The 69,085-nt window shown below is 38.9% G+C and overlaps 2 long non-coding RNA genes across 4 annotated transcripts; one reads left to right on the top strand and one right to left on the bottom strand.

Annotated features, from left to right (window-relative positions):
- Positions 1–29,972: 29,972 nt before the first annotated feature.
- LOC136791360 (uncharacterized) lies at positions 29,973–40,993 on the bottom strand. Its single transcript, XR_010833180.1, has 4 exons — positions 40,383–40,993; positions 35,279–35,466; positions 32,502–32,578; positions 29,973–30,511 (listed from the first exon to the last, which is right to left on the bottom strand). It is a non-coding gene; the product is annotated as an uncharacterized lncRNA (long non-coding RNA).
- On the top strand, positions 35,485–56,337 carry LOC106040175 (uncharacterized). Of its 3 annotated transcripts, XR_010833171.1 has the most exons (6): positions 35,485–36,931; positions 38,243–38,454; positions 38,998–39,133; positions 39,715–39,797; positions 54,499–54,657; positions 56,237–56,337. It is a non-coding gene; the product is annotated as an uncharacterized lncRNA (long non-coding RNA). The 3 variants fall into 3 exon arrangements; XR_010833170.1 differs by having other exon boundaries at positions 38,998–39,797; XR_010833172.1 differs by lacking the exons at positions 35,485–36,931; positions 38,243–38,454; positions 38,998–39,133; positions 39,715–39,797 and adding an exon at positions 51,040–51,394.
- Positions 56,338–69,085: the final 12,748 nt, after the last annotated feature.

The following is a 69,085-nucleotide window of genomic DNA, read 5'->3' as shown; positions in this document are numbered from 1 at the left end:
GATCGACTAGATGGGTGATCTTATCATAAAAGGAAATCAAATTTGTTAGGCAGGATCTATCCCTCATGAACCCATGTTGGCTGGGACCAGTGACTGCATTGTCCCCCAGGTGCGCTTCAATAACTTCAAGGATCATCCTCTCCATAATTTTACCAGGCACTGACATGAGACTGACAGGCCTGTAATTGCTAGGGTCTTGTTTCTTACCCTTCTTGAAAATTGGCACAACATTTGCCAGCTTCCGGTCTACTGGGACCTCTCCAGATTCCCAAGATCATTGAAAAATAATTGAGAGAGGTCCTGCGATGACGTCAGCCAGCTCTTTGAGCACCCTGGGATGAATTCCGTCCAGACCCATGGAATTGTATGGATCCAGGTGGAGCAGCAAATCCCGCACACGTTCAGGGTTGGTTGGGAGTTTGTCCTTCCCACCGTCATGGTCCTCCAGCTCAGGGTACCCTCGGTCCCGAAGCCCATCATCAGTGTTGAAGACAGAGGCGAAGAAGGTGTTAAACATCTCTGCTTTGCCTATGTCATTGTCTGTGAGGAGACCCTCCCCATCTAGTAGCGGACCTATGTTTTCTTTGGTTCTCCTTTTCCTGTTCACATATCTAAAAAAACCTTTTTTATTGTCTCCCACAGACATGGCCAGCTTCAACTCTAGTTGGGCTTTGGCCACATGAATTTTCTCCTTACAAACACAAACAGCATCCCTGTATTCCTTCCTCATTGCCTGACCCTCCTTCCAGCAGCCATACATTTTTTTTCGCCTAAGCTCCAGTAGAAGATCCCTGGTCAGCCAGGCCGGCCTTCTGTCCCGCTTGCCTGACTTCCAATATTTTGGAATCGCCTGATTTGTGCTTTTAGGAGGCAGTGCTTAAAGATTGACCAGCACTGGTGGACGCCAATGCCTTCAAAAGCAGTTTCGCAGGGGACCTTGCTGATTAGTTCCCTGAGCCGCCTGAAGTCTGCTTTCCCCATATCCAGGGCTGAAGTTTTGGTGACAGTTTTCCTTCTGTCACCATAAATTCTAAACTCAACCACTTCATGGTCACTATGACCAAGACGGCTGCCAATTGCCACGTCTCCCACAAGACCCTCTCTGTTCTCCAGCAACAGATCTAGGAGGGCACCTTTCCTAGTTGGCTTTCTTAGCACCTGCACCAAGAAGTTATCATCTAGGTGCTTTATGAACCTCCTGGACTTGCTCGTGTCAGCCGTGTGGTGATCCCAGTTGGTGTCTGGCAAGTTGAAATCCCCCATTAGGACAAGGGGAGTTGATCTTGAGGCATCTCTTAATTCTGCAAAGAATAATTCATCAGCGTTGTTGTCCTGGCCAGGTGGTCTGTAATAGACTCCCACAACGACATCCCCTTTATTTGTTCGTCCCTTAATCCTTACCCAGAGGCTCTCAACTTTGCCATCACCAACTTGAAGTTCCACACAGTCCAGCCCATGCTTCACATACATTGCTACCCCGCCACCTCGCCTACCCTGCCTGTCCCTCCTGAAGAGCCTGTAACCATCTATTGCAATACACCAGCCACAGGACTCATCCCACCAGGTTTTGCTTATGCCGATGATGTCGTAGCTGTGGGACTGGGCCAAGACTTGTAGCTCATCCATTTTATTCCTCATACTGTGTGCGTTTGTGTAGAAGCACACATAATTTGGTGCATTATAATCCACATACCTAACAGTCAGGTAAATTTACTGGGTTTTTATCTGTTCGTTTGTTTCAAGAAAACTTCTTTAACACAAGAAATATTGCAAAGTATACTGGTACAGAAAGAAATATGGCTCAGTATATGTAAAGCAAAATTCTGACCCTTTTTAACCTGATATTAAAACTCCAGCTGATTGAATGGGGACAGTACTTCAACCCCAACAGTGCTGTTTTTGTGGTATATTGCCGTTTAGCAGAACTAACAGGGTAGGTATTTTTCTGATTAGTAGACTGTTGTTTACCCTGAGTGGTGCAGTTAGATGATAAAGAATCAAATTTAGATATGGCTACATACTTCAGTTTGCTAATTTGTGAGAGAAATAATGCTAGGGGATGTGTCTCTTGCACAAAGTATGAGTGAAAGCCATTCTCTATAGCAAAGCTGCCTGAAGTGGAACTCGAAATTTCAGAAATTGTTTTGCTCATAGTTAGAATGAAATTATTGGGATACTCAAGCACTGCTGTCTCAGGCAAAAAGCAGTTTAAGTTTCCCACATGTTCATTTCCATTCTCAGCATGTCCCTCTAAGGCTAGGTCTCTCTGAATGTATCATGAGTGTGTGACTTCTGATGCACTGTGACTGTTCAAGCAGGCTCCAGTGACTGCGAAGGATGCAGTATGAAACCTAGCCTCCGCAGACAGTAGGGTCAGAAAGCATTCCTGGAAGGAACTAATCCTCTACAAGCAGACACATTACAGGCCCTTTTTAATAAAGTGGCAATCAGCATCTCAGAAGCTATTAGAATTTCTCCTTCATTTGACAAGCAGTCCCCAAACCCCACTGCTCAAATAGTCAGGAACTGTCGGCCCCCAGATTCTACAGGAATGTGTTACTTTGGGTAAATTTCCACAAGGAAACTGGGTATCATGCAAAAGCATTCTGCCTTGCTGCCAGCTGGCATCCTGATGGGCTGACAGGAAGCAGAAGGCCTCAGGAGTCCCAGCTTTCAGACATGCTGTACTCAGTTGCCTGGGATCAAAGTGTCCATAGTTCTCAAGGAAATCATCGTACAGGCTGTCTTAGCACCAGCCGAATTCAGGAGACATATTTTTGAAAGGAATTAAAAAACTCATTATTTTTTCAAATGACATTAACCAGAATTTTGAAATATTTATCTGCTCTCTGAAATAGCTATCGTTCTTAGCCTGTTGGTATATTAAAATGAAAGCCTACACATTCCTCTTAAAGAGAAAATAAGCTTTTTTAAAAAAATCTAATGAGATCTAACTATTTCAAGTTTTGGTAAGAATGACCCCAGACATGACAGAATCATATTCACAAATTTTAGAAGCAGATCTCAAACTGGTGGAGTAACTACTGCAAGAGATAGGTAGCTGAAAGTCTGTTTAGTCTTGCTGTTTAAAAAATAATTTTAAAAAATATTTTTTTCTTTTTTGTAAGTGTATTAACTTAGCTTTTTAAGCTATGTGGGTGTCAGAGCTCTGCAAAAATAGAGACCTATTGACAATTTTTGCAGCTATGGGTGGATTTGCTCTGAGAAACTCCCCCACACTCAGGGCCTGGACAGTGGAAGCTTGTTTCTAAAAGTACTGATAGTTATTTCTCTTTGTTAGCTAATGCTGCTTAGTGCTTTTGATGCTTGCATAGAGTTAAAATTTGTCTACTCGGACTTAAGTGCAACTGTCTGATGAGATCTGATGTAGGACTTGATGTGTAGAGTCAGAGGATGGTGGTGCAGCTTTCTGTCAGCCATTTTGCTTTGGTGCTTGTTCTGGGTTTTCCAGGTGTTAGTGTCCAACTCTGCCTCTCTGCTACCTGTGTCCGAGCTAAGAGATCTGGGACGGTGTGGGGGGTCACCTGGAAAACCAAATCTGTTTTCTTTTTTTTTTTTCTTTTTTGTTGAATGCAAGACTACAGTGTCACTCAGTGCCCATGCCACACCACAAACCACTCAGTTGTTCAGCACTGTGAGTGTATTGCTGTTACCGTTCTTCTTATCTTGTGTATCACCTTGTATTTTTACTTCTAACTCACAGCAGCGTTGTTGTCAATATTTTGAATGCTGATAACTGGCAGTGGGGATGGCTAATATTTTCTCTGTTGAAAAGAAATATGGCATTTCATGGCAACTGGTTAAGATCATTGCCAACATGTGTTTTTTCAAAAGGATTTGAATAGTAAATTCCTGTCAGAATAGTAAGTATATTTGATATGAATGACTGTAAAAACAAATGTACCTATGCAGCCATTTTGTATACCAAACAGGAAGCTACCTCAAGGACTGGCTGGCTACTCCTCTTGTTATGTGTTTAAAGTCCAAATGTGTAATGGCACGAAGGACTAACCCATTTGATATATTATCCTGCTATTTGATTTATTACATTCTGCTAAAACTACCTAGTTCATTTTAGCATTTCAAGCGTTTGTTGTTGGTCTCCATATGCTAGGTGTGCTGGTGACATAGCAGGTTTTTAACTTTTTGAAATAGAAATAAAATAAAACAGCCTCCATGGTGAACTTTTTATATTGTACCTCCATGATATGTGTTTCCTGGATAATATGGAAAGTTCTGATACTTTATTGTATTCTAGGAAGATTTTACCATTTCAGAGTAATTACACAAAACAATTACAAATTTCTAGCATTTCTGCAAGGAACTTGAAAAACAAATCCCTGGTATTTAATTCTGGTTTAGGTTTTCATTCTAAAAAGGTAGAGCCATTGTGTTTTAATATATACAGTAAATTTTTAGTGATTGTTTTTGAGAAAGTATTTGATTTGTGATGAAGCAATACAGGATAATCCTAGAATATGTTTTTCTGTAGTAGTAATTCAATTTTTCACATAAACTGCATGGTTTGATTTTTCAGTGTTTTCTTTTTCATAAGTAATCATCAAGAGAATAATTACTGGAAAAGTCTGTTATTCTCACACTATATTGTATGCCCATCATCTTAAAGACAAGTTCTTCTTTGTTGCTCTCTGTTAATTTTGCTTTTCTTCAGACCTCTTTGTAGGCTATGTATGGGTAACCACACATTCATGAGGAGAAAATCAAATCTCTACAGTTAATTTCTATAACAAACTTTACTTTGGATGCATCTAAAGGTAATTTCATTGATATTTAGACCACTTGAAGTAATATAAACTTGATTTCCATTATGTCTGTGACATAACCAGTTAACACTGAGCCAGTACACACTTTCTGTCTGCTTCTATACCATTACTTTTAATTAGCTTAACAATTGACTTGTATCTTTCAGTGCATGCCTGCTATTAGTGCCATTCTGTTTATAACTTCTTGGCTACCCTTGTGTTTTCTATGCCAATTATTCTTTCCTCTGAGTGATCAGCAACGGAAACGATCAGGCATTTAGAAAACATGACCTATTAGCAAAGAGTGGAAGAACTGGGGTTATTTTAAGAAGCTGGAGGGTTTACTGCAGTCTCTAGTCTCAGCTTGCAATTTCTGCAAAAGATTACAAAAATGAAAGAATAAACTCTTCTTATTGTTGCTAGTGAATATGGGGAAGTAACAGGCAACAATGGAAATTTAGATTAAACATAAGAAAGCTGGAAGTATTGCATTATGTTACCTCAGGAGGTAATTGAATCTACTTTATTAGAAGATTTTAAGATTGGACAAATATTGGTCAGAGATCATTTAAACAAAGTTGATCTTGACATAGCAAACATTCAAAAGTGTGTAAGGAAACATAAAAGTGTAGTTCATTAATTGTAGACAAATCTATAAGATGAGACAGAGTAGGGGCTATTTAACTAAAATTGATAGTACTGATAGATATTATGTACCTTAACACCACTGTTAATTTCAGCTTACTTACATGTTTTGTTTCAACAAGTGAGACTCAGTCATTCCAAAGCAAGCTAATCATCAGGGCTTTTTTATGGGAAGATTCAAGTCCTTGTTACAAATCAGGTGTAGCAGGAGTTTGAACACAGAATATCATGTACGCCACTGAGTAGTAGGACCTCATGTACTGAGCACTTTGATCTACCTACCTACCCAGTAGTTCCAGCACCTGCAAGACTTGTTCTGGGGATAGCTGCCAGGTACCTCCTAAAAGTAGGGGAGCTGTGGAGCTTTGAGGGCTTTAGCACTGCCTGAGTTGCTCCTGCAGCTTTGCAGCACACTTTACCAGAATTAAACTTGCATTCAGTTGCATTCAAAACACCGTTTTTTTTGATCTGAAACAAATGTGGATGAAGACCTGCTAAGGCCGCTCTCTTTTGTGGTTGGGTTGTGCTGGTGGTACACACAAAATCAGTAACTGTGTGTCTGCCTGTTAAGATGCCAGGACCAAGGTCACTAGGATGCATATCTTTGGATGAAGAAGCAGTCCCAGGCTTCACGTAGAGAGAGATGAAATAGTTGTAAGAAACCATATGAATTTGAGAACTGAGATCCAAATCGTTCCACTAAGAAAGTTATTAAAAAGTTATGTTATAATCGCGTTTCTTTTATAAAAAGTGTTTTATTCCACACTCATTTAGATGTTATGCTCAAAGAAGGAACAGATGAGACTAGTTACTCTGAACCCAGGAGAATCACAAGATCCAGCCCTCTTAATAGATCTTTCCAGTTGGCTTTTTCTTTTCAGTGATTTTCATTCTTGTTTCCCTGATCATTATTGTTGCATTTTGCATCACTGTCTCATGCCTGCCACTCTCCTAGGTATACGCAAGGAATCTTTCTATTAGAGTTGCTCAAAACAATGTTGAGGGTTGCCATGCTACTGGAGTTTCAGAAAGAAGCTTAGCATTTTCTCAGCAGTTACAGCTACTTTATTACAGGGAGCAGCAGCTATGACAACCAACCTGAAGTTCCTATTGCTCTGTTCAGGGTGAAATAAGCACTGCATTGAAAGATGTTGCTATTTGTGACTGATACATTGTTCAAAAACATTTTGGGTGTATTGGACCAAAATAGGTGTTTCTGGCATACAAACAGGTTAAGGCATAAAAAAAATAAAATTTGGTGTTTATATATATTTTCACAGTCTTCATCATGTGCTCATTTAAATAATTTCACAACTAAAAATAGTAGCTTAAAAAAAAAAAAAAGACTGGCTCATGATCTGTAGGTCAGAAGCAGATTTTTTGTGTGGAGTTGATACCAAACCAAGTTCTAATCCACTTTGAATTCATGTATAATTCTTATGGGGATGAACTATTGAATTACAAGTACATTTGGGCTTGCAAAACCAATTTTTCTGTAAAGTATTTATGATTATCTTCTGTACAAGGCTGGTAGTAATGCATGTAGTTAAAGGAAATGAGTTGCTTAGGAAAGAAATATCCCTCATTGATGGATAGCTTTAGCTATTAGCATAGTGTAGCCTTAGCTGACTTCACATACAAATCTTGTGATGTGAAATGCCCTGACCCCTGTAGAATTGCACCTTATTAGAAATAACATTTTTATATCTTCTATTTGCAAAAGAGAAAGGGGAGAGAGAGGGAATTGAATAATACCCTGCTAGCAGAGTAACTTAAATACTTTCCTAGACAGATGTGAAGCAATAATGGGACAATATAGCCTTACTACCTTAAAGTGTCTATCTGCAAAGTACAACATACAAAATTCAAATTTTTCCACTTTTACAAGCAAAATGGCTTAAACAAAAAAAAAAAAAAAAGGAAAAAAGAAAAAAGTGAGCATTGGAACATTGTAATTATAAAGATTTCCCTCAGCTGACAATTGCCTGCAAAATATTGACAGGAGCTCTTCTCAGCTGTCTACTGTACAACTTAATAGACACCACATTCCTGGAAACACAGTGGAATTTTGATTGCGGCATAGAGCTATTGACATGATCTTTACTGTTTGAGAATGGCAGGAAATATCTAGGAAGCAAAATAGAGATACTTATATAATTTTTATCATTCTGACAAAATCCTTTGTTATAGTCAGCCTGCGTGGTCCTTGGAAGTTCCTGAGGAAATGTGAATGTTCAGATAAGAAGGCCAACGTCATCCATCAACTCTGCAATGGAAGGATAGAATACTGTGTCTTCCTTTTCCTTCTAGTGCCATAAGTGCTGTAAAGTAAGCTTAAGCCAAATTTGTTGTTCACACCTTCTAATAAGGTTACATGAGACAACTCACAGTCAGAGCAAAAGATGGATTCCACCAAAGCAGAGAATCTAACCTAATTCATTTACATGCATCAAGAATAGTGTCAGGAACCCTATTACAAAATTATGTTTGTAAATGACTGTGCAGTTGTGGCTCATTCAAAGAAAGACCTGAAGATCTCATTATTCAGCAGCCTCAGTAAACTTTGTCTTAACAATTAGCATTTCAAATAATAAGGTTATGTGCTAACCAGCACTAAATAAACAGTGAAATTTTTTTGAGGGGGAAAAAAAAAAAAGATCAGTAATAAACACAGTGACAAAATTCTCCTTTCTTAGAGTTCTCACAAAAAAAAAAAAAAAAAAAAAAAACATGCAGGAGTTGAAAATATTAAGCTGCATGTACAAAAGGTTAGCACTTCACACTGCACACTGATCTACAGAACTGTGTTGAAATAACATTGTTTTGGCCCTTGTATGGTGATGATACTGAATAGCGTTGCTTAATGTTTCATTGCACTGCTTCCTATACTCTGCTAAGATGATGAGGCACAGAACTGTTAGTCATAATATGGTACTCAGAGATGAAGTAGGAGCTTTGTAAGTGTATCATCTCATTCAAGTTGTTCTATTTAATGTCCACCTTCTGAATCAGGGTCACAACTGCAGAGACCTGGCAACTGATCTGTTTGGTCTGTTACAGTAACTACCAGGGACTGATGACATGGTGGACAAGTGTGGCTGAGGGATACAGCCCAAAGTGTTTCATAGGATCATACTTCAACAATGTGTGCGTAAATTGGAATTCATTTGATTAAGAGTTGCATCTGAGTGAGTGTAGAAGAGAGGGAGTGATTTCCTTTTTTTTTTCTTTTTCTTTTTTTCTGCTTTTGAGTAAGCAAACCCAGAAAACCAAGCAAACAGCTAAAGCAAAGTACTGTCAGATTGCAGACCTGGGGGGAAAAATAGTAATAATAAAAAAAATAAAATAAAGAAAAATAAAAAGAAAGTTAGTGAAAAGATATTCAGAACTGTGAGCAGATAAAACACTTCTTGCAGTTTGAAACATATTCATTAATGGAATCAGGCCCTTAAATGCATTTTTGTTCTTCAATGACACTGAATTAAAGAAATTCTGAATTCTATCAGTTCTCCTCCTCCAGAGAAGACAAGTTTTATTATTTGACTGTTCAAATCAAGAAGGGTAATGGTGACTGATGTATATTATGTAATGATGTATGTTATCCAGTAGCAAAATACAAAATCTGTGCTTGTTCTAACATGTGATAGTCCAGCAAGTTTACAGGAAACACTACTAAGGAAGGAGTGATCATTCTTCTGAGTGGATGAAAAGTATATGTGAAAGTAATGTCAGTATAGGAACACTGCTTATAGGATATAATGGATATAAAGTGAGAAAATGAATTATTTTTAAGGCACAACCAAAAAGACCTTGTAGGCTTATACTACAGATATGGAGCATACTTGTAGCTGCTAATCTTGGCAGGTATTGAGTCATACCTGAACTGTAGCTGTCAAAGCCAGTTGTCTTTGTGATGTTCTGCAGAAGAAAATGCTAACTATATTTTCTGCACTATTAAGTGATCTAAGGATTATCCTTCTTGTAGACAGGTCTATCTATCAGCTATCTAGCTGATGTCACCTTGTCTCCTTAAACAAAAGGAGACCCCTTATTCAGTCATTGTCTTTTTAGTGGCTTCCTTCTCCACAGTACCCCCCATTTTCTCTATTGCTATTTGATGCGTATGGACACATCACTTCTTGCAACATGTACAAATATATTATTCAAAATCCACAGATGGGCAAAAAGCATTTAAATCCTACCTCACTGAAGGGAAACAAGGACTAGAAAGAATAAAATTTTGCCCAGTAAGAAAAGCAAAGCTATGAAAATAAAGCATAGATATATGATGAGTAATTTAACATAGAATGAATTAAAGAAGTGTTGGAAGAAATGTACAGCCAGAAGCAGGACTGTATATAAGTGTGTAATCTTAAAGAATATAATCAAATCTCATTGAATTCATGTGTTGGTGTTCCCCCCCAAAAAGTTGAAAGAATATATGTGCGGCTGATTATATTTGCATTTTTCTTTAAGAAAATATAAGCTTGATTTGTAAGGTAAATAGGAGACAGACATGATCAAGGAAGTCTGGACGGACTTCTAGTAACAGGAAATCAGCTACATCAGAAGAAATTGATTTAAAAAAAAAAAAAAGAAAGTTCTCTGAAGCTAAATGGAAATTAAATCCATTTTATCTGCAAAACGGTACAATTAAAGAAAAATTAGTCAAAAATTTACAGGAGTCCCACAAACAAGGATATTTAAGTGTCACCAGACAGCAGCCTATTGTTTGTTCTTATTTGAAAGGAAGGTGTATCATTAAGCAACAAAAACAGTAGTTAGATATATGGGCAAGGATGAGACTGGGTATGAAGAAATGAGCAGAAAAAATAACTAGAAGATATCCTGTAATGTGTTAAAAAGATAGACTTGCTATTATGTACAGGTGAAATATATATGCTTGCTAGTTGACTTACAAATTATGGTTAATGGACTGCATTGATCAGATGAAGTTTGAATAGCAAGCTTACAGTGAGGATTCAGTATACTGTATCTGTTTAATGGGACTGAAAAAACTTCCAAAATATGAAGTTCCCATGTAGTGAAGGCCCCATATAGCAAATAACTGTTGAGGGCATATTAACATGGTGCTAACCCTACCCTACTGAGCATTAGCAACAAGAGGACATCAAAGGCCTATGGATGCCAATAAGGATTATATGCCCATCTTGAATCTTAGTGTATTTGTTAGTGTTGTTTTCCTAGGTTGGGGATGCCTACATATCTGTAGAATTGTTGGGAAAAATAACATTGGACCTAAAAATAAAAATAAAATTGAGTACAACTGCTTGACCACTTCAGGATTAAGCAAAAGTTAAAGCATATAGTTGAGGGCATTATCCAAATGCCTCTTGAACACTGACAGGCATGGCACATGAACCACCTCTCTAGAAAGCCTGTTTGAGTGTTTGACCACCCTCGTGGTAAATAAATTTACTCTTGTTGAACTTCATGCCATTGGTGATTGTCCACATGTAGTGGGTTTACGTGGCAAGGTTTTCGTAGCAGGGGGCCATAGGGGTGGCTTCTGTGAGAAGAATCTAGAAGCTGCCCCATGTTAGGTAAGGGCCCCACTGCTGACCAGAGCTGAGCCAATAAGTGATGTTTGCGCCTCTGTGAGAGCATATTTAAGACAGGGAAAAAAAAACACTGTGCCACACAGCAGCTGGGAGAGTGAGAGGAGTAGGAACAGCCTTGCAGGTGCCAAGGTCAGTGAAGAAGGAGGGGGAGAGGTGCTCCAGGCGCCAGAGCAGAAGTCCCCTGCGGCCTGTGGTGAGGACCATGGTGAAACAGGCTGTCCCCCTGCAGCCCATGGGGTTCCATGCTGCAGCCCGTGGAGGAGACCACGGTGGAGCAGGTGGACCTGCATCGACAGAGACTGCGGCCTGTGGAAGACCCCCGCCGGAGCAGATTCCGGGCCGGACCTGTAGCCCGTGGAGAGGAGACCACACAGGAGCAGGTAACCTGGCAGGAGCTGCTGCCTGTGGGGAATCCAGGTTGGAGCAGTTTGCTCCTGAGGGATGGACCTGTGGTACGGACCCATATCTGGAGCAGTTCAAGCTGCTGCCTGTGGGCAGCCCACGCCAGATCAGTTCGGCAAGGACTGCATCCTGTGGGAGGGACCCCACAGCACAGGGGACGAGGGTGACCGAGAAGGAGCGGTGGCGAAGAAGCGCTATAGACTGAACTGACCATAACCTCCATTTCCTCGTTCCCCTGCGCTGCTCTGGGGGAGGAGGTGGAAGAAGGTGGATGGGGGGGGAAGGTGCTTTTGGTTTCTTTCTTTTCTTTCTCGCTTCTCTAGCTTGCTAGTAATAGGCAATAAATCTTACTGTCTCCCTATGCTGAGTCTGTTTTGCCCGTCACAATAATTACTGTGCGATCTCCTCGTCCTTATCTCAACCCTTGAGCCCTTTTCATCATATTTTCTCCCCGTTCCTCTTTCAGGAGGGGGAGTGAGAGAGCGGTTGTGGTGGAGCTTGGCCGCCCACCCGAGTAAAACCACCACACCACTGTATCTAGATTGCTCTGCAAGGCCTCTTGTCCCTCCAGGGAGTCAACAGCACCTCTCCCAGTGTAATATCATTAGCAAACTTCCCAAGGATGCATTCAACTCCTGCATCCAGATCGTTAATAAAAATGTTGAAGAAGACTGGCCATAGAATTGAGCCCTGGGGAGTGACAGGTTGCCAGCCAGATGTAGCTACATTAACCATGACTCTTTGAGCCCTACCATTCAGCCAGTTCATCAACTGGCATGGCATGAACTTCTTCAGCTCACAATTGGAGATGAATCTTCTTGAAACTGGTACGTGTTCCATTTAAGCCCAGGTAGTTAGTGTCTGTAGCAAGAAAGCTTTTGCAAACTAAGGCTTTCTCCAAAAATAAATTGATTGGAATAGATTTTGTATCAAATATAGATTTGTGCTCTATTTACATTTTAGTGGACCATTCCATCACTGACAGTATTAAATTGTTAAAATATTAATAGAGGACACCTACAAAATATGTTCTATTAGTCCATGTAGATTGACGAATAAACAGATGGACAAGATTTTTTATTTTTTGGTCTAATTGTAGGCACCAAAACAAATACAGAATTTGAAGGGAGAGAAAGATACAGTGTTAGGATTTTTTTGCAGTGTGGGGAACAGCTGTGAAAAAGAAGACAAGTGTATGAATATGAAGCTAAATATAGTCTAGAAGAAAATTCTAATTTCTGCATTAGAAATTATATTTGAGGAAGTTCTGTTCAAAGTAAATTTTCTTAATGAAGACAAGATCTATTTGATGTTATGAAAAAAATGAAAAAGGTGAGAGAAATGACATGGGTCAAAGGCTGGATTTTGTATTAGCCTGCAGATTACAGTGTTATCAGTGCAAAGTGACTGCAAACCTCTGCCGTGGATGTGGTATTTGCTAACAGTTTTGTTCTCTTTGCATCAATGCCCACAAAGCACCAAAGCATCTTTGGTAGCATGTTACACATCAAGCAGAACTAGGAAACATTTACCTTAGGATTCACAAAGAAAAAAATATCTTTGATCTACTCAATTTGGAACAATGCCAATTCTTAAAAATTGCCTTTTTTTTTTTTTTTTCCTAAAAGTTACCCTCTTTCACACAAACCTCATTTTTTCATCAATATTCTGGTGTGAAGTTCCCAGTCAGATTGGTTGGCCAGTATGTCTCATGTGATAGCATCTGTCTGACTAGAAGAGACGGTGATACATATGCTATAATGAGCATAATCTTGTTGTTTCAGGGAGCGAGCAAAGAAGCACATTAGAAAGTATTTTGTATTTATTGAATTTTCTCTTCCTTGTTCAATTCACATCTCAGCTTCCCTGCAATTTTTTTTTTTTTCTGAAGGGTAAACACAGGTTCTACTCTGATAATGAATGAAGTAAAATGTGGTTTGGGGGAATAATCTTCAAAGTGACAAGATTATTTTACCTACTGGCTTTCTGAGAAGTTTTTTGTGGGTCCCTTTTTGTAAACATGCTATTTACTCCCAGCTGGAAACATTGTCTACTTCATATCTCCTTAGGTCTTTAGAGTCCTGGGAAATGAAGCTGAAATCATGTGTTGTTAGTTACCATGCTATGATTTGGAAGGTTGGAGAATATGAGGCAAATTATATGATATTGGTACACAAGTCACTTTTCTCATATACAGTAAATTGCAGCACAAAGAGTGCATAAAAAGCAATTAAGTGATTTGTGAACCAGGCTCTTGACATATTCAAAAATTACTAAGGTGAATTACTCCTTGGATTGTGAGATAATTATAGCACCAGTCTTCTACTCATCAACAATGTAGTCCTCATAGAGGCACAATTGCAATGGAGTGCTGTATTTTTATATGTGGCCCACACTCTAATTAGCACATTCTAATTTCAAGCTTAAAAGAAAACCACATGAAACATATGGCTTATAGCATTGTATTGTTAACAACTTAGCTGTATGTCTCACTGTGAGACAAAAAGCCAATCTTTCTTTTCTTTGATTCAGCCTTGCTCCCTGCTTTTTTATTTCTATCAGATAATTAAATAACCCAAACAAGATGAAATGAGTTACTTAATTTCTTTAGGAATTAGAGGTAATTTAGGTTTGAGAAACTACTTTTTTTTTTCAGAGCATTTGAATGTTTTGTTTATAACAGCTTAGTTCAGCTTGTTTGTTCACTCATTTCTTTTCATCTGCAAGGTTTAAAATCAATCAATGATGTCCTGAATTCTGTCTATATTTAATGAGAGAAACTGCTTGTTTTATTTTTGCAGTTAAATGCTCTATACTTTCCATATTTTTTCCTTCCCCCCCCGCCCCTTTTTTTTTTCTCCTTTAAGCAGCATGCTAATAGCATTAGGCTCCCAAGCTGAGAATGTTGCTAATGGCAGAGTCACAGAGCATGCTAATTACTTGCACAGAGGTCATAAAGTCAGTGAGAGACAGGTTCTGATAAGACAGGGTAATTGCAATATTCATAACTTCCCTTTCTTACTCCTTTCTATTATTTTTTTCTGAAATGCTTGCAAGTCTGTGTCCATATCTCCCATGAAGGATAAGATGTCTTCATCATAACAAAGCTTTCTTGGTGGATTTTTGTGGTGCAAAGCAGATGGCGGTGCTCCTACCATCTCTTCAGAAGTGAATACATTAAGGGTAGTGCCCCACTGGCTCTTTGATGAAACAGGTCTGAAATCATCAAAGGCTGGCCCTCTTCTTTCCATCAAAAAGTACAAGGAAGGCCTATAGAGACCACTGTCTATGGAAGACGATAACAGTAATTAGCCTTTATGATAGATAAATCTTCATCCTCTGATGATCAAAGACAGCTAAAATTACCAAATTATATGTGGCAGTTTTTTAATATGAATAAAATGAAGCAGCTTTATAATCTCTATGATCTTGTTACATTGAGTGTTAACTCTATTTTAAGTGCATTTAGCATTAGTTTGTTTACTTGTTTCAAACACAGGAGTTATTTTTGTTAAAATATTTATTTAATCAATTATTAATTCTTCATACAATAAAATTATTTGATAAAACACATGAGAGAAAGGATGGGCATTAGGGGAATAGGAAGCTTTAACAGTCTTTCCCTTTTTCTCATTTTTTCCCTTTATTTTGATGTTCGTGTTTTTCTTTCTTTCTATCTTCTCTACCGTTGCATGCCTGTTACAGTCTTATTAGATGCAGCCCTCTCAGGATGTCAAGCAGGAGGTGGGACTCCCTGACCTCCTTCAAAATCAGTCTGAAGAACAGGAGCCGGTCACCGGTATAACTGGTAAAATAGCTGTAAATCTTGTCACAGAAGATAGGAGCCTAATTCTTTTGCTAATGGCAAAATCTCCTCTTCAATGAGGCAAAGAACTAAGGGCCTAGGTGTCTACAAGTCTCTTGCTTCTTTTCTTTTCCACTTAACAGCGAGAGTCCTTAGCTCTGTGGTCTGCCTAGATAATGTTTTAAACTTTTTTTTCCATATTAGATTCCCCATCTTTTAAGTAAATCTTAATCTTTACTTAAATTTTAGGTAAAATCTCTCTCTCTCTCTTTTTTTTTTTTCTTTTTTTTTTTTTTTTTTTGTCTCAGCAATGGTGACATGTTCCTGGGCACTCTTAAAATGTTATTTTTCCATCTCAAAGTTGGATAAATACTCAGTGATTTTAAACATGGTGATACTGGTGATACTGAGCACTGCGGTAGCTAACTTCAGGCAGTTCATTTCTGGAGTTCCCAAATCCTGCTGCATGCATACTGCATGCATCCTGGCAGGAATCTCAGAGTGGGATCCCGCATAGCCCTGGTGCTACACACGCAGCCAGAAGGCAACCTGCTCAGCAGGAAAGCCTTGGCAGACAGGGTTTTGGGAAACCATAACATCAGGAGTAATTTAAAATGACCTCTCTGACTGTGCAGTGAACTGTGAGTGCCCCCGCAGCCAGCTCACAGGTCTCCACTGCAGAGCAGTTACTAATAGCTGAAGGGTAAGGTGGCAACGAGCAGCTGGAAGACGGTCGCTCCAGAAGCTACCACAGCTACTGCACAGCCAGACGTTGGGCTGTATTCCAGCTTCGCTCCTGGTCCGCTGTCACTGCTCATCTGCCCTTTCGTGCACCCAGCAATTACAGAGAGCCGAGCTCTCTCCTCCGGAAAGTGTCAGGCAGGAGGGAAGGGTGCTCGGCAGGGGGTGAGCATGAAGGCAGCACACTGGCCTGAGCGAGGACTGGGAGGCCACGAGGGCAGCTGTGTTGGTGGCTGAACGGGAGCAGGCAGCCCGGCCAGCTGGTGAGAGCTGCACACACAAGCAGCTGGCTTCTGATCTGGCTCAGCATTAAAAAAAAATATTGCATACCGGGACCGACTTCAAACTTAAGAAATTAAGCACTTTGTAGCCTTTAATAACTTCTAGCTGAGGAGGAATGAGTGGGATGTGAGATTACAGTTTTGGATTTCAGCACCTAAATGCCATTTAAATCTGGTGCTAGGCATTTATTTCCTGTTTTGGATTTGATTCCACGTTTATATTTAAATAGTTTTAAGATCTTTCTAAAGAAAATAATAAATAAGAATAAACTTAAAAAAAAAAAAAAAAGAGGGGTACTAGTCTTTGAGAGTTATCATCCAGTTTTGATAATGACCTGAAACATTCTGGCACAAAAGCTCCACTTCTCTTGCTGCTTTCAGATAATAACAGCTAAGCATTGTTATTATACAAAATATGAAAATACAATATGTTCCATAAGGAAATAACTGTTGTTGCCAAGGTGACTGAGTAGAACACATCCCTGATATATAAGTAACTTTCAAAAAGAGTGATAAGACAGATGGAGAAAAGAGGTAAAAGACTGGAGTAGTGCTATGAGTTGTATAACAATATATTTCAACGTTAATATCCAACTAATAGAGTTCTTGTTTCAGGCAAATATGGACTAATTTGAAGTTCAAAACTACTATTATTGTTTTGGGATCATAGTCTAGTTTGTTTCAGAACATGTTTGACTGTATCTAACTAGTCATATTACAATCAAAGGTTTTGTTACCTGTTACATGTTTCTGCCTAAATGAGGTAAAGGGATATTTTTCTAGCATAATTTCATATTAAAAAAGGTGTGCAGTGTACAACAAACACTTTTGCAATGACATTTGAGTCCTGTCCTAATGTATACTATTTTTTTTTGAGTCATAGTCCAAAGCATATTTCTCTCTCTCGCGGCCTAGGCAGAGGCCACATCAAAGTCAGCTCAAGGGTATCGGCATCAGAGAGGTGAAGGACTGAATTAGCATGAGCTTGTGGTTTGGTAATGCTACCAGCTCACCTTACCTTTCTGACACAGAAGTCCTTTTTTATTATTATTTTTTTTTTCAGTGGAAGGCCTTCAGCTGTTGCTCATTAGCTGTAGCTTCCCTATGTGGATATACAGGGCTGCAATTTGCTGAACTATCTTACCTTCATGTTTTCCTCACCATTGGAATAATAATGAATAAGCAAATAGTGTGAATGGGCTGGAGTACGATGTGATAGAGCTACATTTGCCTCAATGAGCCTGAGGTCCTTACTTTAACACCTACTCCTTCTTTCCTGACCATTCTTAGTGGATTTTATATATATATAAAACTAAAAATTTGAAAGATACAGCTATGCTTGGATTCTGGGACGTGTTCTGCAATGGTGAATAACAGGTATGCACATTTTAATGTAACCAGGGTACATCTATTGTTGTCTGTCATGTCTAAAACGGGAAAAATGAGCATCCTGAGAAGTTTGTTTGAGGAAAATTTATGATATAGTTAACTGAATATGAACTATTAATGAGTTGAAACATTCAAAGCACACATGTTAAACATGACCTAAGAGTGAACTGGTCTGAATATTAGAGCTGTTTCTTTGTGGTTGTGATTGACAGGAAATCATATAAAAGGAGAGGAGTGGTCATATACAGTATGCTATACATTTTTAATCACTGATCCAGTGACACATCCAATATCTGCATAATAGTCCAGAAATAGTCTTCTCGTTCCATTGCTAGACTGTTTGTCTGGGCAAACGACCACATTTGTGGTGCTCTTTGTCAAAACCAGTTGTTTAATGTTGAGGTTTTATCCATTCTAAACCTAGACTTGATCTATGGTATTCAGCCAATGTGAAAGCACACAGGAGGTTCTTCTCTAGAAAGCAGATAATAAAATCGCTTCTTGTGGAAGCATGGTAGACATCTGAATAGGTAGCAAATGAGGAAAGCTATCTCACATCAAAAAGGTTCAAATAAACCAAGTTTTAGCTCCATTTACAGATATTCCAATCAATGTGTTAATTAATGAGTCAAGAACTACAAATACTTTAGATAAACAGAGAAAAGTGTTGCATCAGTTCTGCCTATAGAAACAAATTACATTTACAGCTGCAGCTATGTTTTGTAAGGAAGCACATGTAACAGGCAACACCAGGTGGCAGGCATATTTTTGGAATCCTGCTACTCTGCTGTGTTTTCTTGAGTATCAGATTGCTTGCTCTTTAATAAAGCTAATTAATTTTACTATCTGATACAAAAATAAACAGATAAAAATTGCCTTTAAGAAGCTTCTCCATAGCAGGAAAACCAGCACTGCAGCATTCTGATGCTGAATACAGCCCTCATTCACACAGAGCTGCTTAATCTGTAGCAATATGGTGTGGTAGTGTTCAAGGACACCCGTTTGCTCCTAATCTAGGTGTAAGATGTTCAGAGGTGGCACAAGCTGGGAAGCATTCCTCCCTCAAGGGCTAAAGGAAAATGGACTCTTATGCCTGTCAGTCCTGCTGCAGACCCCGTGCCATGCCTGCGCCTAAATTGCAGCCTTTTGGGAGCTTATCTGGGTGATGGCATTTGACACATCTTCCCTGGAGCACAGCAGCCTTTGTATTTCTCCCTGGCAGCGTGCTTCAGATGTTTCATATTCTAACATCCACAAACCAGACCACTGTGGAAGCTGCAGTGCTCAAGAAGGAGACAGATCCTTTGGTGTTCCTTACCTCCCCTCCATGAATGATCTGGGAAGAAGGTGACATTTAGGGTGGTTTATTCCTTCATGTTATGATCCAAGTGTGTCCAGGGAGAGAAGAAACTGTGGTCTTGTCTTCAATGGGCCTCTTGCATAATTCAAGTTGCAAACTAGCTTTTAGTAAATCTTAAAACAAACAAAGCAAATAGCCTCTTAAGGAGAGCTGCAGAAAGGAAGCTGAAATCATACAGGAAAAAAATCTAAAGAATGTTCTTGTCCTCCCAGATGTTAGCCTTAATTTTCCTTTATAAATGAGTTGTGAAAATCAAGTACGGTATATGAGCAAGAACAGGCCAGACATTTCAGTTTGTAACTTTTTTTTCCTGTTGAAAAAGAATTAGCTAACTTGAAGAGGAGGTGATGCTGAGACTGAATTATTTAAGCAGAATCTACATGTGTTCTTCTGAATTGCTAAACAGTTTGTAATGTTAACCCCATGATGTGCCCTTCCTCACTTTCTGTGACTTTAGCTGACTGAGTTTTCCTTTTTTTCTTCTTTTTTCTCTTCACCTGTTTATCTTGTTTTTAAAAATACTTTGCTTTATTTTACTTTTTTTTTAATTTTATTTTTCTTCCCCCTTACAATCCTTTTAATTACACAGGAGTAAAATCAGTGACAAAATTATACTTGACATCAGTGGGACCAAAATTTTACTCCAAGTATGCAGACCTATTGGGCACAACTTCAGAAAGCTATTCTTTGCAGTGCTGATTCGTTCTTTTCTTCCTGCTCCTCCATGATCAACTTTTCACACACACATGTCCTTTGAGGCCTTTAAAACCAGTTATTAACTTACATAGTTGACTTCTGTCTGGAGAGAGGAAAAAAAAAAAAAAAGAGAGAAGAAACCACCAGATTGTGCTTCTCAGTGGAACAAGGCAAGACACTACCGGTCAATGAAGTACAATCTCCAGGAGACCCAGGGATCAGCTAATGATAAAAGACTCTCTCCAGTGGAATTTGTCCTACACACATCTGCACTGAAGTGCTCAGCGTGCAACAAAGCCAGCACTGAGCTTCCCACGCTAGTTCTTATTTCATATTGTATGCAATGAAAATGCATGCTTTGTGCATATGTATGTGTGCATATCTGATAAATACACCCATGTAGGTAAACAGTGTTTTAAAAAATGTATTATCAATGAATTAAAATCATAATATTAAACCTAAACATTATTTATTTAGAGCAATTATACATTCAGCGGGTATACGGACAGATATATATCCTTTCCATACATTTATTATTCTTGATAGAAATTTTCCCAAGATGTTTCAGGCTATTAATTTTACCCTTAGATAGCAAATTGGGATTTCTAACTGCTAGGTAAAAAAATAAAAAAATCTTTTTGTCTCCTTATAAAAATTCGACCTTGTTGCTATCTTATAATGACTTAGACTCCATTTCACCAGTGTCTCCTGACAAATTTGAGCCCATCACTAGTTACTGGTACAGTCCTATCCAGGGGTGCCAAATGCAGAACCCCTTCATGTGGCCTGTTGAATTTTTTATTTCCAGCAGGTGAGTAGGAGCAAGAATATGAAGACCTATCTTCTAATGAAGCTCCTCTGTGACTTACGTTTACTTTCTGTCACTGATTGACATTATCATGCCATTAATACCTTATCTTTTTCATCCTGTAAAAGTTGCTATTGGATGATACTAATTTTAAGAGATGCAAGTGCTTATTTCTCTGTATTTTCTACTTTTTTTTTTCCTTTGGTAAGCTTAAATACTCATACTAATATTTTAGTTGTTTCTATGGCACATAATATCTATAAATTTTTATATCTTTAAATGATTTTGGCTTCCAAATAAGTTAAATGTTTGTATAACTGGCACACTTCCATCACTACGAAGCTGAAATTCAGTTATGATTTTCTCAGTTAGGGTTTGTTTTTTATTTCATTAGCAATTCAAGACTTCTTGATGTAAACATCATAATACCCATTTTCTTACCTGTGCTGATCTGCTCAAGTTAGTTGAGGAATTGAAGAGCTTATGATGTGCTGTTATAACTCAGAATTATGTCTGGTAATGAATCTCAGACTAATTAGCTTATGTAGCTAATGCAAGTGTCAGCATGGGCATACTTCTCTTGTTCCACATATAAAAAGTGGTCCTATAAGTTCTGGGTGAAACCTTCATTTTAGATACTTAACAAAAAGCGGAGACTATCTTCAGCATGAGGTTTGAATACTTTACATTTCAGGAAAACAAAATATTTCATTTTTGGTGTTATTTAATGTTTTTATCAAACAGAAAACTTATGCACATTCTTAAATTTCAACTGAAACAGGGCTGTAGTATTCTTTACGATTTCTTTCAGGTCCATTTTCTACTGTTATCTTCTGTTTGGTGGTGTAATCCTTCCTATCCACCCATTGAGTAGGAGGAAGCTGTGCTTGTTTTGTTATTACACAGTTTCCACTGAAGTCAACTTTGATTTTTTCATAAATAAAGAAAGTTTATCGTCTTCACATAACTCAACTGTGTGAAGATGCTTTATAGACATATAATTTTGTATGAATTCTGATGAAATAGCAGGGCGGCCTCAAACATAAAGGGAGAAGCAAGCACAGGCTTTTCTTGCCTGCTCTTTGTCAGTACAAGGAGGGTCCAGGCACAGGCAAAAAAAAGCTCTACCAGACCTGGAAAGACAGGACCAATGAACGGAAAAAAAACATTTGACAGAAGAAAATGCCATGTGGTCCAGGGCTTCTGTTCTGTGGCAGTGTTGGCAAAGCTGGAGGACAGTGACGTGTGCACTGCAAATCCTGACACTGTCCTGAGGAATGGGAGGACCCATCCTGGCTGCTCTGTCTTGCATGGTGGGATTCCCATGTGAATCTCCTGGCAGCCCTGTGACTGCGCTGCCTCACTCCTGTGAGGTTGCAGTGGCTTGCTCCTGCAGGGTCCTTGCAGCCTGCATTCAGTAAATGTACCATGCATGCATATTGTGCCTTCTTTTTCATGAGAGAAATGGACAAAGATTTCTATTCCTTTATGTAAGGTCAGTTACTTCAAATTTGTTCCTGTTCTGTTCTTTTATGTATCTGGCTGAAATAGGAAACTAGTTCTTTTGTTTGGTTGGTTGTTTGGTTGTTGTTTTTTTTTTTTTTTATGCATAAGGACCTAGTTAATACAAATAAATTTAGGTTAAGTTGGCAGTCTGAAGTGGAAACATTGCAACTGTGAATGGTTTATGCTTTTCTTAAAACGTTTTTTTGATTGTTTCATTTTTGTTTAGAGTTTACAGTAAATATTGTAGCGTGAAAGGTACTATCCAAAGAAAAAGACATATGTAGTTTTTTGTCATTCATTTACATAATATATAGTAGATCTTTACTTAAAGTTGTCAGGGGGGAAAAAAAAAGTGAACCTGAGTCCTTTGAAGGGAAAGAAATGGTGGTGGAAGGAGCACAAGTTGTTGCCAAAAATGACTACAATGAGCCACTAAACCAGATATGTTACTCCTAAATCCTCAGCATAAGGTAAGAGCATATACTTATCTTAGGGAAAGCAATGATGGCTCTAGTTCTGAGAGGAAACTTTTTGCCTTACTATGTCATCATTTTGATTGCTATTTTTCTTCTTTTTTTCCTTTTCCTTTTTTTCCCCAGTATCCTTTTTTTCCTCAGTATCCTTTCATTTTGGTGGTACATGAAATTAGTGCAGTCTAACTTATGTGAAATGTATATGTTGCGCACACAACAGGGCTGATGTCTACAGGTACAGCTACACTGCTAAATAAAAAGAAGGCTGTTGAGGAAGTTCACCTCTTTGATTGTCATCACCACTGATTTTCATTATCATGGTCAGCCAGCTCCCTGCCTCTTTTTTTGAGTGCCCCAATAAGCCACTGTAAAAGAAAGCCCAGGTGTACTTCTGGGAACTGTTCACAAGGATTGCTCCCCAAAACAGTACTAGTGAGACCACACCAGGTTTGTCTCCCTTCCTTCCACATAGTCCTCTAGGAGTACACATAGATCCTGGCCCTCAGGAACATCTCTGCGTACATCTTCATGTCATAAAAATACTATGCTGTTGAGTCCAGCATGCCTCATGTTATTTCAGACTTGAATGGAAACCAAACCAAAATAATTGTTGCATTATCGGCACATCACCAACTGTAGTTCCAAAGCCAAATTATATACAGTAGAGATATGGCCAATAGGTACCTAAAGATGCAGTCTCTGTTCTTTGTGAATATAAGGTATGGATTGCTACAGATTGCTTGTCCTTGGATTTCAGAACTGTCCCTGGAACCGTTTTATCTAGAAGTACAAAGAGAGTCACCTTTTCTAAAAGAATTAAAAAGATCTATTAAGATATGCTTTGTTTACTAAGATCCAGCTTCATATACTAGTAGCAAGAATAACTGTTTGAAAACTTTTATTTGAATGGAAAAAAAAATAACATTTTTAAAAAATTCTAATATATATACCATACATATATAAATTTTGAGAATACAAATTATCTCTTTATATATAAAATTGACTGAACTACCAAGTCTAAAGTGTTTTGGTTTTGCCAGGAGAATGTCTAAGGAGTATTTTGGTAGGTAAAGGTCTATTGCGATTTTGCAAATCACCAACTTTAGATGATTTTACAATACATTATGAATGTATTTGTATATATGAACATAATATGAAGCTGGGGAGGAGGACTTTGGACATCATCACAGTTTTCATGGCCCATCAACGTTAATGCTGGAGCTTGTTTATTCACATTTCCATTAAGAGTGATGTTCTCAAACAGAAAATGGAGAAATGGAAAAACTTGAAAGTGGCTGTATGAATAGCAAGAACAAGTGCAGTTATGGTTCAAAATCCAGCATTACAGTACCAAAACCAAACCAAACCAAAAATCTGAAAGAAAAATAAAATCCCTTCAGACAGCAGTCCTTTAGTAACCCCTGAAGCCTAGCTGTTGCACTAGAGCTAGGCGCTTTTTTCTACTTTGTACCAGCTCTGAGATAAATGCCATAATACAAGTCTAGGTATACAACGTCCAGTTTGATATCAGTTTGGCTATGGAGCACATGGGAGGCAGAAGTGAATTCAGTGCCTATTAAAATGCTTATGAAAAATAGATAAAGCCCTTCAAATTTTAATAACATGCTATTTGATTTTGCCAGCAGATAACATTATGCACAACAAATTGCATACCCCATCTTAAGAGCTTCAAAGTCATCAGTGGGTCCTGGAGAGAGTGTGCAGGAGAGCTAACTCCAGCACACACCGATAAGCAGCCAGTTTTGAGGGTACGAAGAGGACACAAACGCTGTGGGTTTTTCTGAGTATGTGGAGAGGAGCTGGATACTATTATCAGGAGTGGAAGGATAGGCCAGGCAGGGGTTGCACCAAAAGAGAAAATTTCTGTACAGATACATTCAAGAAGATCCAGTAAGAGTGGAATTATGAAATATATTTGGATTGGGCCTTTTGTTTGCAGCCTGTTTATTTGCTGAGGTATTCTGGATAAAGCTTTCTGCCAAAAGCTCTTAAATCTTCATTAAAAAATAAATAAAAAAAAAAGGTAAAAAAAAAAAAAAAACTCCTGGGGATGCCTAGAACTCTTATGTTGTTGATTTTCTACTCAGGCTGTTTGGGATGGTGAGCACCTACTTGTAAGAGAGGAATTTCAGGAAGTGCCTTGAGGAAAAATATTCATTCAGACAGAGCCCAGATAGAAAGATATAAATTGCACCATTCCTCAGGTGGTTTACACAGTCTGGTTGAAAAATAATAGTCACAGCTTCCCTTTACTTCTCTTCTTCCTGTTTTCCTTGGATTTGTCCTTAGCGCATGTGAAAGGAATAATTCCTTCTCATTCTTTCTGGGAACACTCATGGAAGAATCACTGATCACATGGACAGATCTTTCTGTAGGATGTGGTTGTAATTCCAGTGCCGTTCATTCACACTCAACACAAAAGCACTGCTCTTGTCCTCTGCCTGCCCCTTGCTGCTCTGGCAGAGTGGTGCTGAGGCGTTCTATAAATCTGTTACACATACCTTCTAGCAAGCCAGCAAGCAGACATTATAACTTCTCTTAGTTATTCTTATTCTCTGTTTTGACCTCAGTCCTGGTTGCAGCGGTTAATATGATTTATTTACTCATAAGATACTAAACTAACAATACCACGTTTAGCTTGGGCTGCCCATGAGACATAGAAGAGAAGTGCTGATATATTATTGCTAAGGGCAATGGGCAGATTACTCTGCATTAGATTCAGAGGGTGCATTTATTCATCTATAAGCATTTTTATAGTGACTGTAATTGTAACACCTGGGCAATGTACATGCACTATAAAAATGTTGAGAGCCGTCCATTAGGGCAGTTAATTCTCTGTCCAGCTTCTGATTTAATTGAGACATTCTGTCTTTGACTGTGTTACTGTTTCTAATTTAAGGCATGCAGTAGGGAAAAGCCAAGCCTCACAGCTGTGAAAGTGTGTGGGTAGATACTTGGATGCTGGAGGCCAAGTCTGAGCAGGAGGGAGAAGAGAGTATCATCGCAGAAGCAGTTACACATAGCTTTAGAGATCATATTGTTTTCTTTGTTGTAGAAGTGCTGGACGAAATTTATTTTATGCCTAACATTTCTGATAGAAATCTGAGCTTCGAGGAGCATGAAACTAATCAAGGTTGAATTTGGTTAATAGTTCTGGTAAGAACAAAGAGGGGAAGAATTTAAAAAATGTCAAAACATATCATTTTGACCTTTCAAAAATGAAATGTTCCATTTCAGAAATGCCAAACCATTTCATTTTGACATTTGTAAAATGAAACTTTGACTTTTTGATTCAAAATGGCATTTTTTTCCTTAAAAATTGACCTACATTGTTCAAATAGTATGAATCTGAGATAAAATAATTCCAGAATGCTATGAGTTGAATAAAAACTATAATTTTTCAGAAAAAATAAAACAAATCCCACTCTTCTTCCAATTACTTTCCTAATTTCTTTTCTTATGTCATTGCTATTGCTGTTATCATCATATACGTTTTGTTATGTGTTTTCTTAAGTTCTTCATCTTTCCTCTGTTTTGCACTGAAATGAAAAATCTGCACTTTGCTATATTCTAACTTGGTTTGAGATTTTTCCCAGGAAGTGTTTTAACATGCAGTTTCATTGATTTATTTTTATTATTTTAGCCTACTACAGATGGCTATTCAAATTCATCTTGTTCTTTATTTTCTCCTTTTTACTGCTTGCTTCTTGTTAACTGTATATGCAAAAAGCAGCAGAAGACCGAAACTCTAACCTTAGGACTGTGTCTGCTGCAGCAAAAAGTGGCATGGCCTAGGCAAGGAATGTACAAGTCCACCACTTGGAACCTGCATCAGAAGGAACCTTTGAAAAACATGCTTGAGCTGACTGATCTCTTACAAGGTGCATGTTAAATCTGAGATTGATTTCAGGGAATTTCCCATTCCCTTAAAAGACCAAAGGAAAGGAGAATGTTAAATACTTCTGTCACTAATGGGCCTTTGCCAACCATCTTCTTTACTACTGTCTTGGAAATAGCTCTTTTAAAGAATCAGATTTCCTATTATGCTTTTAAAGTGGACCCAAATATAGAAATTCTTGATGGAGTGCCAGGCAGTGAATGAAACTAGATCAAAATTGGTTCCTAAACCATAGCTGAAAATGCGCAGGCACATAGTTTAGCTCAGTAAATGCACTTGGAATGAAGAGCAATACTGCATTTCATATGCAGTCTTTTGCAGTTTCCAGCACTCATTTTTGTGAGAATAGTGCTCTGATCTCTACTTGGGTTTGATATTGTCTTGTGTACAATCTATGGTCCGTAACACACTGCCCTTTGACACAGAGAGTCTACTGCCTAAGCAGCAAGAATTGGCAGGAAAATGGGTGTAGAGGTATGAACAAATTTCTCCATGGTAACATAACAGGATAATGGTGTATTTGGAATTCAAACTGTAGTAAATTGTTGCACAAACAAATAAAAAGCAAGACTTTGAAAGGTTTGTAGAAAAGGGAAGAATGTGGATGACTTTTCAATTCATGTGTGGTTTGAGGACAAGCCCAATGTAAGTGTAGAAATAACACTGAAGACCAGTGATTAAAGTTGAAAGAGAAAAATGTATCTTATTAAAGAATTCAATTTTTGGTCAAGGGACTTACTAAGAGGAAGAAAAAAAAAAAAAGTTTATCCAGTTAGTTTCATTAATAAAAAATGAATTCCCTGTGGATTCATTTTCATGGCACAATATATTCTAGAGCAGACACATACCTAATTGGTACTCCAGAAGCCTAACTGTTTATAATAATAACAAGACAAAAATAAAATCTTTGAAGTTCAAGGAGAGTATAGACTGCATTCCACTTCTATTGTGCTACCTTATAAATATTTCAGTAGAAGCCAGAGCTATAGTCTTAGAGGGGAGCTAGCCAATTACATAGAGATTGTTGGAAACAGTGAGCATTTTGTTCCAGACCACACTCAAACCCCAGGTAACCCAGAGACAAGGTCTGTTGACAGACGCACAGTATGTAAGAGCTTCATTTTAGCAAAATAACAGGTAATGATATCTTCAGTCTTCAGATAGACTGTTCATGAACAGCATCTGGAAAGATGAGATCTAGATAAAATCGATATGGATGCTGAGAGATTCTTATAATTACTCATATAGCTGATGAGCTCATGGTATTTAATCACACTACAGATGTGATGTTTCTTGCAGTGGTTTACATGGGACCATTGCTATGGTACTATCAATCTTCTGATAGCTGGCACTTTAAATTGGCATTTTTCTTCAGCTTTTGGAGGAATATGGTTAGATTGGCTATCTTCTGTTAGAAGCTTTTTAGCTCCCCTGATTAAGAAAAGCTGAATTAAATAATTGAAGCTTAACCATTAGACTCATAATCCCAAAAGCAAATAAAACTAAGTCAGCATTTTAGATCTAACAAAATGTTTTATGGGATGACGTATGGAAGAACAATAGAAATTCTCAAAAGTCATGGTCTGCTTGATACTGTAAGTATGCAGAATTAGACATGAATCATTGTGCAAAGCACTTGTTTTGTAAAAACTTTTGCTGTTATGTGCCAGAGTTCTTCAATTCTGTACTGTATTCTGGAACCCTGGAATATGGTGCAAATTACAGGCATATTTACTTCCAACTCCACCTACACTGGAGAACACAGAGGGAGAAAATAAGTACAGATTTTCAAAGGAATGCAGAAACCTTTACAAAAAAAATCCCTATTTGTTCTGATCTATATTACATCATTCTTATAGTAAGCTACAAACATCTCAGGTGTTTGTGGTTTGATATATAGCAGTAATGTTGTGGAAGCTAAATTTGATCACAAGAGCTTCTGATGCATGGATGATCAAAAGTTGCTGCTCAGGGAGCTTTCAACCAAATGAATTTGTCTTGGATTTACCTAATTTTAAACCAGTAACCTGAATCCTAGTGCAACTGAGCAAGAAAAAGGTCTTGTCCTATGAAGAGTAAAATTAATAAAGTCTTATTTCTATCCATTCTGTCTCATAGATGGTGTCTTTAGGATCTAATCTTTTCACATACCTAAGGCTTTTAAAATGTTAGTATCCTATAGACACACTGAAGAATCTCATAATGGTTGAGCTGATATTGCAGTCTGTTTCAATGATGAAACTGATGCAGTGTTTACCCATTTTTAAGACTTTTTTTTGTACTCCTAATTTACTTTCAAATGTGCTTGTAATTTTCCAACAGTTATGCAAAATTTAATAAAGCAGAACAGACATAATCATAGGAAGCAGTGTAACAATATTGGATGCTACTAGAATAACTACAGAAAATGAACATATCCTGTCATCCAAAAGGGGCATATTGGAACTTATTTAATATAGAAAGAAATAGATGCAGGGTGATATTTCTAAGTAAGGTAAACATCCATGAAATCATTGCATTTGAGGACTCTTGAAAGAACTTTTACATATTTTCTGAAAACATTTCATGTCTGTGTTATTTAAGGATATAATACATGCAATGTAATGAAAATGGAAAAACCTTTCAGTACCTGTGGTAAGAAGATGACTAGATAAAATTGGATGGAACTTTTGTTTACATTATGGACAACAAACAAAAAAAGGAAGAAAGATAACAGTTAACTTTTCTCCACAAGATAACCTATGAAGTACATTCATAAAAAATAAGCCAAAAATATTATGACTAATCAGACCAGGGAGTTGTGTGACTTTTGGCTATGAAATTCTTTTACAAATGTGGTTATAAACATTTTCACATTCATAAGATCTGTAGTAAACTAAATGGTTAAAAACACGTTTTTATTGAATTGTCCTTTTCTTTTTTTTTTTTTTTAAATATTAGCCATGCCCAGCAATCAAGAGTTAAAAGTTAGAACAGCAAGACTTTGCCTAGAAATTACCACAGGGAAAAAATATATTTATTTTAGGCTCTCATTAGGGAATTTAATATAGAAAGTATGAAGGACAGAGAGTAGAGGAAAGAAGAGGATCAGCAGATAATTAACTCTTAAACTGACATGTAATTACAAGCAGTGGCTGATGAATTGTGAAATAATGATAGTTATCCAAACTACAGTTTCTGAGCTTTCTAAAATAAATTTTATATCAATGCTCAAAGGTATAGCCTATTTATATTTACAATAGTTATTATTATCGCAGTGCTAAGTTATTTGCATTTTATATTTTTAAAGTATTACTTTTGAAACAGTATTAAAAACAAAACAAACAAACAAAACCACCAACAACAACTACTGATATGTTTTGCAATTGAAAGTGAGCAGCAGTCCCTCTTTACAATTATTGGCATATGTTTCCTCTCAACATCCCCTGAGACTCCATCTAGGGAAGTAGTTAACACATTTATCTGTTTCATTTACTGGTTAGCCCAAAATAGTTTAGAAGCTTTCCCTCTTCTCTGAACTGTTGAAGCTCTTCCTTATGGCTGATTTTATTTATGTATGTATATATATAGAGAGAGGCGGTTTGTTTTTTACTTTATATATGTATATATATAAATATATAATTTTTATGTGCATATGTATATATAAACTTATATGTATTTATATACATATGTCTATTATATATTCATATATATGCATATATATGTGTGTGTGTTTGTGTGTTGTTGAATGTAGTCCAGATGTAGGTGACTGTACTAATTTCAGAACTGATCATATGAAGTACAATATTAGCTCCAAACAATACCTAAGGCTGTCTGAACATAGACAGATAAATAAATAATCAGTGTCTTTTACAGAATTTTAGCATCAGGTATTTATTTCTGACAAAAAAATTTCTTTATATTTATTTCTGGCAATTTGTCCTCTGATAGCCATCATCCAAGTGTGTCTCAAAATGGGAGATCCGAATATTGGTGAACAGAAGTCTCTAGTCAATGCTGGAAACTTGGTTAAGAGTACACCATTTAGTCAGCTACATGCAGGCTTCTGATACCAGTTTAGATGCCCTGGGATGCCTCCTGCCTTCCTCTTTAGTCTACTGTATGCCAGTCCCATGGACACCTGTTAGGGGCAAAACGTGTTATCTTAAATAGTTTCAGACGTCTACACCCAGGCAAGAGACCTGTATTTGCCTCGGAGCTAAGAATTGCCAGTCATCACTGCTGATACCCTGCTGGTAAGCTTCCAGTTGCTCTAAGACCCAGCTCTCAGGCAGATTTGGGGAGCTGCCCCTTCCCAGCAGAGGGGAACTGCTCTGAGCACAGCAGGAACCCGGCCAGTTTGAAACCTGCACCTAGAATGGGATGAAGCAAGCAAAAATCTCCTTGTCCAGGGGCATTGGGCTGTGTCTGGGCTAAGTGAGGGGAAAGGATCTTGGTTTGAGAAGCTGAGCGTTTCATGGAGACATTGGTAGGGATGGCTGGCCCTAAATTGCTTAAGAACCACGGTAGGAGAGAGGGAAAGGGAGATACTTAAGTAGGGTAGATGCTCATGATCCTATTTTGTTATATGGGAATGCAGATGATGGCATGGACTGGTGTCATATTTAGGGACTCCTGCCCTAACACAGCTAGTAGCACATCCCTGCCAGAGATTTTGAGCTTAAGATACTATTCTTTGCTTTGTTTAATGCATGCAAAAATTTGTGTAGCTTAGAATAAAGATGAGCTAATGTCAATGGTTACTTCCCTAGTTATTTCAAAAGAATGGGGGGAAAAATGTAATAAACTGGGAAAGAAACTTCTACACTTGCATGCAGGAGTGTCAGAAAAGCAGCAAGTAGGTAACAACACTCAAACAGTTTTATATTACTAGTGAGGAGTCAGTAATATCACATTTTCATACATGTGAACTTTCTTATATGATGGTACCATAGTGGGTGAAAAAAAAAGTAATCATATGTACATTACTCAAAAAATGTAGGATATTCTAATTCTTTTTGTCTTTCCCCATTTTGTGGATTCTATTTTCTGCCAGCCTTAGTTTCTAAAGCCTGTATATCTGCATTCAAATTAGTAGCGTATCATGCCAAGCTCACTCCTCAGACATTACAGATTTTTGTAATTGAACAAGTTGCATTAGGCTCACAACATGCAACTTGTCCACTACTCTGCTGAGTAAGCAGATGTATGTGGAATACCTTCCTCTCTGTTTCGCTGAAGAGTAAAGTTTCTCAAGAAATCTCGTTTTATGAATATGTGTCACCAGCAGTTACCCCAGACTCCTGGCAGCTGTTAACATTTAGCCTGCAATATCTTTTACATGTCCCAAAGTACTGTGATATTAACAGGAATACTGAGGAACTGACGATCTGCAGCTCTTATTTATTTTGTTTCTGTGCTTCCTGTGAATGAACATGTTTAACTTCAAGCAGCAAACTTTGAAAGTGTAATCTAAGTGCTGATTTAGGGATGTATGGTGTGGAAGAAAAAAAAAAAAGGCATTTCTTGTTCAGTGTAGTGTTGAAAAAGACAGGTCTATAATTTCTCATTAACTCAAGCACAGATAGAAATATCTTGCTTTTGCCTGCCCCTGTGTACAATGCAGAATTATTGTTGTTTTGGTCTGCATTGGTTCAATTGCTTGATTTTCCATGTGGAAAGTACAGAGACACAAGTTATTTGTGTTATACCAAGGCTGGTATAATACAGGTCAAGTATGGAGAAGTTAAGAAAGACATTACTCATGTTGCCCATACATATCTGTTAGTCAGAAGCCTCTAATTATGTGATCCCACTGTATTTTTGTCTGGTATGTTCCTATCCCATGCAGCGTACGGAATGGATGATGCTTTTATGGACCAAGTGATTAGTATTTTTTTTTCCCATTTATTTGTTCTGTATGTGGCCATGTTTATTTACTGTAAATTGCAGGCAGAACTACCTTTACCTTCATTTATTTTGCTGTGTTGTTCATCCGAAATCCTTGCAAAGCCTGTATCATTTAGTTCTGTGGGGTTGTGTTGGTGAAAAGTATCTCAGTTTTGGTTTCTCGCAGAGACATGATTGACTTGTCTTTTCAGGCTATTTTTGGTCAGTCAGTATTTAGTTACCTGTGCGGGCTCTCTTGATGGCAGCTGACACTGCGAATACACAGCAGTTCTGCAAATGAGATCCTCAGGTCCCAGAGCTGGCATCCAGAAAATGAGAAATACAAATTGGTTTAGCGTGAGTTGCATCACATCGCATCGCATTTCTCACTAGCGACATGCTCGGAATTGGCCAGAATAGATGCATGTGCGCGTTCTCTTAACTAACAGAGGAGCAGCAAAGAAGTTCAGGACTGCTCCTCCTCTGGCCTCCCACTGGGACTGGAAAGTGGGAGGAGGGAGCAAACAAAGAGGCTGGCAGCAGTGTTGTCACCTGGAGTGGGGACAACCCTCCTTCCAGCCTCCTCGCCACTCTCGCTCTTTCATGTCCTGGCGGCGAGGAGAGACTGAGCCCTAGGGCTGCTGGAGTAGCTGCTGAAGGCGGTGGCAGGGAGCAAGAACATGCTGTGAAGAGGTACCGTGAAGTGTTATTTTGGGAAGCAGGCGGTATTTCTGGCAGCAGGTCCATCCTTCTGAACCATATAGCTTCCAGCCCCATCCTGTCGGTGGGGAACGCATCAGCCTGAAAGATTAAAGTTCAGCAAAATGATAAGCCACCGAAACCAGGGCTTTGTAATGGGAACTGTCATGTAACTTGAATAATAGTCCCATTCATAATACTTACACTGGATCTTAATCTCACTTAAAGTGAAATTACTCTGGGGACTTAAAATAGGAGTATTTGTAATTTAAATGTCTTCTGGGACTCTTTACACCTCAGGTATCGTGCACAATGATGTGATATGTGCTCTCACTACAAATGTATGCGTGTGTGTACCTCTAAGTGTGGTTGTGTGAACATACACTTGCCATGTATTATTATATGTAGTTATACGTATGTGGTAAAATACATAGTGGTGTACAGATAACAGTAAAACTGAGGGGCCTAATGATGATTCCTATCTTTAATAGTGCCAACAAATATTTTTGTTTTTTGAAATATCCAATGCATGATTTTCTGTTTTCCTTTCATATAACAAATTTAAAAGCAAAATAGAGGGAAGAACACAAGCGAAAACAAACAAAAAAGAAGGGCAGGGAAAGGAATGCAGAAAAAAAAATGAAATTATTGATATGACCAGTTGTGAAAAAAAAAAAGGGCAAACTAAATTCTCTTTTGAAATGTATGTCATTGGAAAGACTATGAAGCATCCATTCAGTCTTTGTTTTATGACCAGAGTTAAATAGTTTCTATGTTCTGGACCAAACACAATTAAATTTTCACAAGGTGATCGCTTCTTAATATTTTCAGCATATGTTTATATCATTACTTGTAAATTTGCTCTTATAGACATGCTCACAGTGAGCCCTCGGTGGGATACAGAATTTCATGCCATTTTATCCAGTGCTGGCCATAGCTTCTCCTCTTCAGCTAAAGCTCATCACTCTGTGTAAATTATCATAGCTCTTGCAGGTAGAACTTTATTGTAGGTGATGCACATATGCCAGGCTCATCTAGCATTATAACACTTTCTGTCACCTCCATCCAAACAACATCTGGCAGCTGTTCCCAGAATGACATTTCAGACATGGAAGCAGACTTAATATGAAGAAAAATATGGTGGCAGTGGCAATACAACCAGAGAACAACTTCCTCCCCAATTAAGTAAAGATGCTTTTATACTCCAGTGTCTCAGGAGTCCCTATTCATTCCCACTAGTTTTTTTTTTCTGATAAGTGGTTTGTAACAGTCTAGTTTTCGATAGTGCTCTAGGTCAACTGCTCTCCATGAGAAAGGGTGAGAAAGGTGGATGTCAGCTTTTTGAACCTGGCCTCTCAGACTGAGGTGGAGATATGCTCCTTCGACCTTGCAATGTATTGTGTACAAGTGTGCTCTTTCATTGTGGTTAACATGCTGTGAACCAAATTCAATGCAACTTCAGTGATCACTTCAAAGTTCCCTAAAGCAGAAAGCATATTTCCACCCACTACCACTTGTTAGATCTGTATTTTTGCACATCACCGCTTGTGTCGTCTCTCCAAAAAATCTCCTGTGAAATCCACCAGAAACATAAAGCCGAGTGGAAGAAAATTACTTTTACAGAGGCCTAAACCTAGTTTTGTGGGAAATAAACAGTGACTTAATTATTAACCTTCAGTTTTGAATATGAATACAAAATGTAAGAAATTTTAACAAAGTTGTAGCTTATGGTTTCCAGAGAAGGGGAATTTAAAAATTTTTAAATTTCAAAGCTTTTAGCTGAGAAACTTGACGGCACATATTGTGTCATGTCATTGCTTATTTGCTTCATTACCTGCATGAAGAACTTCTAAACCAAAAGGTCTGCATATTGTAGACTAAACGTCTACTTATTGTAGACTAAACTAACCTTTTGCCAAGAATATAGAAGAGGAAAGATTTTTAGGGCTTCCATGTATTGTACAGACAGGCTTCCCACAGTAAGGCTTCACTAGACAAATTATATATCTGTATGACAGTTCCTAGACACACAGTCCCAGTCCTTTTGTGGGAGATGTAACTGGTCACGTAGTCTTCATGGTTAGTGTAATTGTTCTCATTAGCTCCTGTTTCTAGCTGTTTGTTTGTTTGTTTGTTTTTCCTATACATCACTTGTTCTGCTACAGTAACAAGGTTACTCACGGTAACCTGGGGTGTGTAGGAAAGGAACCTGGGCAATGAGATGACACAGCTAGGGTAACAGCTATTTGCTATGTATACCCTTTCATACAAGCATCTTTTTATCCTCACAGTGGCTTTTCTGAGCTTTGATATAGCTTACCTATCTCAGGATTCATTCTTTTTTTTTTTTTCTTCTTTTATTTTTTTTTCTTTCCCCTTGTCTCTTACTCCATTGTGGGCTTCTGAGGTTTTTATATTTTTGGTTTGCTCTCTATATGCTGCTTCCTTAATCACTGCAGCTTCTCTTCTTTTCCTTCCAAGCTTCTTTGATGTATCTTCTGTAACTTCCTATATAAAAAACATAGACAAAACCAAAACAAAAACATTTTAACATGTCTGAAAGAATATTAAATACTTAAAAAGCCACAAGTAAGTCATATTCAGCTGTGTCACAAAACAAAGTAATACTACTAATTACCAGCTTCTATTGTTATCAGCAGCAACCTTGAGAACTCCCCTTATACACTGAACAGTTTTTAATTATTTACCCTACTGCAAACACGAGAATTTGCAGTGTCCCTTCTTTGTTTATCATTGCATCCCCAAGAGACATGGGAAAGGAGAATACAAAATCAATTTAAATCCTTATAGCTCTCTGAGCAGCCTCTTATGTCCATTTGGAAGAAAAAGAAATACGACACTAAATACTTTAGGGATCTGACTCAAGTTTGTATCTTGTGTGTGCTTAAGGATCAAAGAAGTCTGAGAGATGGAAAAAGCCTGTTAGACTTTATCATCTTGCCACCACCTCTGTAAATGCAGCAAATCCTTCTCAAATAGAAGCTGTAAATAGAAGGCAGTGACGACTGAAACCTCATCATTAATTTCCCAGGAAATAATTGCAGAGGTTGGTTAATATTACACTGACTTCAGCAGTGCCCTGTTACTGTGAGACTTCATGAATTTGTTTGCAGGCCACAGCCGTTCGATGTCGTAGTCCTGAGAGATCCTGCCTGAGGTGATAATACCCCTGCTCCCTTGGACCTGTCCTCTGGCCAGGCTCCCTCCTTCCTCCTGCGGGGCTATTTGTCCTACGCATCCTCATCCACACACAGGAGTCTCTCTCAGTGGGAGGGACGCAGTGAAGATGCAGAACATTTCAGCACGTCTGAAAGTCCATCTGCTTTCAGGTTAGAAAAAGAAAAAATAAAAAGTCGTCTTGTCTGGAAAGGGCAGCACGATCCATTCAGACACTGTTTGCAACCCCGAATACTAGCAGCGAGGGCCAGGAGGAAATGCAGAGGACACTGGTACCTATGGCTAAAGAAAATAAGACTTTAGCACCTCCTGACACATCTCCTCTTGCCCATGCAGCTCTCTGGCCAACTTCATTGCCCCACGTCCTCCTGCTAGTGCTATGCCCTGAGTAAAGCACTCACCAGAAGACTGCTAAGGAGCAGGTAGCTAACGGACATGAGGAACTGCCTTCCTCCCATCAGGGCTATGAGTGCACCTCCTCTCACAGCGGTCTGCTGCCTCTGCTTGGGACAGCTTCACTAGAGCAGCCTTAAGACACCTTGGTGGCCATCAGCCCCATCGCTCAGGAGCTGCGTTTAACCTGAGGGTCTGGGCCCTGGTCTCTGCCCGATCTACGTTGCAGCTGCGTGATGACCCCTTTGATCCGGATCCCGACTGACTGAGCAGACTGACGTCCTGGTTTGATCTGCCTCATCACTATGGATTTGCCTGGAGATCTGGACTCACGGCTGAGCCTGGCTTCTGTCCCTGGACTTGCTCTGCCCTTCTTGTTCAGGTAGTGTGGGACCGCCCCGCCTGGGGTGAGGCCACGATGAGAGTTCAAATAACTGTTCTGCCAAATATGCAATGCTAGCAGGGTTTTGTAGATGCTTTCATATATATATAACATTTTCCATAACTAGTGATAAAATATAAAACTGAATTATAGTAACTGAAATAACTGCTTTTATTCATGAAAACACTCAAAAATTATTCAAACGTTTTCTCTTGTTTATTTAGCTACAAAATGGTAAGGTATGTTGCCTGGAGACAATCAAGGTCAGATAGTTCAGTAAGCAAGGCCAGAAATAGTGTGTTCCTATATAGATTAATAGGAAATTGTTTTTATCTCCTACCTCTCTTGGTAACACTGATCAATTAAAGTCAGTAGCACAGAAGTTTAGAAGTGCAGCTGCAAGGAACTGATTCAAGAATTTTGGCTTCTGGATCTGTCCCTCTGTCATCAGCTGAGAATGATCCTTTGGGCTTAGACTCACTGCCAGGGGTGTCATCTGGTAGAGGAAATATTGGTTTTACAGCAACTGCTGAAGCATGAAGTGACTGGTAGCAGTAGCTGCCCAAAAGGGAAATGCACATCCTTGTTGCAGAATAGGGAGGGGGTGGTGCACAGAATCCTCAGTTGTGGGGGAACCCAGGAGATCCTGATGACAAACATCTGAATTCGAGACAAGCCTACCTGAGATAACACTGATTCCTGTGAGGGACACCTAAATATTCAAGGAGGGATTACTGAATGCACAGAGAAAAGGCCTCAGGCTTTGGTGCAGGATTACATTTTATTTTTAAGCAAAGGATGTGGTCATATGATGAGACCCAAGACTCTGCTGAGCTGGAAGTAATCTACTACCTAGTTGGTGTTGATGTGTGGATATACTAGAGCATCTTGAAAGACTTCTACACATCCAGCCTGTCTCTGTATGGTCACTTTTCCATTGTGATAGTGTCTGAGGATCTGGGAGTCATAAATATAGGTGTTGTGGTTAGGACTCCCAAGGACAACATTAGCTGTTATTTTTTGTTCTATTTTCTACTTCATCTCTCCTACATGCACATCCTTCAGAGTTCCTGGGGGAGGTATGCTTACTTCTTTCTTCCATAAACACAGTATGTGCTGGAAGAAGGGGCTGGGTGCAGGGATATTATAGGTGTCTGCAGCAAGGATATGGCTGGCTAGTGGAACTCCCATTTGATTATCTCTTACTCTATTTCTGCAAAGCAACATGAAGCATTCAGATTACAGAGCTAATGACCTGAATATCCTTCCTTCTCTGAAGACTTATAAATATATTATTATTATTTTTAACAGCACAGACAGTCTTTCTTCATTTCTCCCGTTCTACTCTGTAAAGTGTGGTCAGACCGCTGGGATATAAGTGCTACCTCATTCACGTTGGACTGGAATGATCAAGCCTTTTAAAGACTTAAGGAACATGAAGTTATTTAACTACTCAGCAATGTTTCCTTTCTTCTTTCTTACTCAGGACAACAAAGTTAACAGAAAATAAGTCTTTTCTTCAGGTGAGTGAGAGTTGGCATCAACTCAGAAAGCTTAAAATATTAATTTGGTAACCTTATGCATGCCTGTACCTGGGCATAAATTCAGGAAGCTAGATGTGCTCTAGGTATATATTTCTGTAACAGAGCCTTTGCTGTGGCAATAGCCAAGCAGGCTTGATGTGCTGGCTGCTTAGAAAATTATTTATATATGTTCTTTCTTTGACATCACCCTATTCAGCTTAGGGTGCTAACCTGTTCACAGCTTTGGTCCTGCAAATAGGAGACATATCAATCCATTGACCTCATTGAAGTGTTTGATATAGACACTGGAAAATAAAGATGATGAGTTTGTCCTTATGAACGTTTTTGACTTGGAATCAGGCTGTAAGCAAGGAGTGCCAAATCAGTAATTTTAAACACTTTATGTTTGGCATCAACTGCACTAGCAAGAAGTGATGATCAAATGGTCTTTTCAAGGTTTTGACTTTGGTTTTGATGCTCCTGTAATTCAACATCTCTCTTTTTGTCAGCTATCTGTCCTCTAAACATTTTTTTCTTTTCTAGTTAAAGTTACAGCCATGAGAAGTCTAACCAAGCCATGGGAGAGAAAACCAAATCCTCCCTCATTCATGAACTAGAGATAAGTTGAAAGAATCATAAAATAATAATTTAATACTATCCTAATTCATTTTAGATTTTGGTAAGCTTCTACTTTTTATGTGCTGTTCTTTCACATACACTTAAAATGTCTTGAAAGTTATATAGGTATTTGAAAGTATTTTTCCTTCTGTTAGCAGTGTATCTGGATGAAAAAAAAAACAGGTCAAATTTCTGGACTGTGCAATGCTTTTTCTTCTGTTTATTTTATATGTTTTTTCCAGTGATTGAAACGGGAATTTTCTCCAGCTTGCAGACAGACTATAGATAAATGCCAGTATACATTTTTCTTTGCAGCTTAGCAAGGAAGAAAGTTAGTAACTGGGATGTTAGTGATGCTTAGAAATTTTAAACTGGAAAATGTACCTCAAAATTTTGATTTTTTCCACTGGGAAAAAAACAACAACAACAAACAAACAGCTATTTATTCTGAAGGCTGTTGTCAAATCTGTTTTCTCCCCATGTATCACAATCACTTCTGGTGTACTAAATTTAAGGAATGTGGAAAAGGAATCAGAACTGAGAAGCTGTAGTACTAATGCTTGCTCCTTTGAGATAATACAGGGCCTTATGAAATGGATAAGTTAGAGGCTTATGGTTTCTCTAGTCTTCTGTTTTTTTCAGATCTCCACATACGGATGCAGGGAGGGAGAAAACACAACTAAAAACACAGAAGAGCTGCATAAGTAGCAGAAGCTTTTTATAAGGTGAGCCTGGCATCTCTTCACCCCATTAGCTAGAAGGGAAATAACTAGTGAAAATAAGGAAATGCAGTAGAACAGCTTCACAATGTTTGAAAATGAAATTTTGTATCAAGAGTCAAGCAGATGTAATGGTAGATATTTCACCTCAAAACATGGCCAAAGGAAGAGATGTCTGGAATAATGTCTGAGAAACCAGAGTAATAGTGCAATCCTCTTTGGGATGCTTATTATATGTATTGGAAATTTTGAAAAACCCTGAACATTCTGGAATGAGAATTAAAATAACTACCTGCTGCTATTCAGGAGAACTGAAAAAGCCATAATAATGCACATCATGCTGCCTGTGAGTGGGACACATTTCCCATTTGGTGAATTCAGTTTAACCACTGACTTCTTAATGCTGTATGAAAGGAAGTTATTTGCTTCTTCTAAAGAGTGAATAAAACCACCTTTTCTTGTAACTTCATCCATTGTCACATTGGCAGACAAAAATATCAACTTTTGTTTTCAGTCTTTCAAGTTCGCCTGCCTGACCTGACCCAGAAAATCAAGACTCTATTTTATTTGGTTCACATCCACTATTATTACCTCCATTTCAGTGTTATTAGTCATATAATCATCCTCCATGTTCAAAATCTATCTGAAAACCAGGCAGTTCTACTGCTGATTTTTATTGGCAGTAGGGCAGCAAATGCTTGAAGTATCACTAAAGCCTCCTGCCATCTTGTCTTATTTTCTGTAGATGCACTATTCAAAGAGCGTTGCCCCTACTGTTTACCCTCTGAATGGAAAGGCATTTATCAAAGTAGAGGTGTCCTCTTTGCTTGGTATTCAGCCAACACTTCATTTTTCTTAATGCTTTATGATAAGGACATCACTCTGAGCTCAATGAGATCAAGAGGAGTTGAGCCAGAACCTTCCAAAGCCCATGACAACACCGTGACTCAGTGTGACAGAGGGTCTGTATCAGTGATGTCATGAGGGCTTTGACATGGCAGCAGGCAATCAAGATAAAGCTGCTACAGAGCACAGCACCTTTCTATCAGCATAGCCCACATGAGCTCAACAGATCTTCGATCTAAAATATGTCCAGCAAGCTAAGGACGCTGCTCCAATAAATGATTTTTATCTGTGGAAAGCTGAAGCTCTGTTCTACTGACTTCACAGAGTTTGTTCTCAGATCAGAGCTGGATGATGAAAGTGGTCCAATAACTTGGTAAAGACCAAATCCTGACATTGACCCCATAAAAAGACCAGGTAGTCCAGTAACAGTAATCAGTCTAACAAGGCAAAACTTGCAGTATCCCTACAACTTCTAATTGAAATCAAGATGCCTTGAGGTTTTGCCTCTTAACTAGTGTGTGTATTAGATTTAAAAAGTGTGTGTATTAGGTTTACGTGGCAAGGTTTTGATAGTAGGGGGGCTGCAGGGGTGGCCTCTGTGAGCAGAGCCCAGCAGCTGCCCCACGTCAGACCAGAGCCAGCTCCGGCCGGCTCCAAAAGGGACCTGCTGCTGGCCAGAGCCGAGACAGGGAGCGACACTGGTTGGGCCTCTGGGAGAGCAGTTAAGAAAGGGGAAAAAAATGCTGAGACACAGCAGTTGAGAGAGAAGTGAGAACCAGCCTTGCAGACCCCAAGGGGAGTGCAGCAGGAGGGCAGGAGGTGCTCCAGGTATGCAGCAGCAGTTCCTCTGCGGTCTGTGGAGAGGCCCCTGGTGGAGCAGGCTGTCCTGCAGGTCACTTGTCGTCTTGCAGGTCACTCTGTGATGTAAGTCAGGAGAGGGTCAAATACGTGCCTTAGGAAGTTTTCTCCAATGATTTCCAGCAAGTAGTTTTATTGTTCTGAGTGAAACATTCTCCCTGCTTCCCTGACTAACCAAAAAATTGGTTGAAGTATTTCCTACGTTCTTTCTCTGGTCATTTCTTCTGTCCTGATGGTTCAACTTGTCCTCCCACCTACATCATCAGCTGTACAGAATCTGTTCTGTGGTGGGCTGAGCAGGAAACTGGATCATTGAACTCAGCTAATTAAGAGTGATCTTTTAAAGAAAGAAAATATAAGACCACAATGTGCCAAAATCAGTTGTGACAGATGGCATCTGTTTTGCCTGTCCTTAATTTTGTGTCCCTTTGAAAAGTCTCAGTAAGCTAAAACCCTCCAGAAAGACATAGAAATTGCTCCTTTCTTAGGGGATCCATTGTAAAAAATCCCCAAACAGCATTTTAAAGAAAGGTTTAAGAATTTCTGGATGATGTTGATAACTGAATTATTTTTAGCCAAACTGCAGCATGGGCAGCTTGGTTATAAACCCACTTCAGAAGAGGGTAGGTTAGAAGACAAACAGTGGTAGCATCCAGGGCTTACCTGGAAGTTTTGTATTGCTTCTAGAGTAATGTTGGATTGCTACTGGAAGCCAGCTGAAGGAAGTCAAGTGTAAGCAGCTATTGCAGATATATCTGAAAAGAGCTTAAAAGTAGACTCACTGAGCAGTATAAGCTTACCTCTACTCAAGCACCTGATGCTGGTGAGTGATGATGAGTACTGTCATTAAGGAGCATTATTACTGAACAAATTCCTACTAGAATTTTAGATACTGTATTGTATTTAGTTAAGGTATTTTTAGCGCAATTCATGCCTTAAATGCGTGACTCATATCATATGATATAGGCTCATATCTTTGAAGTAGATGCAAAATTATATGGGAAGTCATAAGAAAAACATGTTTTTTTTGCTGAAGAGAAGTCTTGAAATAAACTGGAACTTTTAAGAGATTAAAAGACTAATACTTTGTGGCTACATACATTACGGGAATCTGGCAGAGATGATGGAACTGAATAGCATCAAGTCACAATCATTTCTTAGGACAGGACAAGGTCTACTAGTAAAGTAAAGGTGATATAAAAATACATTTTTTTCCTCTCATATTTTGCAGGTACTATTTTTTTCTCACTCATCCCCCTTTTTAATTTTTGTTTTCTTTTTTTTGCAACGCGAGAGCAAGGTGATCATCTACCACCCAAACTGCCCTATGATCAGAGTCTGTAGGCTGGCTAGAAATTCTTCTAAATTCACAGAAGTTAATTCAATTTCCAGAGAAATCTCTGTTTTCTGCTCTTCTACTACATTTACAAGTCAGTTCTTTTCAATTCATGGGCTGATTTCTGCCATGTATTGCTGATACTCAGCTGGTTTCATGCAGTAAGAGAAGGGCACCTGATGGTACTCAGGGTGCACCAACAGCATTCACCAAGGTTGGCGAGTTTGGAAAGCTGCAATATCTCAACTACTTTGTGGTACTTTTGCATCCTTTGCATAGGGATTTTGTTTCATAAGAGCTTTGTGAGAGCTATTTTATTTTCTTTATATTTCTTCATAATACAGCATGATAGGACTTAGAAGTTCCAGGTAATGCCCTTATGGAAATAATCAACAGTATTACTTTGCACTTCTGTACTTTCTAGGCAGTTCGTGCTCCCACTTCTGCTTTTCAAAAAAGAAATAGAATGGTTAATATCTCCATGTTACCAAAAGAAAAATGAAGGAAAAGAGGTTTATTATGCAGAGTCACACAATGTGTCTAGGGAAAGCAATGGGCAGAACTCACATCACCTGACTCTAAACTGATCACCCTTTTCAGTTGCAATGCTGATGGCATGTGGCATTTGCAGAGCCCTTCTTCTGCTTCTCCGATGCCATGGTTAGGGCTCACTGCATTTCCAAATGTTAGATGGGAGGGGGAGGCTTGGAGACTCCTGCTTGCACCTTGCTATTTCCACTTCTTCTCATAATAACTCACAAAAGATTCAAGCTACAACATATGTGAGGTGGAATATGTGGCTCCAGACTACTGTAACACCCTGACCAAGAAATTGATAGGATGTCACTTCCTAGGATGTAATTTCCAATAATCATATATCTTCTGTTTACCTCCCTCTTAGTGATTTACTGTGTAAAAACTCCCCACCATATATCTGTAGGGAGCTTCTCTGCTCACCTTGGTTTCTGCCTTTCAAGATACTGCACTGCATGATGATAAGCTTCAGAGAGAAATGACTACTGTCGACAAACCCAGTCATCCATGTTGTACATTGCATTACCTAAATCCCAGGGGAGTGTCTATTTGCAGGTGAATGCTGATGGCAGAATCCATTTAGAGAAATGGCTGGTGTTACTCTGTTTATTTGCATACAGAAGTATCTGTAAAGAATCCTATTATTCTATTCCCATATTTTTTTCCTGACAATCATTCTCTGAGGATAGAAATAAAAATGACTGTTAAAAAGCTATGAAGTACCTTACGAATTTATTTATTTTTCTTGAAAAAAATACTTTTATTTCCACTATGTAGATAATAAATGAAAAGGGAACAGACTAGAACTGAAAGTAGGGAAAAAAAAAAAAAGGTAATTTAATTTTGCAGATAATTTCAACATTTATGGTTTGGATTTCTTTTCTTCATTCGGTATAAAAAAATCTATCTTTTTAATTCTCTGTGAAAGAAAATGGAAATGTGGACTCTGGGAGCCCTCTGTCACTGGCTCAGAAGCAGTCCACCTGGTGGTTTTCCCCAGAGCCATGAAATACTAAAGTCTCAGGAACAGTCGATCTGTCTTCTCAGGAGCTGTTCAGCTAAATCCTCAGAAAACTGGTTGCTGTCCAGCAAACTCCCTTAGCACTCTGGTAGAGTTTTGTTATCTGTGTATCTCATTTAAAACTCAAGGAAAAAAATCTGTAAAAAAAAAAGTTCAAACTTGCTACAAAGAGAAATAACTTTGTATATTTAATTAAGTCTTAAGAACAAAATAGTCATCATACAGACAAAAACTGAAGGAGACAAATTCTGAAGTACATTAACACTCCTTTATACCATGTATCCTGTGCAAATAGGCATTAATGGGGTAACAAACTGCTTCCAGAGAAACAGACTTGGATCATGTGGAATTTTTGACTGTGAAGATATCTTCTTTAGGACCTCTCACAATGTAAAGGATGTGTCAGGGTGAGAGTGGATAACAGGGTGAAGGGAATGAGCTGGGTCTAGAGAATGTGGTTATTTCTACTTTGTAGAGTCTGAGCTCCTGAAGGAAAATACAGAAATACTACACAGATGCCTCTCACTGCTTCAAGCAGAGAGAAAGAATTGAGAGGTAAGGCCTTCATTTCCAGCAAACATAGAGTTATTGTTTTTTAGGGAGGGAAAGGAAGAAATTTTCAAGTCCTTTAGGGTATTTACACCCAGCTGATATCTAGCCTGCCTATGTATAATGCTTCATTAAAAGTCTAATTTCTAATGTGTACAGAGTCATGAAGATTACAATTTCAATAAAAGCTGTAGGCTTTTTTCTTCCCTTTAGCTCATATATTTTAGATGTTTCTCAGTGGCATGAGATTCAATTAATTAATGTCATGCAATGAGGTAAGTCAAACCTTGTTTGCCAGGCTGGGCTTCAAGCTTGACTTCCATCATTTCTTCTTCTTGAAGGCTATAAAGGACACTATTGAGCATTCTCCAAGCTGCTGATGTCTATTATTTGCAATAGCAGCTTGAGAAATAAACTTTCCTGGACAGTAGTATATGACAGTAGTATATATTCTCTTTAGTGGGTCCTCTTATTCCCTGCTATTAAGCAGACACATACTTTGTGTTTCTAACAGAATTTACTATTTTAGTTTAAAAGCTTTTTGGTTTATTATTATTATTATTTTTATTTCAATTGATGTTGTCATTGTAGCTCTGGGGGGAAGTTTCCTATGTGACCCACATGCCCCCCAGAAGTACTCACATCAACACTTGCCTTCACTGTGCAAATATGGCTGTTTATTATTGTCAGCTTTAGTTAATGGAATACTAGATTTGAACAAAGGTTTGGACTACAGAGTAATTGACTTTGCATACTAAATATGTTGAGGTAAGTCAAAGTAGGCATGAAATAGAATATGAATATAATCTCCATCTGTTTCTGGATATCTTTATACTGAACTCAGTAAGACTTTGTGTGAATGCAAGGCATTTTGCAAAGCGCTGAAAAAAAATGTACTTAATTCATGATGAAGTAGAGCAGCTCATCACTGCTGGTGGACATAGATATTCCACTCTGGAGAGGCTCTGGCTCCTTTGAAGGTCATTTGGTTCTCTCCTGGCAGGAAAAAACAAATGCTTTTGGAACCTTCTTTGTGAGGGAGCAGAGCTGCCGAAGCTGCTGTCTCCAGCTCAGGAGTGCTGGAAGCACCAGGGTCCTGGACTGCCGCAGTGCACTGAGCCTAAGAATTAAAATTTCGCAGCCTCCTGCTTTCCTGCTTGCTTCATAGTCCTAGTGGAGGGTTGCTGAGACACCCAGGTGGTGAGCCTGCAGCAAATATTAGCAAAGGCTTGGAGGAAGCAATTGCATTTGAGGTTGAAACCCCCCAACCGAAAAAAAAAAAAAAAAAAAAAAGGGCTGTAAATGACTGCCTGAGGACGGTTATTCACATCATTAGACTTACTGCCCTGTGATTCTGGCATCATTCTTGACTTCCACAAATTCTTGTGCCAATCTTAGCCATGAGTATCTAAGTCGAAGCACTGTTAGCAACATCTGCCATCAGTACCCAGCATTGCACGTGCTAACCACATAACGGAATCGCACATGGTAAGGAACAGATGAGCTGAGCTGCAAGGCTTGCTGGGGATTGGATTAATGCTTGTATAATTTTATTTTCATTATTCAACCAGCTGAGTGGCCACATCCATTTAGTGAACAAATGAGACAATTTATAACCTTTGGTCGCTAAACATGTATTTTAACCCAGCTTTTACCACTATAGCCAAGTTCGTTGCTGCCTGATCTTCTCATTGTGCTTGTAATTAATATCAGACTAAAATACGACATGAATCAAGCAGGGTTTGAATTTGGTTTCCCTTTTTTATAGCCTGAAAGTTACTCAGAGTTTGAGAAAGAGAACATACAATTCTGTTCCTCATTCAGCCTGTAGGTATCTAATACTGTTGTCCTGTGGTAAATGTGTGAAGAATCACTTTTAGCAGGTGTACTTTGCAAGTACTCTTGTGAAATACTTCTGTTTTCTGAGGGTAAAAAGTATGTACAGGGATTATACTGCGTTCTGCAGGAGATATGAAACTTTGCCAGCCCAACATAAGTAATAAACCTAGAAGGAGGATCTGCTGATCCAGAAAATGGCCTGGTCTGAAGGAGGTTAATTCCCAGCCGGCAGTAGGGGTGTTTGGCAAGGTGCTCCCAGCTGGGAGCTAATTAGATGCCGCTCAGCCTGCTAGGGTCTCCAGGTGGCAAACGCGACACATCTCATGTCACTGTCACACCTCAGCAGTCCCGTCGCACATTTCTGCACCTCAGAGGGATCTCTCACATCTGGCTGAGCTGTGGGAAGGCTGAAGAAATTTTCCTTCAGCTGTGCCTTTCGGTTTCAGGAATCAGATGTGGGCCGCGTTAAACTCATCGCTGCTGCCTCCTCTTTTATTGCTCCCCCCGCTGGATTACGATGGCCAAGGAAGAGCGTCTCGGTGGGAGATGCAGGCATTGCTGCAGGATGTGTGGATGTGGATATGCAAGCTTACAAACTAACACTGATGAAAGGAGCACAATTGGATGTATCTAGCTGTGCCTACATTGTTGGATCCAGAGGCACCAGAAAGCTGAAACATGGTTCATACCCTGTGTCCACAACGCCGGTTCTGAGATGCAGGTAGTCACTTATGCTGTAAGTTCATTGCTGCTTGTGATGTGAAGGCATGCTGGAAGGAGCTTGGGATGAGGCCTCTGCTGAACACTGGGAAGTGCGAGATAGCTGCATGGCACTGCGAGCGATCACGGCGCGCCTGGCTGTGTGCTCTGTAAGGTGGGATGTGGGGAGTGGCGGGGAGGGCTTGGGTGGCACGGCCCAGCTTTCTCTCCCACTATCCATGAAAGCTTATGATGCCAGAAGTTGTGCCAGGGACTGGGCAGTCTGTATGGCAAAGCAGTTTGGATGTCGATGCAAAATGTAGTTTAGGAGAATCATACAAGGTTTATTGCTTTTAAAGAGGGAAATTAAGAAGACACAGCTAAATAGAAGGAAAAAAAAAAAAAGAAGAAGGAGAAGGAGGAGGAGGAGGAAGAGGAGGAGGAGGAGGAGGAGGAGGAGGAGGAGAAGAAATGATTCAGGGGACACAGGAATTGCCCTGTATGGCTTGGACTTCTAAGCTAAATGGGACTGCCAAAGCGAAAATCAGCTAACCTGCATTCAGTTTGCAGACACTGCACACTTAGTCACAACTTAGAGTTTCAGTGGACACTAATGCTGCTAAGGATATCTGAAAATAAGGCTGCTGTGGTTTAAGAGCCTAATTGTGAATTTAGAAGTCTGACCTAAATTTGAAAATGCAATCCTCTACAACAGGGTGTCTTATACTTGCCAATGACATCTGTGAACGTTTCCAGTAACGGCTCTGAAATAGCTTTCCTCATTACCTGAAGAGCTCAGTAGACAGTCAAATGGTATTCATCAGATAAATTATTCAAAATATTCCTTGTCAAATTTCTAGTACATTCTTCATGCATTTTTTTTTAATTATCAATTTGCCAGCTCTGGCTGTTTTGGTGGTCCAGCTTTTCTTGAGAATTGAGAGAGGGAAGCTTTCTACCAACATCAGTGGTCATTGTACCCATTCAGTTTATGGCCAGTCAGCGCCTCTGAAAACTGCAGATTAAAGACAATCTGTTCTTGCATAGCTGGAACAGCAGGAATCGACTCAATAGGTGGCTGAACAGCTCAAAGCAATACTAAACAGTAATGAATTTGTTTTGCTGCAGAAAGGTGAAGGATCAGGGCTACATCTACATGGGACATATGTGGAACAGAAACTTAGGGGAATACTGTGAGCTACCTAGAGACGCAGAGTGGGATTTTGTGTGTGTGCACACATTTCCTTCTTTAGTATTCTCACTTTATCTCACAAAAACAGTTATTATTTGAGCTGGTTTGGGAATACGCTGGTGCCAACACATTTTCCTTAAGTAACCATGGTTCAACTTTTGTGAAGTTTGCTCCTTTTTTTTTTTTTTTCACTAAACCCTTTTGAATCTGATATGCTTTACAGTCACCTTCCTTTTTCTTGCATTGCACATACACTGATTTTCAACGGGGTCTTTCCCTGTTTGGGGTACTAAATTTTATAGGATTTTTACAAGATGATTTGCCTCACTAGCTCTTTAAGGGAAAATAGCACTGCACTTTTAAAATGAGAGGTGTTTGAATGTTGTCTGAACACTATGTTCAACATCCTGTTTCCTCTACAATAATATTTTCATTTTCTTTCATTTTCATTGATTTTTTATTTTTTTTTTTTTTTTGCCTATTGTTGCTGTTATTAATTGCTTAGGCAAGTATAGTTCTGCAAAATTGAGTTGAAAAAAGTGAAAAGCTTCTCCCCTAGGAAAGAGAGAGAACAATTACCCTTCCAGAAACAGCTGGGGCTACAGCGGAGGAAACCTGGCCCTCCCCCTGGTGGTGTGAGGCCACATCGCTGGGCTGGTCAGGCACAAGAGCTCTTCTCCCACCACGGGCAGACGGAGCAGTGGGAAAAGAGGCTCCATGACCCAGCGGCAGGCCCTACATTTCAGATAAAAGGGGCAAATGCTCCCCCTAAAGACAGTCCACTGGTTCAAAAGGCCATCTGGTCATATTTTCAAGAACTTCTTCACAGTTTAAATTAAAATAAAGAGGATAACGTTTTGTCTTATTTCATGATTCCATGCAGTCTTACAACAAGCGTCTTAGAAATTGTCTGTGAAGAAGTCCTAGACAGTCTGTGAATTAATTAAACTTTGGTCTGGATCCTAACTTAACAGAGGAATAAGCTTCTAGTTTTTTTTTTATAATTAAGCATAATTATCATATTTTACTTATGCAAACCATATAATCATATGTAAGCAGCTGAGACTGTCTTTCCTTAACTCAAACTATTAACATTTCAGCAATAATAATGCTTTAACCTAGTAAGACTAAATCCCAATCCAGCCATAGATTTATGCTAATAATTAAGAAGTTCTTAGGCATTTCACATTGTTAGGAGTCCAATGCAGCAAAAATGTTAATATTTTAAGAGTATTTAGAAGACAAGTGACTATGATATTCTTCTATAAATATTTTAATGCCACATCACATTTTTCCTTAATATTAAAGTGTCTCACAGAAAAGAAAATAATTTCTATTATTATTAATGTGCATGTGTATCACGCTAGTTTTACCTACCTAATACAACCTGTGTTACTTTTGTATTATTACATAGCTATAGCTATAAGAAAGTCTAACTAGCTTTTTTTTTTTTTTTGTTGGATTTTGCCAATGCAATTATTTTGTACTTCAGAGAAGAGAAAAGGAAAGGTGCCTCCAAAAAGCACTAGTTACAAATTTGTATGGAGCAGCAATGCAAAAATTCTTCATAATCAGGCTGCATTCAGTGCTAATCAGGAATAGCTCATATGGGAGCACAGCTTTTAATTCCTGTATCCAGAGGACCTCATTCTTTTCTGACATTAGTATAAATTACAAGATTCGCAGGTTTTTTTTTGGATTCTTTTTCCCCATTGGAAAACAAAACAAAACAGAATCATGGTTGCAAATGAACAGAGTTCCTAAGAAATCAAAACTGGTGTTTCTAAGAAGAAAAGAAACCCAGCATGTTTAGATCAGCAGAAGACTTCAGGGCACTCCACTAGGCAGCTTCCACTAGCCATCACTTTAAAGCTCTGAGCAGAAATTTAACAGAAATTTGTCTCATACATAAATGTCTGAACTCTGCTGCTCTATTCTGCATTAGTGATGTCAGGCTGGGAAAGAAATTGGAGAAAGAACAGAAAAGCCTCAAAAAAAAAAAAATGTTGGTCCACCATGAATGCCTGAAGTTTTTCCCTTTAAGACTGTGGCTTTAGCGAGTATATACATATGCTACCTTTTAGCAGAGCAATCCCACCCAGCTCCCATTAGAGCCTGCAGCTGCAAAGCAGAGACCATGACTTGAACTCTGCTGCCAGTGGGTAGCGATTGCAGGGATCCGAGCATGGGGACAGTGTGTTCGCAGTAAGCCACATTGCTGAGCAGATGGGGCGCTTTATTTCGTTCCAGTTGGCACAAAGAATGCTTGCAGCTTGGGGTAAGGCAGAGACACTTTCAAGCTCAGCAATGCCTACAATAATCCTCAATTCCAGAGGAGGAAAGTAGGATTCGCAATCAATAACGCCTGAGATAGGTGTTACGGTAACCAACCTTAATCTTGTTAAAATGAACACTGAAATAAAAAAAATACGCTGGATGGAAGTACTGTTGCTGGAGATATAGGGAGCTATAGTAATTCGGGAAGCTGGTGAACCATGGTGGTTTGCAGTTCATTTCCACACACAGTAGATAATTACTTCATTTCCAAGCTTTGGTTAGAAAGCCACTGAGGGAATCGATAGCGAGTCTAGTCTCCAGGTGAAGCGCGTTCACTTTTAAAGTGTATTTTAAGTGTAACCACTGCAAAGTGCTTCAGTGCACAATAACGTTTTCACTGGGTGTCAAAACTGTGTGACTGAAAAGCAGGATAGGCATTGTGAAGGACAAAGGTAATGTTATATAACTTACATTTTTTTGTCTTGCCATTATTTCAGTTGTTACTTGGGGGGAGGAAAGAATATATCTTTTGCATATTTAAATACAGAACACATTAAAATGCAGGCTAAATAGAAAAATACTCTGTCCTCATTAAATACTGTTTTTGTGTGTGTTTTGTTTTGTTCAAAAACTTATTTATAGTGAAATGTGAAAGAAGATTATTAAAAACACACATTTGTATGCTATGAGTAATTCACAATAATTATGTTCTTAATGGTCAGTTGAAATCTAGCTGGCACACACAAGAAATTTCATACACATTTAAATTAAAAGTGTATTTAAAAATTATTTTGAAAATGAATCAGTTTTACCTATAGCTGCATTTGTAAATAGATATTAAGCTTTGCCTAAGTTATCTAGGCTTAAGGAGATAATGCTTGGTTTAAAAAAAAAAAAAAAAGATACAGTGTCATCCTAGGAAAGTACTGTGCTGTGGACCACAAAAGTAGCTGGAAAAGCTTCATGATGCAGCCCAATTTTATTCTATTTGAGAAAAGGACTCAGCATCAGGGAAAAAAAAAGTTACAGAGCAAGCATTACTGTGTGGCTCAGGAAACCTCTTCATAACAGCTTAATTCTAGCTGCTGCATGAACACACTGTCTCATACCATGTCTGGACAACTGCACGGGGTATCAGTGAATGGAGAGAAGCAGTTTGTTCCTCTGTTTATTCTTCCTGGCACACTCTGCAAGCATCCAAGCAAACAGCTTAATCGGGGTAACTTTGGGACTCTGGACTATTCACCCTCTAATAGCTTAGGGTTTGCCAGGTCATTGAGGTGCCCTATTCGTGCATGGGGTCTGAGTTGCAGTAACACAGGAACTGTTCCAGTGACTCGGTGACTGCCTTAGCTTTTACCCAGGGCAATGGATACAGTCGAGATATTTATTTTTTAATGGTTTTACTCATGGGACAGGAATTGATTGTTCAAAATCCAATGAACCTGAATCTGGAGCCAGAATCTGGTTCCTAGGGAGTGAAATTTTAAGTGGCTGGTGTTTTCGTTTTGTATTTTAATGCCTCTTAAGTCAGGGTAGTTCTATAATAATATGTAGAAATATTCAATTCTAAAAGATCTAACACCAAAACTGATTTACTGAACTATCCATTTTCCTGGCTCTGATTAAGGGAACACATCCAATTACATAAGTATATTATTAATGCTCATCTGTAGTGTAGTAGAATTAAAATTGCAATGCCTCCCAATCACAGTCTAAACTGTGCAGTAATCAAGCATGAATTTAGCAAGTTCATTTTTCCATTATGCTGTTTTCAACACAAAGTTACCATATTAGCATATGGTACCATAACACTGCAGTTCAAACCAAATGAGTGTTGGGCATAGGGAGTGCACGAGAGTGCTTGCAGTAGGTACAAATGGAGGTCACCTTTGAGGTGCTGTCGTCCATGCCTGGGACCACACTTTCCTTTCATCCTTTTTAAAATGGAAGATAACAGGATGTGGTTGCAAATCCCTAAACGGTAACATTTACTGAAATGAACAGTAGAAACAGCCTAGTTAATAAGCTCGCTATTTGAAAGTTTTTACATTTCCAGTTTCATCTCCCACTTGACTCTTCCCCTGACAGACCTTATCAAAACTGGACTCAAATTATACCACTGCATTGAGTTCAAAATTCCAGCAAAGTGTCCTGAAGTCTAACAATTCAAGTTGTTCCTTTAAGTTCGTACCACTGTATTTAAGTATCAAATTAGAGGGGAGGGAAAAAAAGTGAGTTTTGTTTTTTCTCTGTATTTCTGTGTAGCAAAGTATTCCTAAAATGATACATTGCAAACAAAGAAAGTTTAGCTTTGAAATAATAAAGTGTCCTTTGCAGTGTGCCAAGGTTTAAAAGTAATTATTTATTGTTATATAATTTCATTTTTTCCCTTTTTTCCCTGACTTGATCAATCTTTTCTTTTTACTTTTTCTTCACTCATTTAGATAAAAATAGGCAAAACTGTGAAAATAATCCATCCTCTGTCTGTCATTCAAGCTTTTATGATATGCATTGCATTAGTAATTTTACCTACTGCAAAATCGTTGTTTTTTAGCTAAGATTAGCTAGGCTTCAAAGTACTTACAAGGCTAATAATACAGACTGTCCTTACATAAGCAATCTGCTCATCTGTGAGGAATATTTTTACAAGTTTGTTATAACATAGGACTGTTTTTCTCTAACTGAGCAGTCTGCACTAGTATTATGCCATCTCTTGAGAATCTTTTCCATAGCAGCAACCATGCAGAAAGGTGAGGTATAGTCACAATTCAGAAGGTACATCTGTATTTGAGACAGGAAGAACAAATCCTCTAATAGAATCTTTGGCTAAAATCCAGTTAAATAAACAAAAACAGATTGCAGTAAAACTTCAGAAGAAAAAAAAAATGTTTAAAGAACAATATTTTGTACTGAACAGACTAAATTTAATTTTACTGAAAAAAAAAAATAAAAAATAGTTTTTACTTCTACATTGTGCTGGTAGACCATGACAGTTCCCATAGAGTTTATTCTCTGTCACTTTGCTAATGTTGGCTTAAAAAAAACAAATACAGGCAGGTGCTAACCTATCAAATAATAAATGAAGACATGCCAAATTGCATAACTAATGGCACTGTAAATTGAAAATAATAAGTTAAGGAATGAAAGTTTACATTTTGGGCTTTTGCAAAAGCAGACTGGCTTAATAAGCACTAATGAGTACTTAGGGGCTCAAATATCGTTGAGTATTTTACAACCATGAATATGCATCACGAACTACATACAAGATTAGTGATTTTTTATTTTTATTTATTTATTTATTTTGAAAATAGTAGCTGGATGTAAAAAAAAAAAATCTGTATCTAAAACTGAATCATTCATTTTCTAGCTTTTCCTTATAATTAAACTCACAGCAATGCTCCACGTTTTCATTAGAATGAGGTGAAGCTGATCAGGCAAAACAAAAACTGCCCGAAGTTTTTCATATCATTGTCTGAAATAAACATTTTCAAGGTCTTAAACCTAAAGTTTTTTGTTTGTCTGTGTTTTATTTTGATTTTTGTTTTTTTTCCAGAGGAAGTATCGCTCCTGAGATGCAATGGCAATTGTTTCCCCGCTCTGTCTGAGTCTGACCAGGGATTTTTGCTGAGCAGTGCGTTCAGTGGCACACTCGTTCCTATGGCTTGCTGGACCAACGCATGATGACTACTTGGCTGGACCAAGAGATGACAAGGTTTGGCATGCCGTGTGCACTTTCTGTAGAAGTGGCTCCTCCTTACACCTTTCTCCTTAGAATCATTCTGTTTCCCCTGTGCAAGCCTTGGGACTGTCAGTAAAGGAGGAAACAACAGCGGCTGAAGTTCAGAGCAGTGTACCTTACTCTTCTCTAGTCTTGGCTGAGTGCATTACGGACTGGTGGAAGTGCTCACTGTAATATGAACTAGCAGCCCAGGCTTCTGCTGGAAAGACACAAGTCCAAAGTAGCTAAATCTGACTTTTTATTGTATGCTAGCTGCTACTATGATTTGAACAGTAGAAGAAAAGGGTGGGTGGAACAGTAAAAATAGGTTCTCCTTCTGCTCTATCGGTAACCCTGAATTCTCCTGGGAGCGTTTATCCTGTGGTCAAGTGGCATTTATCCAGCCAGCTAGAGCTGGAAATAAGCAGCTGAGTGACAGTAAAAAGTAGGGCATGATGGTTGTCGTTGATTCTTATTGTGAGGAGAGGTCAGTGGAGGAGAGGACAGATTAGCCAGCCATCAGTATCAGTGCATCTCGGAGTGGTCAAGTAATTATGAAGATCTCATAACAGCATAAACCCTTTTCTGTCAGAACCTGTCTATGGAAAGGGGAATAGTGAGCTAGAACATAGCTGGCTTTCTTTGCATGTCTGTGTTTTATTTTGTTTTGTAGGATATTTTCACAAATGGGAAAAGAACAATCCAGAAAACCTATGGGTTTAGGGCTTTTTACATATTTACATCCTCCAAGAAGACCCCAAAACATTACGTTAGGTTTTGGTATTTCTTCAATAATATTTGCTTACTTGAAACTACTTTTATCCTCCTGAGACAAGTTATAGGCAGAATAGTTTTAATAAGTTTTTATGAAGTCAGTGTAACAGTGAGAAACTTGATACAGCTGAGATTTGCAGCAGATCTGAAAAACACTCCTCTGACTTCAAATCAGAGACCAGTATCATTTACATCAGTGAAAATAGGCTGATTATGTCACTCAAAGAACCTGTGATCCTGAATAGAGATCAAACAGGACTATGATATGTAACAGGTAACTGAAGCTATGTAAAATCCTCAGCAAAAGGTTGTAACCGTGGATTGTTTTAGCTTCCTTAGTAAAGCGATTTTTTTTTAAGATGCTTTTAGCACTTCTAAGTGATTTCTGAAGAAACAAATGATGAATGTAGTTAACACTGCGTATTTGACCCATTATGTCAGAGACTACCAAGAAAGGATTACATCTAGATTCAGCCATGATTAATGAGAAAGAAAAACAATAAAAGAGGTAGTAGGATCCATCACGATAAAGACTGCAGTTAAGACAATGTCTCAAACTCAAAGACCTGATTACCTGAAAAAGAATTTGTAAATTCAGGCAAAGTAGCCTATCAATTACTTTTTAATTTATTTTGGTATGCAATTTTGCATGTGTTCTCAGTTTCATTGTGTTATCTGGACATGTTGTGGTAAATTTTCGAACTTTGTTGATGTTAATGACAATCAGGAAGGTACAGCTGTGTGCATTTGTTTAACAATGCACTGATGCTGGTCTTTTTTTTTTTTTTTATCATTCCAGGAAACAAAACAACAACAACAAAAACAAACATACAAACAAAAGCACCAAGAAATCCACCTGCAATGTAGAAGTAGGGCACCTGAATTTATTACATTCTTTACTCCTACCACTGTGTTTTTCATTGCAGGTTAACTATCTGTATGGTATATGTAAATAAAAATCTATAAAATTTTAATTTGAAGATGCTCATAAATGCTCACTGGAACTCTGATGTACAGGTATACACATTGGCTTTGTTACAGTGATACAAAAAGCTTAATTCACACATATCTGCAGTCCTGAAAGGTACTGACAAAACCTGCCTTGTCAGACTGAAACAGTAACATACATACTTATTCACAAAACACAGTACTTGGTACCTTTGCTGCTGTAAGTGAGCTGAAAACAAAGGATGATGGATAACATCAAAAATTTGAACATAGTATTGCACCTATCATATGTTATCCCCCTTAGTCCCACAGGATTCCAATACAATATGGTTTCCTACTTTAATATGAACACTGCAAAGCCTGCACCAGGGCAGTTTGATTGTATGATGCCATAAAGAATTCCTAACGGTGTAGGTGGCTAAAGGCATACATGTTCCATCCACAAGCAAGGAAACTATGTTTCAGTGAAACAAAGCACAGATTCTCCTGGATGGTGATATGGTGGCTGAATAGTATCCACATGTTGCTTTGAGCCTGACAAAACTTGATCGGTGAGGGTGTTAGGTTGTAAACCTGCATTAGTAAATGACTGCTAGTCATTTACTAATGGAAGCTTTCGTTTTTTTGTAATTCACAGTTTTCTTACTCTTCCTTGTATCTATAAGTTACTTAATTCGTTCTCTTTCTTGTTTCCCCATCCCCTCCCAGAAGTGCTTGAAATACTTGCTGAATTTAGAGGAATTTCACTTGTGTCCAGTGTATTCTCTACTTCTCAATTTTTATGTTTTCTTTTTGGCCTGAAGCTTGTTTCAAAAGTGTAGCCTGCGTATCTGATTATACTAATTTACAAAGTCATTGGCTGACTTAAAGAGATTGGACAAGAGATTAAATGTCTTTAGGTATTTCAAGCAATTGGGAAAATCTTTCTTTACTGTAAGTATTGGGGACTTTTATGTATTTAAACAATTTTGTTTGACACATTTCTAAAAATGAAGATAAAGAAAAAAATGAATTTCATTTTTTACATTGGGAAAGATATTTAGGGATAAATTTTTGGGCATCTCCAGGATAAAGACAAGTTAGTAGCTATCATCTTTTCACTTCTCACTCCTTCTGCGAAGATATTCACAAGAACCGTACTGATAATATCACTGATGTTTATGTCTGGCCTGTTCTTTCATAGATAACAATTATAGAAGTGATGGGAAAGAAATAATAGAAACAGATGAATGGGCCTCAACTTGGATGGCACTGCTGGCAACGTAGCAAGACAATTTGCAGAGAGAAGTGCATCTACTTAATAGGGACAGAATTATGCAAAGCTACATAAGGGAAGATGAGCACAAAAGAAGAAAGCTCATAGTGTATTTACAGAGACTCACTCTATGTTTTTGGGGCTTGCTACTTATTTTTTTTTTTTCTGTGTACATTCACCATAGTCTTTGCTACAAGTGCAAATCTACCATGTAGCAAAAAAATCTGTACAGTGCCCAGAGTGTGCTGGGGTCTCTGTAAGTAGCCCAGCAAACATGGTATCTGTTTGCAGGCATGGAAAGCAAAACACTTGCCATGTGAGACGCTAACATTTTTTAATGTTCTTTATGCAGCACGCATTTTTTACATGCATTTTCTGCCAAATCACTTTAAGACTTCTGTTCTAGCAGCATGCATATCCGGGCACAGCTTACTATTAGACCTGTGCAGAATAACTTGGTGGATAATTTTATTTCCTGGTTTGTGACCTACTTAAACTTAAAATGAGGCTTGGAGATGCATGTTTGTGGGTTTTTTTCCCCACATACACCTATGCTATGCAGAGATACTCCTAAATTTAACTTTGCTAAATGTTATGCAAATTCAGTGCATTTTACTCTTGGAGTCTGGAATAAGAGTTACTTTACTTTAAGCACACATTTTGCATAACAATATTAAGTTCCATATATTATCTTAAAATGCAAAATGTATAAATCTATGTGGCTGCAAAAGCATAAGCAGAACATATTACTCTGATAAAAGGAAAACATAGTCCCAGCAGAGTACAGCAACTGTATATTAATAAAGTCCACTGGTAGCTTTGTTTCAGGAAAAAGAAGTTAACTTTAACATTTCTGCTTTAATTTATGAAGTATGATGAAATATTAAGCAATAATGCTCTGTAGAAGATAACATTTAATACATGGAGATATTCACATTTTTATCATACTAAGCTAAAAGAAAAGCCATAACATTTTCAAATTTATAATGCTGCAGCTGAGATAAACTCCTAAAATGATAATTTAGCTGTTCCTCTGTCAGTCAAAAATAGCAGTTATACTTCAGTAATCAGATCCTAGTTCACAATTTGTCCCTGCTGAAAGACAAAAACCTCAAAAAGTTTTCTTAAATTAAGTAGCCAAATTTCCATTAGTGTAAAGAAAACTTAAGAAGACACAGAAAGAGATCTTATTAGCTATGCACCAAGTCCTTCTTGTGGTTCTACTGTGTATGGAGCTGGGCGGTGGCAGGCCCTAACTGCTGCTGAACAAAGCAATTATTTTGTTCAAAATCCTAAGGATTGTGGTTTAACTTTTAGCTCTCCAAAAGGCAAAAGGATTGTGAAAAAAGATAGTGGCTACTGTCATAGGTCTGGGAGTGAAGAGCAAAGAGTGTACCCATGTAGACTATGTTCTGTAGACCCCAAGAGGAAGGAAGAGAACATGTGGACTGCTCCGGAGAACGCAAGGATCAGGCTTTGGGAAATACCTCATTTGCTGAAACTTGAGTCTCTTTCCAAGTGAAATGGTTATGACCAAATGATCACTGTCTGTCTCTCTTTTTTTCCATTCCTCCACTCCACGGGAAGACCAAAACAGAGTCTTGGTCTGAACGCTGGGGCTGCTGTGAAAAATGTGCAAAGTCAGGAAGAGAGGGGTAGCTTGAGCAGTTCCCATTAAAGATTAGAGCTCAAATCAGGATTATTAAAAGTGTGTGGAGTTGCTAAAATCAAAATCTGTTATTTCTTTCCTCTTTTCTAAATTAATTATCAGTTTCGGGAGAATTCAGTCAAGCCACGAGCTGTAGAAATAGTTGCTACCACTATGGGTGGCCCCACAGGACAGATGACTTTTGCAACTTTATATAATTATGAAATTAGACAAGAGCTAGAGGGTATTGTTTTACTATAACTGTATTTTTTTTTTGCTAGATTGTTTCTGAGGTATAATATTATATTGTTTATAGAATGTGGAGGCTTTTGAGACCCAGTAATTAATCAATATAAAATAAAATGTAGGTTGGATGAGAAAATAGTTTTTTTTTGTTTGCTTGTTTTTTTAACTTTGAAGTAAAACCACTCAAAAACTTCATTGTGGGGCTCTGACACACTGACTGACCATTATGCTGTGCGATTGTGCTGCAAAATCACTGGAAAAAAATAGTTTCTACATGTTCATAGTTGGAAGAGCTTTATTTTCTAAGATACTTGAACTTTTATTGACAAAAAGGTTGCCAATAGTGTTTTCTGCAGCATCTGTTAAAATCCATGAGACTTCATTGTTACTGTTCCAATAGTTGAAGAAAATTCTCCTGTGTGCTTAACTGCATCTTTGGGTGCCAAAGAACTTTTGAAAATATAATCCTAAATGATTTGTCTGCAGTAACACAAGAACTTATGACAGACTGGCATCGTTTAACTGCACTCACAATCGTAATCTGTTCTCTACCCACTCTACCCACTAGAACATCATTTAAAACCCACTGAATGAATCGCCTATGCCCAAATAATTAAATGTTCTGGTTGAAAACTATTATGGTCCGTTGATTTATTGCAAGCCTTTAGAATATGACGCTTTGGTTTTGTAAACATTCCCAGGCACATCAAGAAGCACTAATTCTGGCAGAGAAACAAGGCAGCATAACAGCATTTTCATGGTGCTATCTTATTCACCAGGTTCTGCAAAATATATATCCACATGAGTAATGATGTACTATTCCTCCTGAAATGAACGCATTATTTAGGCATGCTATTTACCCTACCTGGAAGAAGGATAAAAGGTCAAAATTCCTTGTGTCAGTGCTCTGATAACAGTAGCAGGAAAAGCTGAAGCAGCTGCATTCTGCTCCATCACGTAGAGGCCCCGGGTGCCATAAATAGATGAAATTTTCTCAAATCAAATGGTAAAAAGTTGTGTTAAAAGCTCATGGATTTTCCAGTTCACTGTACAACTTCTTCTCACTGAAAAGCAATTTAGTCCATACTGGCCTTTTAAAGCTGTTATCACTGCCATAAATGGTTTGCCTATATTTAAAATTAATGTACGTCTTTCACGTGTGAACTTTATTTAAAACCAGGAAGCCTTTTTTTTTTTTTGAATGCCATATTAATTAACTGCAATTTTTAGACTTCATAACACACTGATAATGTGATGCAACATATAATGCGTTCTGCCAACTAGTTACCTCTGCTTTTGGAACGGACTTTTGGCATGTATTTTAGGAACCTTGTTTGTTTGCTGGTTGTGTTTTGTGATGAGTTCAAATGCATGTACGTCTAGCTTTTATTTGGTTTCCTAATTGTTGTGTACATGATGTGCTAGTTTTTGCACGGCTCCACATCAGGCTCAGAGGCCCTGTCCAGCCTCTGCCTTCGCTGGGTAAGCACATCAAAACCCTCGGAAAAGGGGCAGGTAGAGCTGCTGTCTCCTCAGAGATGGCTGCTGAGAACCCCTTCAGCCCAGACCGGGGACGGTGGCTCCTCCCCTCCGCTCCTTCCTCTCGCTCTTTCCCCCTCCTCAGCCGTGGCCACTCCAGGGGCTGCAGGACAATCTTTGCCCTGGCACCCGGAGCACCTACTTCCTCACCCTCCTCCTCCTCTCCTTGGGCGTCCTCAGGGCTGCTCCTTGCACCATTCCCATCACCGCCCCCTGCTGTGTGGTGTTTGCCCTCCCTTCTCCAGGCTGCCCCTGAGGTGAGGCGCCGCCATCTTGGCTGCGGGGCCTGGCTGTGCCCTGCGGTGGGGCCATTGGGGCCAGCTGGGGCTGGCACAGGGCAGCCCCCGCATCGCTGCATGCAACGGCCCCCAGACGCCCGGGTACCTGCACCTTGAATGCTCACTGAGACACCAATGTTGGCATCTATGGTATGTAAATACATAAATATTTCTCGCCTTGAGTGTGTAGATCGACTCAGCAAAATGTGTAGTTGTATAACGTTTTCCATCATTTATCGGCAGTCCTGGCTATCGGGGGAGGTCCCAGTTGACTGGCGGCTAGCCAATGTGACACCCATCTATAAGAAGGGCTGCAGGGCAGACCCGGGGAACTATAGGCCTGTCAGTTTGACCTCAGTGCCAGGAAAGCTCATGGAGCAGATTATCTTGAGGGTCATCACGCGGCACTTGCAGGGCAAGCAGGCGATCAGGCCCAGTCAGCATGGGTTTATGAAAGGCAGGTCCTGCTTGACGAACCTGATCTCCTTCTATGACCAAGTGACGCGCTTGGTGGATGAGGGAAAGGCTGTGGATGTGGTTTACCTTGACCTCAGTAAGGCTTTTGACACAGTTCCCCACAACATTCTCCTCAAGAAACTGGCTGCTTGGGGCTTGGACTGGCGTACGCTTCGCTGGGTTAGAAACTGGCTGGATAGCCAGGCCCAAAGAGTTGTGGTGAATGGAGTCAAATCTGGTTGGAGGCCGGTCACTAGTGGTGTCCCCCAGGGCTCGGTACTGGGGCCGGCCCTCTTTAATATCTTTATCGATGATCTGGATGAGGGCGTCCAGTGCACCCTCAGTAAGTTTGCAGATGACACCAAGCTAAGTGCGTGTGTCGATCTGCTCGAGGGCAGGAAGGCTCTGCAGGAGGATCTGGATAGGCTGGAGCGATGGGCTGAGGTCAACTGTATGAAGTTCAACAAGGCCAAGTGCCGGGTCCTGCACCTGGGGCGCAACAACCCCAAGCAGAGCTACAGGCTGGGAGATGAGTGGCTGGAAAGCTGCCTGGCCGAGAAGGACCTGGGAGTATTGGTTGATAGTCGGCTGAATATGAGCCAGCAGTGTGCTCAGGTGGCCAAGAAGGCCAACAGCATCCTGGCCTGTATAAGAAGCAGTGTGGTCAGCAGGTCTAGGGAAGTGATTGTGCCCCTGTACTCGGCTCTGGTGAGGCCGCACCTCGAGTACTGTGTTCAGTTTTGGGCCCCTCGCTACAGGAAGGACATGGACGTGCTCGAGAGAGTCCAGAGAAGGGCGACGAAGCTGGTGAGGGGTCTGGAGAACAAGTCTTACGAGGAGCAGCTGAGGGAGCTGGGGTTGTTCAGCCTGGAGAAGAGGAGGCTCAGGGGCAACCTTATCGCTCTCTACAGTTACCTTAAAGGAGGCTGTAGAGAGGTGGGGGTTGGTCTGTTCTCCCACGTGCCTGGTGACAGGACGAGGGGGAATGTGCGAAAGTTGCAACAGTGGAGTTTTAGGTTGGATGTTAGGAAGTACTTCTTTACCAAAAGGGTTATTAAGCATTGGAACGGGCTGCCCAGGGAGGTGGTGGAGTCACCATCCCTGGAGGTCTTTAAAAGACGTTTAGATGTAGAGCTTAGGGATATGGTTTAGTGGAGTACTTAGTGTTAGGTCGGAGGTTGGACTCGATGATCTTGAGGTCTCTTCCAACCTAGAAATCTGTGATACTGTAACGTGGTTAATTTCACATAGTATGCTCAAGACCTCGTGCAAACCCCAGTGTACACTTCTTTCCACTCTTTGGTATCCACTTATCCTTAAATACATTCCCTGAGGCTTGGATTGAAGGGCCTTTCAAAGACCTAGGAAGAGTTATAGTCTAAAAAAAATGTTCTTAGATGATTTTCACATGTAGCATTTTCAAGTCTCTGAGCCCCTGTACATAAGGACAGTAAGTGCATGCAAGCAATCTAAAAACAGTAAAAAGTGAGACATTAGAATTAAAACACGTGGGGGATTTGCTTTTGTTTTTTTTGCTGCCAACAATGAAGAATGACGGGAGAATACACTGTAGGATATGGAATACATTTCTCCTACACTTGAGACAGGAATATGTGTTTGAGTGGTGTTGGTTTGCGCAGTGCAATAAAGAACTAAAAGCCTTCCCTTGGAGTGAGTACCTGTTGGAGCAGTGTGTTTAACTGGTGTTGTCCCAGTAACTCTGGCAGTGTTTTAGGCCTCTCCCACGCCTTATTCTCCATTCCTTTGCGCTTGCCCGCTGCAGTGAGTAGGTTGCACGCCCATACCACTGTCCCCCATCGCTGGCAGCCTCATGTCTGCGAGCAAAAAGGGGCCCTGTGGACTTGTTGTCCAGGCATGACAGGTTTGAAATGACTTGCCTACAATAATCTGTGTAAAGTTGTAGCTAACACTTGCAATGCACTTTGAAAAGAAGGGATGGAGGAGGAAGAATTAAAGCTGCAGAAAAATAGATTTTTTCCCTTCTGCTTTCCACTGAGCAGAATATCACTGTACTGGACACCACCCACAATGCAGGATTAGAGCCAGGTTTTGAAATGCTTTTTTGTTATGGAAGGGGCTCTGCAATCCTGTCTTTCCACTGAGGCTTTGCTGTTAGAGCTGTAGAAATCATTTCACAATTCTATTTATTCACTATACTGCACTAATTCCCTTTCCAAGTCCTTACTGCACGTTAAACAATATGTGTCCTTAATTTAATTGCAAGAATACAGTGGCAAAATAATTAACTTTCTGGACCAGTCTTTGCATTTTTAATCAGAATAGTTGCATTTTCTACATTGGATTTCACAGTATGGTGACTGTAGCTACAGGAACACTTGGTGAGAAGTCTCATGAATTGAATCCCATGGTTCTGTCCACAGGGGGTAACTAGCAATGAACCAGTCCCTGTACAGTAAAATCCACTGAACTTCATTTTCAAAATCAACTGCCACATGGTTTTCCCTTTTCACAATTAACAGCTAACCTCTCCTGCTCCCCTCAGAGGCACAAGCCTCTTATTTAACTCCATGACTTAATTTTGATTATTTCAACATACTCAGTAATTTGAGTCTCCTTTCTCATGGGACCAGCTGTCTTTTCTGCCGAATCTTTCAGTTTTGTGTGTGTGTTGTTTTTTTGTGTATGTTTGATTGTGGGCAAATATCCATGGCCCATATTTGCATCCGTATACAGCCTGGAATGTAAGCCAGTACATTTTATGAGTAGGATCAACAAAGCATAGTTAACGTTCTTTTTTAAGTACCAACTGGGATACGCAGAAAATATCTTCATTGGCACGTTGGTTCAGATCAGAAATGTGTGTTAGCAGTGAATCTCTCAAAATCATTTCCCCATGTTGTGGTCTTGGAGTAGGCAGACCACATTTGTCAGGTGAAAATAAATTGGAAGGTGCACTCCAAGAGCATTCACTGGCCACTGGCAGGCATTCAGTCAACAGGACAAGACTAGAGCTAATTTGAGGTAAGTACATATATATATATAGTCAGGATATTAAGTCCTCAGAAGCAACTGATTTCCTCAATAGATTTCCGTAAGTTGGACTGAGACAATGCTAAATCTCATTGAGATCAATGGCACTTCGATCACTTTCCCAAATGCTGGGTGATTTCACTTCACTGTTCGTTTTCCCAGAGATGCAGGAGTAATTAAGAGCTTTGGTTCAGAGAAGTTTGCTTTCCAGTGTAAGGTTCTAATGAACTTTGCATAACTTTTCTGCGTGTGAAAATCAGTCAGAACCATAGACTTCCTTGCAAAATTCAAGTATTTCTCACTTGACTAAATAAAAAACAATAATCAACATTCTTGTGCTATTTTCACAAACTTTCACATAGTTTTAATGATAAAATTATAAAAAAAAAAAAAAAAACAGGTAAAAATTCAATAAGCTCACAAAAACTGATATGGTTGATCTGGAATTATAGATCAAGGTTTTATGTGTTTTCTGTTTGTTCCTTCTTTGTGTTGTCGTCTTGCAAAGCAAAATTGTGACGAAAGAGTTGGATAACGGGTAGCGTGCTCTAACTTGGTGAAAGTACATTACTTGGCTGAGAGCAGAACTGCCATTTAGAGTTAATATCAGAACAGCAGTAAACCAAAATGACTACTTTTCTACCTGAGAAAAAGTGTCTTCTGTCTTGTCCTCTTTACAACTCTTTCAGTGCACTCTATTTATTGGCATATCCTTCTAAAAGCCATTTTAGTGCTGTGTTTTGATCTCTTTAGCCAGTTGATCCCATTTTTTTACAGTGTAATTTTGTTTAATTGAAAAATGTCCTCTTAATTAAGAAATAATTAAAATGGAATTTCACTTAAAATATCTGGATCTTACCTACTTTCCTCTTTGGTTCAGGAAAACAATCTGTTAGAACAGCTGTGTGAGCAATAAAACACATCTGGTATTAAGAGGTTAAACTGTTTTAACCATAATAAAAGTTATCTTAGTTCTGCAGATACCCAGAAGGATCTTTTCACTCTCTTCCTTATCCCTGTTAAATCTCACAGAGAAATGAGAAATCTCTCCTTATATTCTCCTGAATCTAATTTACATACTGTCAGCACTCATGATTGGTCTCATAAATTGACACATGCAAGAGAATTAAAAGAGAAATAATAAGATGAACTATAATGGTAAGTGAGAAGGGAAAGAAATGGATATTTTTGATGAGCATGTACTGAGGATATAGTAAAATAGAATATGTGGCAGTTAAGGGTTGTGTATGCATTTCTTCTGTTAATATAAGTACATAATTATGATTACTATGTCTGAAATCCAATTAGACGTTTGGAAAGAAAATTTGTCAGAGACTTTCCTTTGTATTATTTTTATTCAGTACGTAATATTAGTGGAGGAAAAATGGCTTACCACAGAATCTGAGTACCCTTGGCTATCTCAGAAATATTTATATGTTATATAGCTATAATATATCTTTATGTATGGGCCTTTGGTACAGCAGGTCAGATCATATTAGTAACAGCAGCAAAGAAGTGCTAATTTAAGCTTTCATTAAGTTCCTACAAGTATCCGTTCAACTTCATCATTCCCTGACAAGCACAGGGGGAAATGATGTGTCACTTTTCATTGTTTAATAATGACAGTAATGTTTTCAAATATTTTATTTCAAATGGGAGCTTTTAAAACAAAAGATTTTTAACCAGGGTGGGGTGCAGGGATCCAAGCTGTGTATGGCAGAGCTGACCAGTCAGAAGTTGGGGTGAGAAAAATGAAAGGCGCAGGTACTGGGGATTGTTTTTAGAGAAAAATAAGCAAGCTATAGGTATATATATCTTCTTGTCATATTTCCACTGAGTACTTTTGAAAAGCAGTAAGTGTTCAGAAATAATTTACTTTTTTGAAAAAATCTCAGGTTTTCAGTGATATATTCTTACCATCTCTAGCAATTGCAAGTTCTGCTGGTGATGACTGAAGACTGAAAAATTCTGTTATGTGCTTATGTGATGGGCTCCCCAGAGACAGCATGGCAAATATTAAGCCTGCTGTATATGCTTGATCTGAACCATAAAAGCAAGTGTATGATCAAATAAAACAGGCCTGTGAAGTGCACTCACACTTCAAAGCATGCTATTAAAATGTCTTTGTTGGATTCCGTGCTCATAGGACTTCAGTGAGTTCTAGAGGAAACCTGCTAATTGTACTCAAGGCTCAATCTATCCCTTCACAGGAGCTAAGACAACCTTTTTGTTGCATGTCACGGCGCGTGGGGCAGGTGTTGGATCTCAATTTGCGTGGTTTTGCCAGCTTGGTGTTAGCGTGGTACACAGCAGCATTGGGCTCTATGTGGGCAGGATGGCACTTCTCCTGGTGTGAAGCGAGCAGCCAACACCAGCTTCCAGCCCAGTCCTGGTGCTGTGATGCCCAGACAGTGGATGTAACGGATAGAGAGACATTTTGAGACCAGAGCTATGCACACGTCTTACTGTAAGGTAAGCCAGTGTCTGAACTGACTCAGCATTAGTTAGGCCATGGTAGTTGTTTGACTGACCTCTCTTTTCCACTTTCATAAACGCAATTGTTGCTGTTGTATATATACAAGTGCACGTATGGATGACTCCTTTGAAGTCGAGTAGATGCTATAAATCCATATCTCTGCTTGCTTTGATGTGGCTTGTGTTGCCCTTCTTTAGATACACACATACAATAACCTGTTCCTTGTGCTTCCAGATGCTGGAAAGCAAATTCCATTGGTAACACTCACTTATGTCGCAAAGAAGAGATACTGATACATTCATCACTTATCCTGTGACAGTTTCCTTTAGGAATCACAGCAGGGGATCTGTGTGGGAACTCTTGTTTTTTTGCTGTAAATAGCCTAGCCCTGGACAGGAGCCTAAACAATGAATCTACTGCACAGAATTGCCTGGATTATAATAAAAAAGAGCAAATACTCAGTCCCATTAGCCACAAAGAACAGCAGAAAAGTACAACTGCAGAGAAAGGCTGATGAAGGCTTGGATACGATGCCAGATTTCTGAATGACATGGGAATATTTCACAGCAGTGCCATTCTTGAGTGCAGGCAGATAGCAAAAGGGATTTTTATTCAACATGTAACTTTTACAAATTTACCTTACCATCACTGTGTTTATGCTTTTTGTAATCTTGAATGTAGGCTGTATTGTGCCATCAGCATCTTTCAGGGGCTTTGGCAATCGTTTCCTCTTTTAAAAAATCAGTGGAATAACATACCAATATATTTTATACAGGACAGATATACTGTATAACTAAGAGCAATTTTCACATTTTTCAGTGCACGAATACCACTTCTAAATTTGCGTATTTTAAATAAAGGAAGGTTAAAGAAAAAAAAAAAATCACATTCTTCCAAAAGTGGAGCATACCTGTTAAGTTCAGAATAAAATAGTATTTTCCTGGTGTCCTTTCCTTCACAGATATTTATCTTCAACTAGTGCTTCACTTAATTCTTAATCCTTAACCACTGGAAAAAAAACAAAAATTACATTGATTTTTGGAATGAGACTAGATCCTTTTAATGCAAGGTTAATGTTTTGAGTTCAAGTTGTTCTGGATCATCATTAAGATTGTTGGGTATATCAGTATATTTATTTCTTAAATCGAGTGAATGAGTTTTGCTTGTATTATGTATGTTTCATTCTTATCTTCAATACTCCCTTGAAGTGCGAGTAGAGTTACGTAAAAGAGAAAAGTTTTGAAGAATTGATACTAATGCCATCTACATTAAAACAAAGCCAATTTGAAAAATGCGTAGTTATAGAAATCTTTTTCTTTTCCAGTTTCACAAAAATCATTAAACTGTTTTATACGTTTCAGCTAATACTTTTACTTAATGCTACAAAATGTATTTCATTCGGTACTAAAGAATAAATGGTCAATGACTCACATTAATTCAGGAACATCTGCCTGCTTACAGATAAGAGTCAGGGGAAGAAGGCAACTGTGTTGAAGCTCTTCCCTAAAAAAACAATGTTTTCCCATAGTGAAAAAGAAATGCAGAAGGAGTAGTTGATTAGTGGATTGACACTATTTCTCAGATGTCATTATGTGGAGAAATTACTGGGTATTTTAAATCCTTGCTGTGTCGGTCCCCAGTCTTGAAGTATTTCAGAATTGTTGATCTTTCAAACCGCTGATAGACTACTGAGGAAACACATGAGGCTCTAGTCGTTTGTCTCGTGGGGAAATTAAAATGACCCCTCGATTGTGTTCAGCTTTTTTCTGTTTTGTTTTGCGTGGGGGGGG

This window comes from Anser cygnoides, chromosome 1, assembly GCF_040182565.1.
Source record: "Anser cygnoides isolate HZ-2024a breed goose chromosome 1, Taihu_goose_T2T_genome, whole genome shotgun sequence".
NCBI classification, from domain to species: Eukaryota; Metazoa; Chordata; class Aves; order Anseriformes; family Anatidae; genus Anser; species Anser cygnoides.
The sequence above is the reverse complement of the archived record's forward strand: the minus strand, read 5'-3'. Positions and strand labels throughout refer to the sequence as shown.